This window comes from Crinia signifera, chromosome 4 (assembly GCF_055691185.1).
Source record: "Crinia signifera chromosome 4, ASM5569118v1, whole genome shotgun sequence".
NCBI classification, from domain to species: domain Eukaryota; kingdom Metazoa; phylum Chordata; class Amphibia; order Anura; family Myobatrachidae; genus Crinia; species Crinia signifera.
The window spans coordinates 95922687-95994775 of record NC_139220.1 but is presented as its reverse complement, the minus strand read 5'-3'; the positions used below and the strand labels follow the sequence as shown (position 1 = coordinate 95994775).

The window sequence follows — 72089 nt, the reverse complement described above, 5'->3', positions numbered from 1 at the left end:
CGCTATTCATGTTGTTTATATATATTACATTTTGGCAAAATTATGGAGCATGGCCTTACAAAAAGGTGGTGTGGCCTATGATTGCCCTACTTCCGTGAGGCCATGCCCCTATTTTCACAGTTGTGGAGGCATGGCCGGCGCTCCATGCCCTTGTCCCTCTCTTTGGTGAACAGAGCCTGTGGCAGGGAGAACTTCCGACTGCCTCCCCCCAATGCTGATCACAGGTGGTATGCGGGACAGTCACAAAAAATCGTGACTGTCCCGTGGTAACAGAACAGATTGTGTGCCGAGTGCACCTGCCACTGATGTGCGCAGCAGGTAACGGATTACAATAGTGCACAGGGGACTGATTCTGACCTGATCACTGGGATCAGGTAAACACTGTCCCGCTAGAGTTTCCCCCTGCCCCTGTGCATGACTGCGAATGCATACACAACTGTGCACACAGGAACAAATCCAATTGCAAATCACTCACCTGCGATGGCCGTGGGGAGATGGAGGCAGCTGCTGACATCAGTGACCCTCCCAACAGCTGGGCACCGCTTTCATGTTCCGGGGCACTCCCAGAAGACTGCCACCGGCTGTCAATCACCTTGTGAACAGCTATCACTGGCTTTGTTCCCCCACAAATGGCCACTGTGTACTGTGCGCATGCATGGTCACTCGACTTGGCAGCCCAGCGATCGGGTCTGAATCAGGTCCTAGTTGCCTACTCTACTACATCCTGCAGGAGACTCCCGAAAATAGTAGCAATCTCCCTGAGGAGTCTAGTAATCTCCCTGATTGCACCTTACCACTATTATGAAGCTGTTACATTTTTTAGGAAAAAAAGAAACCAGAGATATATACATTCAAATGGAATCATCAGAGCCATTTCCCTGCATTGGTGATAAAGCACAAGGAGGAAGAACTATTATAGCGGTTCTTATCGTGCCGCTATAACACTTCATTGCCTTGCCTCATTACCGAGGCGAAAGAGAAAGGGGCAACGACAAGATATATTAACATCATGTTCACCAAAGTGGGGGAGCGAAAACTCCCCCCTCCGCCAATGTCCCCTTGAGAAGATCAGTGGGCACTAACGCACTGTCTCTTCCTGCCCGGACAGCTCTTCTGAGCATGTTTGAGATCTTGCTACTCATGTGAGATCTCCTGTGCAGCCCAAAACCAGTAGCAGAGACAACGCTGTCCCTGCTGTGGGTACAGTTGCATGGCCACCCCGAAGCTGGCGAATTAGAAAGCTGCGGAAGGCGGAACAGTCACGGTTACTGACCATTCATACATTTGCCCTGCACATCGCCTGCTATCTTTTAGTAATGGCTAACCTTGACACTCCAGCTGTTGTTGAACTACACATCCCAGCATGCCCTGCTAGTTTTACTATTTGCCCTTGCTAAAACTGATGCAGGACTTGCTGGGATGTGTAGTTCAACAACAGCTGGAGTGTCAAGGTTAGCCATCACTGTTTTAGATAGAAGCACCGAACAGGGGTGCATAGCAATGTGTACCGGCTCCTTCATACATGGGGAGAAGTGGTATCAGCGCACATAACTTGCACGGATACCACTCCTCCCCCATATGGACACTTCATACATCTGCCCCAAGGATCCCTATGGCTACATGCATTTTTAAATAAGGTTTATCATGGCCACTTATATGGAACCATTTGTAAAACATAATACATGAACAAGCCATGACATGTATCAATATATTTCTTTATCAAGCACAGTAGATATTACTAACAGCCTTGTGGCTCATCTACAGTTGAATGTAAGTCATTTTATGACACACCTTTCAGATATACGGTAGCAGCCCAAGTCCACGCTTATAGGTGTCACCTTTACACAGAGGATTTTCCACAAGGCAATCTAGGCATTTTTGTAGGGCCTAGCAAGTCCCAAGGGGCCCCATAAAGATATCCTGGTGACCAAAACATTCCCAGATAAGCATTGCATAACTACTGTATGGTGTTATGACATCACTCGGTCCTGCCTTCACCCACAAAGTCCCTTTAAAGTTCTTTGATATGATAGAATAAGTGGTTTTATACACTGTATGTGGGCAGTCAGTTTACTTTAAATGTGATACAGGTATTAAGCCTACTTTTAAAAGACCTACAGTAGAGCCTGATTCAGATTTGTACACAATGATGGCATTTAAGCAAATAAGAATTTATTAAGAGACTGTAAACGCACTATCCGCACTAAACCAAATATGGTTTGAGGTAACATGTTTAAAAAAAGGGGCAGACTAGATGGGCCAAGTGGTTCTTTTCTGCCATCTAATTCTATGTTTCTATCCTCTATTGCACTATCCTCTATCAATGCCACCTGCAATCAGTAGCAAAAATATAGTGCTATAAATTGTTTCAGGGAGGAGGGCCCAAAACTGGTCTCTTGCCTAATGCCCCACGAGGTCTAAATCTGGCCCTGCCTTCACAATCTCCAACATCCTTTTTCAAAAGAAGGCAAGTATGCAGCAGAGCACAGGTTCTCAAACTCGGTCTTCAGGAACCCACACAGTTCATGTTTTCCAGGCAGATTTTTAAAATGTGACAGTTGATGCTACACAGTGCATCTGGCGGGTGACCTGGAAAACGTGACCTGCGTGGGGTTCTGAGGACCGAGTTTGAAAACCACTGCAGTAGAGGACCTGGCAACAGACATGGGTAAAGCACTCTCAATGGTATGGTGATACCTCCTCTGAGATATGAATTTTTTAGATGAATTCATGACCCCAGAGGTGTATCACCCATGTAGCTTTGGACAGCAGGGTGATGGCAGTTCTCTTATACAGCCACACACAGGGCCATGCCTAAGTGTGAACAGTACAATCTTAGCAGCAGGGTGAGTTACATAATTATAATAGACTTATTAATTCTCAACAAAAGACTCAACCAAGCTTTTAATATGGTGTATGGACATAGCTGGTCCTGCACTTGCAAACATAGGGCCTACTTGAGACCCGTGTGCAATGTCCTAAAATTGCAGATCGTCCCGTGATCACATTTTAAGTTCACACCAGGGTGACAATAACGATAGGCTGCGCAGGCATGGAACTGCCAGTCATGTACCTGTGGAGTGAAGCACTCACACTTTAGTGATGTTCCCAAATATTTTGTGGGCACAACACTGAGCAGAACCTGGCGTGTGGGATGTATTCAGCACGTGTATTCATGTGTTTAATTAGGCACCCTTTGCTCATGAGGCTTCATAATGTTCTCTTGAAGTGTGAAGGCCTCGTCTGCAACAAACGTTGCAGATTTTCTCCCGAGATGGCAAATGCAGGGTCTTGGTGGTGGGCCGGTCATAGAAAATGGTATTTTTAAACGAGCCACCATCAGAAGCATGGCCATTCTTGCCCACATCTACAAAGATAAGCTCGTAGATAGCATTCACCACTGCCATTAGAATGATGCTGAAGTACACTGTTGTTATAGTAGTAAGATCCGCTGTTGGCAGGTGAGGTAATGCAAATATGCTTCCCATCTATGGCTCCTCCACAGTTAGGAAACTGCCAACGCCTTCAAACTCCTCACTAATGGTTATCAATTCCTTCATACTTGTAGGGAACTGTAAGGAAAAAAATTTATTCATTCACATGTACATTCCATCCACCCCCAGAAACTCCATCAACACAAATTTAACCAGCTGCTCCTTCCAAAAAACAAGAAAAAACACAGAAGACCAATTACTGATCAAAGCCACCAGACAAATTTGCTCGGTTTGCCTCATATGTCATATGACAATCAAATTATGCATTTCAAAAGAATATCATAGAGCACAAAACATTCTTCTGACCACGGAGACAAGCCTTACACTCTTGACCAACTTGTCCTGCCCAGGCTACCCTCCCCACTCCGCCACTTACTGTACCTACCATTTCTCCCAGATATCCCCCCCAGACATTATACCATCCTGAAATGGTCCACTACCCATCCCACTTATACCAGCCTGCTCAATCACTCATCTCCTCATACCATCCTCAGGGCCGGTGTAAGGCTTCTCAGCACCCTAGGCAAAACTTTAACCTACTGTGCCCCTCCTTTCCCCTTCGGCCACCAATACCCACTTTGCAACCTCTTAAGGCATTCTTGCCTAACATTCCGGAATAACAGGGAGGCTCCGAAAGATCAGGTGGTCCTCCCAACCCTCCGGGAAGGTGAGCAAGTCCCCCGTTTTCCCTGGAGGCCTTCCTTTGCCACCCACAAGAGAGTACAAGGAGGAGGGGGCAGCAAAGTAGGGAAATATGCCTCAAGGGACGGACCCCCCGCTATGGCGGACGCTATTTTAAGGGGTTTATAGGCTGAATTCCTGAAAAGGAGTTGAAGCCTATTACAGGAGTCCAGCGCAGCTGGACACTTCCAAGTGGTCCCACAAGGAGGGGAAACACTGGAGGTGAGGAGAAACACTGGTGGGAGCGGCTGAAGGGGAAAAGGCGCCAATAGGCTTCCTTCCCCGCTGAAGCAGAGACTTGGTCTCTTCCTGCGCTCTGTTCTGGCGCCCTTTATCTCCATACTGCAGAGCTAAAGGAGAATTCATTGCAGTTCAGAGTGGAAGTTTCTCCTGGGCAGAGCTTTCCCTGGTGATCGCTGAGGATCCATTGCAGCAGCGCAGACAGGTAAGTACACTGCTACATTATTCTGTTGCCTGACATTGTGCACTGTGTGTAGTTAAGACAGACAGGTGTAGTGCTGCTGCTTTTGGGGAGAGAGCGCCTGCCATGGTAATTAACTGCAGGTTTTGCGGAGTAAAATTAACCATTGAACAGATGGATCAGGGGGGTTTGTGCCCCTCATGTGAGTCTGTGCCCCTCAAGCCCAGAGGTCTGAGCAGTCTGAACCTGCGTGGGCAGCCGCTTTGGGGAGGTCTATGAATGCTTTGGTAGAAGCTTTACATAGGCAGAGAGATGACCTTGTGAAATCTCCTGGCCCCTTTTCCCCCTCTCAACTGTCTGTGGGCTCTATTACCCCATCTCAGGGGGACCCAGCTTTACTGCAGTTTATGAGGGACACTGTGCAGAGTGTCAATAAAATTAATGCATTTATGGAACAACTTGCCAAAACCCCTGAGGTTACTTCGCCCAGACACCCTTTATCTACACCTCCCCTATTGAATTTAGATTCTGATGAGGAGGGTGTGTGCAGAGGAGGTCTTTTGGGACCAGATGGAGGAAGTTGAATCTTCTGTCCCTGGTATTGAGGATTTGATCCTGGCAGTCAAGCAGACTTTAAATCTTGCAGAGGAGGATAAAGTGCCTGCTCATTGTGTATTCAAGAAGATACGCAGGGATTCTGTGACTTTTCCCTCAGATGAGGGCATGATAGGTTTACTGGAAGCATGGCAAACTCTGGATAAGAGGCTGCTCATGCCTAAAAGATTTGCTAACATGTACCCAATGCCAGAGGAGCATGTAAAATTATGGGAAAAGACCCCTTTAGTGGTCATGGGGGTGCTGCATTTAAAGACCCAGTAGACAAGAAAATTGAGGGATGCAGTGTTTGAAGGGGTAGGGTTTACCCTACGCCCTATTATTGCCTCGGCATGGGTATCCAAGGCTATGATTAAATGGTCTAAAGCCTTACCTAATCAGCTCCAGCCTGATTCTGAGGCTTTTGCATTGGCTGAAAAGCTTAGGTGTGCTGCAGAATAGGTGTGTGAGGCTGGTGAGAAAGCCGCCAAGATGGCATCAAAAGTGTCGGCCACATCAGTGACAGCGAGAAGAGCTCTCTGGCTTAAAGCTTGGGAAACTGACAGCAAATCCAAGAAGTCTCTTGAGGCTTTTTAGGGAGAACTTCTTTTTGGGGCTGAGCTTGAGTCCATTATAAAGCAAGCCACAGGGGGAAAGAGCACTTTCCTTCCCATTATGTCCAAACATTCAGTGTCCAAGTTTGGGGCTTTTAAGTTGTCCTTTCATTCCTCTTTTCGAGGGGGGCGTCTAACAGAGGGCAGGCAGGAAGAAGAAAGTTTCGAGCCAGTAAGGGGAGAGCAACCAGATCCCATTTCACGGCCTTTGCTAAGTAATACCCGTCCAAAAGCGAGGATAAAGCAGCCCATACACGGTCCGTTTGGGACTTAAATAGTACACATCGGATCGCATCCCTAGTGCATGCAGTGTGCATGCACTGCGATCAGATCCGATGTGTACCTAGTACAAAAAGTATGTGCAGCACATACTTTTTGTACCGTACTATGTGATGCGCGAGAGCGCGCATCGCATAGTACAGAATGGAGCCATACACAACGGACCGTGTATGGGCTCATTAAGTCCTAGGCATGATGGGGAGGAGACTCCACGTTCTGGGTTCAGAGTGGGGAGTCGCCTCCTTCAGTTTCAGGACAGGTGGAACATCTGCACCATGGACCCTTGGGTTCTTTCCATCATTTCTCCTGGGTTACAGAATAAATCTCAAGGGGCCTCCCCCAAAGAGATTTCTTCCAACACCTCTACCACGGGAAGCTCACCTGCGGACAGATCTCTTGGGGGAGGCAATGTCTCTTCTAGAGAAGGGAGTGGTGGTCCCAGTACCTTAGGAAGAAAGAAAGGATTTTATTCCATTCTTTTCATGGTCCCAAAACCAGACTGGTCTTTCAGACCCATTCTAAATTTGAAGTCTTTAAACCTGCACCTGTGGGTGGACCATTTTCGCATGGAATCTCTTCGATCAGTGCTGTTAAGCATAGAATCAGGAGAATTTCTAGCATCAGTGGACATCCAGGATGCTTATCTTCATGTGCCCATCTGCAAGGAACATCAGTCTTTACTGCATTTCACGATAGGAGAGACTCATTTACAGTTCCAGGCTCCTCCTTTTGGCCTGGTCACAGCGCCGTGAGTCTTCACAAAAGTGATGGCTGTCATGGCAGAGGCTCTCAGGCTAAAAGGGATAGTAATTATCCCATATTTGGATGACCTCCTGTTCAAGGTGGAGTCGGCGGAGAAGTTGCAGGAACATCTGGCCATTGCGACACAGTTTTTCCAAGACCATGGGTGGTTGTTAAAGTCTCATTTGACATCCACAGAGAGACTTCAGTTTCTGCGGGTGATTTTGGACACACACCTACATCTTGTGTTTCTTCCGGAGTCCAAAGCAGTGGACATTTGCCAATTAGTCCTGTTGATCCTTCAGTCTCCAAATCCATCAGTTTGGCAGGGAGTGAAGCTGCTAGGCAAGATGGTGGCAACCTTCGAGACACTGCAGTTTGCAAGGTTTCACTCAAGAACATTTCAGTGGAACATTCTGTCATGTTGGTCAAGCAATTCAAAGACCATGAAACAGGAACGGCTGTTTTATTTATATATAAATGTACAGATTGCTTCTGCAGCCGGTGCGATTCACATGCTCTGGTGCGGTGTGCACGGGGCCGCACAATGCATCGGGCCTGCTATAATTCACCTGTACTTTGCACTCTTATCCTGTGACTGATCGCTGCAATCACAGAAAAAAAGATCAAATTGCCTTGTACAGTGTACTGGTGGAAAGTTTAGCTGACAGCAAATATTTAACCACCCATGTGGAAAATGCCTGAAGTGTTGATATGGCTGAGAGGGCACACTGCCTGTATTCATTATGCACATACAAGTTCCCCAGTTTTCATAAGGCATAAATATACTATGACCCGCAGAGGTTGATTTAATACTCCTCAGTGTGACTACAACTATAACTCACATTCATCCTCACTTACTATTAGGCTTATTCAGATGCTGTTGGAATTGCTATATCTGCTGCTTCCTTGGAAGAAGCAGTGACATCGCTGTATGGTTATGCAGAAAGAGGCATCTATTACAAGCAGACACCTCAGAATTTCCATTCTGTACTCCTCTCTCCTCTCCTTCTCTGGAACTGATAAATTGTGTGTTTTGCGTGCTAAATGGGTGGTTGACATGGGACCCATTGAGGATGAAGACTGGATACATATGGTGGGTTCCCCTGGAGGTGCCACCGTGTATGCAAGATTCCAACAAATCCAACTGTATATCCTCCATCGGGTTTACTGGACCCTGGGCAGACTAATGCGGATTGGTGGTGCTGTGTCGGATGCTTGTCCTAAGTGCCTGGAGTCAGGGGCTGGTTTCTGGCATTTGCTGTGGCAATGCCCACAAGTGTTTTCCTTTTGGGAAAAGATCCTAGCTAGTATCAGAGACACGGGTATACGGGTACTTTTTTGTACCCCTCATATCTGTATTTTTGGTTTGGATTTGGAGGAGCTTCTCCCTACCCATCAGAGGATATACGTTAATAATCTTCTTACTCTAGCCCGTGTTTGTATCACCAGAACCTGGTTGAGCCAGACCCTCCGTCCCCTACCATGTAGGTTACACTTGTTAATGTTACTTTGTCCCATGAACAATTTATGTACCGGTACTCTAAACATGGTTGTGAAAGCAAGTATAGTAAAGTTTGGGGCCTATGACAGGCATCTACGCTATATATCCAAGATTATTGTTCTTAATTTATCTTCGTTGTGTGGATGTCCTGTGTGTGCGACCCATCGCCCACGTCCAGTCCCTACCACTAAAGTCTTTAACGGTATACGTTTCCTGATGGCTGTCATGTTGTATACATGTGTTATGCATACAGTGTTGTTTGAATAATGCACCACTTCTTATTTTTTTTTTTTAAATGCTTTTTATTAAATTTTTCAAAAGAAATATACAATCACACAAAGAAAGACATAACTGTGTACAATATTTGTCAGCCATAGTGTACAGTTTTACAGTTGTGGAAGGAGCAACATAGTCATCATGCTTATAGTCATTTTGAGAAAGATGTCTAAACAGTGTACATTTAAAGTAAAATATTTAAAGAAGCATTTTGGTCATGTCAATAATAAAACTGCTAAGATAGTGTGTATCCTATCGCTTATCTATTATAACATTAACAATGCTAAGACTGCGAAAGCATTATTCGACATTAATAATATAGATATCAAGGTCAAAGCAGATTTATATGTCCTGTAAATAACTGATTTAAGTGTTTATAACTTAGTATGCTACTCCATTAAACAAAGAATACTAGTGCTGACATATATATTATAGGTCAACAAAATATGAACCCGACAATAACAATGACAAAGACGCACTGGGTAACAAGGGATAGAAAGAAAAGGGGGTAGGGGGGGGGGGATGACCGAGGTTTATATTGTTTTTATTACTTCAACTGATTGTATCAGTGTCCATAGGCATCTATCACATTTAAGACAGTTTTAAACCAGAAAGAAAAGGGAAGGGAAGTTAGAGGTTAATGAGCTATACTGTATTATCTTTCAGTTAGGCGACACTACTTAGGGTATATATTCATTAGATGGTACTGCTATGTCTTTAAAGTGTTGTTTAGTGTCTTCATCTAATGTATCAATAAATAACTGCCATTTAGCATAAAACGATCTAATACCATTTCGGGGATCTAGCCTAGCATATTTCCACTCATAATATACCATTCGTAGCAATTTTTGTTTCAAACCCAGTAACTGTGGAGCTGACTTCTTTGTCCAATGCAAAAGTATACATTTTCTTGCCACGGTAAGTATAGTTATGAGGAGCGGAATAGAACTTTTTTTGACTTTATCCATAGGCCAGGAATTAAAATTTAAACCCATAAGTGCCGCCGGATCATGTACAAACGTAGTTTTAAACATTGTCGAAATATACTGCAACACCTTACACCAAAACCTTTTAAGCTTGTAGCAATCCCACATAGAATGAGCATAGTCCCCCTTGGCAACTCCACATTTCACAGTGTCCTTGTTCTTCCGGAACCATATACTTTCTCCGATGTGAGGTGATATAGGCTCTGTGAACAGTTCTAAAATATACTTCCTGATAGTACATTGAAGTTAGAGATTTTTTAGTTATAGTACATAACTGCGTAATGTCATCTAAATTTTTTAATGAAGGAATATCATCTTTCCATTTATGAAACAACATCTCCCATTGAGGGTTTTTCGAGTAGTTGTGTGTAATCAAAAGTCTATATAAATATTTTAATTTATATGAATGTGAAATCAAGTAAATTAGCAGAGAGTCTATCATGTTAATTTGTGAAAGAATTGGAGTTATCCTAGGTAAGGGGCCTAGCATCCCATGGTTTTGCACAAAATGACGAACTTGAAAATACATAAATATGTTATTATTGGGGATTGCATAGTTTTCCATCAATGTTTGAAAAGAAGTGACACCTCCACCCGGATCAAAGACTTTGTATGACATGTCTAAACCCTTTCGCCTCCAGATATCAAACCACGGGTTGTCGATGGATGGTTTAAAGGACGGATTTCCCCACAAAGGAATGAAATAAGATCTTTTTACATCTCTATGTAACTTTTTATTAGTACTAAACCAGACTGCAAAAGTGTCTTTAAATATGATATGATTTTTTATTTTTGAGGGGATTTCAGTTTTATCAATCTGCACCAAAGCTGTTGGAGCGTATGGAGCACAAATTGCTTCCTCTAAATTTTTGTCAGTATAAATTGATTTATTCAATAACCAGTCACTGATGTACCTGAATAAAATTGCAGCCATATATGCCTGAATATCTGGGAATCCTAACCCTCCTTCATCTTTTGAAGATTTTAATTTCAGTTTGGCTATTCTGGGTCGTTTTTTGCGCCACAGAAATTTTGAAAATATGGCTTCGACTTTTAAAACATCAGAGTTTTTCAAGGCTATTGGTAGCATTTGCATATGATAGAGAAGTTTCGGAAATACTATTGACTGTATCACAGCCATTCGTCCCATCATTGAGAGCGGCATTTCCGCCCATGAATCTAATTTAATAGAAATGTCCGAAATTACTTGTGAATAATTTAAATCATACAATTTACCCAGGTCTGCCGTTATTTTTATGCCCAAATATTTGAAATGTGTTGTCGTAACAGCGAATGGAACATTTAAAGCTTGTAAGGCAATAGGATCGAAATTACCTAATGGTAGTAACTGAGATTTAGATAGATTTATCTTATATCCCGACTCTCTCCCAAACGAGTTAACCAGCCGTAGAATAGCCGGAATAGTATTTTTAGGATCTGAAATAAATATTAACGTGTCATCCGCGAAGAGCGCTATTTTTAGATGTTCTCCACCTATCCTTATACCCTTTATCTCTGATGAGGCTCTGATCGCTGCAATGCACCACTTCTTATTGATTGTTATGTTTTTCTTTATCTTTATGTATTCTCAAAATTAAATAAAATTTACAGGATTAAAAAAAAAACTTAAATTATCTGTATCAGTGTATATACTTAGCACTGTACAATTTTTGTACTGGAATTACAGTTATCGACCATCCTAATTGACTGTGTATTTAATGAATCCTTGTACATTCCTTAGATTGATAGCAGTGCAGGTTGTGCTTGTTATCCTTTTTGGTGTATACACTCAGGGTCCGATTCAGACCTGATCACAGGGCTGTGAATTTACACAGCGAATGATTATACATACACCGTGCATGCGTACGGTTCACAGTACGCATGCGTGAGGCAGTCCTGCAATTAACTTGTTCAACTACTGTAGTCCTGTTCGATGACCGTTCGCAAGGTTATTGACAAGTGGGTGTATGGGGTGGAAACCAACCATTTTTGAGAGTGCTAAGAAAAATGCAGGGCCTGCCTAAAAAAATGCAGACATACCAAGCCAGGGGAGGGTTTGTGATGTCAGCTTCAGCCAGGATGTGCCTATTTTTCATTGCAGCGCTAAGCAAGTCTCAGGCTACATGACGCCTGCGATGACTTGTGCCCTAAGTAAAAATCATTCGATGGTGAGCCTGTTACGAAGGATTTTGGTCATATTTGAATGGGTGCGAATTGATGTGCACCCATACATACACATCCATTTGAACAGCAAGCACAATTTACAAGGTGGGATTTCACTGGAGTAGGGCAGCGGCTTAACTTATCGATGGCTGCTGCGAATTCGATGCCATGTGATCAGGTCTGAATACAGTATACAGTGGGCCTGATTCACAGTTAGCCTTGTTGTTGCAGGTGCAATAATATGCCATTTTACTTTTGCTATATTTCTCTAGTGGAAACTTTTGTGGTAGGGGTACTGTTAGAAAGAATCACATTGTGATTCAAGAACATTTGTAAATCACTTTTCCAGTAAAACCTAGTTTAGGATAGGTTATTAAAACAGTTCAGAAAAGCAATGTAAAAAATAACACAGGTCTTCAACTACTCTTAATCTTTATAACTTTCCAGAGTTTCCAATTCGGGATTAGATTGCTCATGCACATGTCTAATGCTGGACAGCATGACTTGGACAGAGGTTACCCTGCGCAGCCCACGAGCCGCACCGTCTACCCATGTAAGTAAATGTGCGGGTGGCGGGGTGAGGCCAATCCCCGGATTGAGCATTTTCCAATCCTGAATCCCTAATACAAAGCACACACAACATCTCCCAGAGGAAGGACTCAAGATGGGCAAAAATGCACTGGAGCTTACATAAAAGATCAAAAACCCGCATCACACACTGGACCCACCCAGTAATGTAATTAAAACCACCCAGGACATTAAACAAAGAAAGCAGGGTCACCTGACCAAGAAGAACTAAGAAGCACACGCAGCAGCAGAACCCAAGGTATGAACAGAGGACAGAATGCTGGTAAGTAAAGCAAGGTCTGTTGGTGGGAGAGGTGCGCAGCGGTCCAGCTGGGGCTGCGCACATCAAACACTAAGACCACAAGCAGCACCTGTGGTGCAGCAGCAGCAGCAGCAGCAGAACACAAGCATCACACCCGGGGAGAGCAGTGGCTGCTAGGTCCGGACTGACACAGCTTCACATTACCTTCCCTTCCCCCGCAGTCCTACCCGGGCAGCTAGGATACAACATTCCAGGTCAAATCTGATTGACCAATTAACAACTAGATGCAATCAACAAATGATTATTATCTGGATACAACTGATGGGATGCCGCGATCTGTACCAGAAATCAACACCAGTCATTTACTACTTTGATGGACACATAAACTTTCAAAATGTTATACTTTTTCAAAGAGTAATGGTGTGTACAAACGGTGAGATTCCCTCGCTATTCGACTGCTATACAATTTTTGCTAACTCTGTACTTTTTACATACAATTCATACTATCTACATTCGATTTGCACTAGTCATTGCTGCACTGTCTATCTAGGTTTCGATTTGTGCGGTCACGGGAGCGCGCATCGGGATTGCAAGGTAAAAAACCTGTGCGATCTGCATGTGATTTTGATTATATAGTCAAAATCTCATGCTGGATTGTACCATGTGTACACAGCATACAACTGGCCATACATCTATAGATTTATTGTCAGATCTGGCTGGAACAAAAAGCTGGTAATGGATGAGAGCAAATGACAGTTGACCATTTGCATTGAAATGCTGGAAAACTGACAAAAAACTGTCATTCAGATACTACTAGGCTTTTGTTCCAACCAGCTAGATCTGACAATCAATCTGTAGATGTATGGTCAGCTTTGGATAGCTTCTTGTTATCAATACTAACGAGCCACTACAGGTACCTGCATGTTTGAACATTAGCCTTTTTCACAAATCCTCAACTCAAGTTTTATAATTGAGCTCTAATTTTGTCTCAATACTGTTTGTGTGTACTTTTTTGTAGATACAGACCATTTGTTAAACAAGTAAAGGTACTTGTGTATTATCAGGGCGCCCACGATTTACATCGTAGGGCATTGTACAATTAAATATCGGGCGTATCGCATCCTGATGGTTGATTAATATGTTAAATGCACCCCCATTGTTAACACCACCCCACTATCAACACCAACCCAAAGTGTGGCGAGCGGCTCCGGTACGCGTCCTCTGACCTTTTCATACCCCCACTATCCACATCGGCGTGGAGTTGATTTTACATAGTGTGGCGAGCGCAGCGAGCCCCGCGAGGGGACGCGGATTACTTCACATGTATTCCGCAGGGCTCGCTGCGCTTACCATGCTTCGAGCTTGGCACACTATCCAAAATCAACTCCACTCCGACGTGGATAGTGGGGGTATGAAAAGGTCCGAGGATGCGTACCGCTGCGCTCGCCACGCTTCGGGTTGGTGTTGATAGTGGGGTGGCGTTAACAATGGGGGGGCATTTAACATAGGAATCAGCCATCAGGGTGCCTGTACAATGTAAAATTGGCTATGATCGCGTCCCATCGCATGCCATTATAATGACATGCAATGCAACGCAATATAAAAATTGTACAGTCGGCCCTGAAAACCCTCAAATCGGGTCCCATAATTAGTGGTATGCAATGGGCGCCCTGATAATACACAAGTACCCAAGTAAATATTCTTTCAACCAGCAATCAATCTCTTGTGCTAAACATTTATCATCCCCTACTAATCACAACAATCAGGACATTTCACATATGGGCAACATTCACAGAATGTAACAATACACGGTTTCATTCTGAAAGTTATAGAAACAAGTAAGAGATTGTATTTAAATTGTATTTATTTTGTACTAACAATACACTGCTTGATTACTATCACTCCGCAACACTACATCACAATTCTATTTAACTAATCGGAGAAAAGCCACAAGAAACATAAGAAGACACTTGGTGCGCATGTAATCACCAAATTTCCTCTAATAAAAAGTAAGGAGATCCTGGCATTGGATGCCACATCATTCACTCAGGCATTATAGTAGCGCAGAGCTCTCCTGGCTACAGAAGTCTTGTAGGTAGACACTTAGGGGTTATTTTGGTTGACATGTAAAGCTGCAAAATTCCCATGCAACGCCTGCATGAACATCCACCCTCACATATCCTTGCACGCATGTGAATGGATGGGTTTGTAGAAGGGACAAGTAGCTCCCGATACGCGTTGCAGGAGGCTGGAGTGTTTTTTATGGGAAGAAGGAATCCAGAGCTGGAGATTTGGGAAGCACCTGAGACCCAGGTTTATCCGGAGAACCAGGGGCCCTCCAAGGATTAAAAGAGCTTTCCTACAGGCTTTCAAAATCACCATGATCTGGTAAACCCCCACCCATAATATTAAGGAGACCCTACAAATCGGTCCAAATTGTATTATTGTGTGTAAAAAATATTTTATTGTGTTTTGAGTGTTTTTTGTATTAATAAGTTGTTATCCCTGGCAATATTACACTATTTGTTTCTCCATCTTCCCTATCTCCCCATCTCTTATACTATTATTATATATTACCTTGCTGAGAGGTGAAGCTATATATAATAAGGGAAGTAACATTCATTTATTTTTCACCCACGAATTGTTCACCTTTATAAAACGGTCACCTACTCACTGGGAAGGTGTCAGCGCACAAAGTCACTTACCATTTCTACAAACCGATTATGTCCAGTTACTAGGGAAGTAACTATAAGCGACTAGTGCTGCAGACACTCTGGGGGGTTTTCAGGTTGATTCGCAAGGCTGCGAATTCGCAGCCTTGCGAGTCCACCAAACCCCGTCCGGCGAACGCACGCCCCCCCCCGCCCCAGCAAAGTGCGGCTTCGTCCGCACAGCAGCGAATGGATGTTTTGCATAAACATCCATTCGCTTTGCTGGGGTGTCCGCCCACATCATTCGATGGTCGGTGACCATCGAATGATGTTTAGCGTGCACGCTTATATAAGTGACTTTTGAGTTACTTAGTTTAGCGTGCACGCTGGCGTGATATGGGCGGGTAGCTGACATCCGGTGATGTCAGCTACCCGGCCCACACACCCGCGTCACTGCCTCATTACCATGAGAACGCCCAGCGTTCTCATGGAAACGCCCATGGAACGCTGGGCGTTCCCATATGGTAATGGGGCAGCCCGGCGCTCCCCGCCCATCCCCGACTCGCTGCCATGGGTGCGTGCACCCGGCGTCCCGAAAGGTCGCCGTGGGTGCACGCACCATGCGCCTGCACATGCGCAGAAACACGCCTGCGCACAACATCGGTACTGCGTGCGAATGCACGCAGTACCGATGAAATCTGAATAAGGCCCTCAGATTCAGCGCCACATAGTATAGACTCAAAAAACCACAGTATACTAAAGCATGTGAATGGATGTTTAGTATGGCTGGAGCAAGTGCTCAGGAACCTGGATCAGAGTTGGTGATCTATAATTTATATCATACCAGAGCACTTACTGCCACCTCAATGTGGGCCAAACTTTGCATTCTCTGTAAAGCACATTAGGGAACCTTCTATTATTGTGGGGTCAAATAATTGTATTGTGGGCTATAGAAGTAGTTTTTTTTTTTTCCAATACCAAACATTGCTGTGAGTTGTGTATAATTTAAATTACCTACAATCAATGAGGATCAAATTCACTCTAGGCCCCTCCTATAGCACACACGTTACAAAAAGGACAAGATTAAAATGTTTTATGTTTCTTTAAATCACCAATAGCAGTGAAAACTGAAACCCTCGATTTAATCCAAAATTATACTGGTAGGTTAATAGGCTCCCAACAAAATTAACCCTGGAATGAATGTGTGGATGTGTTTAGGAATGTAGATTGTAAGCTCCACTGGGGCAGGGACTGATCGATGTGAATCTTCAAGTTCAAATATGTTCTTGTTCTGTAAAGCAAGGTGGAATATGCGTGAGCTATATAAATAACTGCTAATTAATAAATACATTTAAGTAGGATCCACCACTGGTGTCCAGGGTAGAGATGGGTCGTTCGTGAACGAACCGGTTCTTTTGAACGGTTCCTTTCAAAGAACGAGGGATCCGCCGGTCCCAAAATGGTGATCCGGATCAGTTTCGTTTTACATTACATACAATACGATGCATTGCTTGAGCTCAGCACTGCCACCTTTGGCAGCTGAGATATTTTCTTCTAATTGGAGACTGAGTGAATAGAAAAACAAGCCTGCTTGTGCTGTTGCTGCTGCTGCAGCTGTATCATGTGCAGATCTAGATTCTTTTTGAAGCCCTGAAGGAGGTCAACAGCAGACTCAGCAGCGGCATTGCAAGATTGCTTCACCATCTTCTACTAGTACAGTATCATAGAAAGTTGAGTAGAAGTATGAACACACATTCTCACAGACACACAGACTTTAGTTAGGCAGTGCACATTTTACTAGATCTGAGTTTGCTGGGCTGTGTAGTACTTTTAACTTTAATTTGGAGGGGAGGGGGCCTTCTTTTAACTTTCATTTGGAGGGGGGGGGCTTGGCAATGAGCAAATTTAGTCCCCCTTGGCAATGAACAAATTTAATCCCCCTTGGCAACGAGCAAAATTAATACCCCTTTTACACCGCCGCAAAACCCCGGGTCTTCAGCGGGTCAGACTCCGGTCAGCGGCAGTGTACATGGGACACGCCGTGTCCCTTTACACGGGACTTCTACCCTTGTCCTGGGAACTGGATTGTTCGTCAGACAAGCGTTGGTTAGACAGTCACTAGGTCGACATGCAGAAAGGTCGACATGGAACAAGGTCGACGTGGTTTTAGGTCGACATGGACGTTAGGGTGACATGAGGAAGGTCGAAAGGTCATAAGGTCGACATGGGGTTTTCGCTGTTTTTTGACCCGAATGTCAACACAGTTGGAAGTGAAATCGGACCCTCGCATCGCTCGCAATGCTTCGGGCACAGTGGCTCACTTCGCTTGCCACACTATTATAATCTCACTCCATGCCCTAGTGGATGGTAGGGCATGAAATACTGCCTGTCGGCACATGTCGGCTCAAAAAACAGTGAAAATCCCCATGTCGACCTTATGACCTGTCGACCTTCCTCATGTTGACCTATAACCATGTAGACCTTGTGCCATGTCGACGTAAAACCACGTCGACCTGTAACCACGCTGACTTTTTCAACACACCCTGTATGTTACCTTGTCATTTGTTTTTTATAAATAAACGTACTACTACTACTAACCACGTCGACCTTGTTCCATGTCGACCTAAAACCACGTCGACCTAAAACCATGTCGACCTTTCAGCATGTCGACCTAGTGTTGTTGACCTAATGTCGACCTAGTTCAGTCGACCAAACAACTGTTTCCCCAGGTCCTGACTTGGGTAGAACATGACTATGACCTGGGTAGAGGGCAGTCGGTGTAAATGGGTACACTGGGTCATCCGACCCGGCTCCCATTTACATCAATGGGGGACCGCAGCATCCGCAGGTTGGACAGGGGGGCACAGACAGCCTGCGCTGCTGTCTGCTATATTCAGCAGACAGCAGCGGAGGAGGTGAATGGATGCCGGTGTGAGGCATCCATTCACCTCCAGGTCTATGGCTGGAGGGGTGCACGGGGGCTGGGGGCAGCCCAGCAGCTTACCTTGGTGCTGGGCTGTCCCCAGCACGGCGATCAGTGGTCCCGGCGGGGATCACCGCGGGCCTGGCGCTTGGAGATGATGTCATTACATTTCTCTAAAATGTGCAATGTACAGAACGCATCCGCATCCCTTCTCCTTCTGACACCCTCCGTGTACTCCCTGGCTAGCAACTGTACATGTACCAGAGACATGGTATCTTCTACTCTAGTAAGCCAGTATCCCCTAAATGTATCATCGGGGAACCGCTGCAGGAATCTCCGATCCCTGCTGCGATCCCCCTTTCAGCGCCGCCGGCCGCATCCCCATAGGTTTCTATGGGGGATGCGAAGCTGCCCGATGTACCAACATCGGGCAGTCCGGCTTCGCACCCCTGGGCTACCGCCATTCTGAGATGGCGATAGCCCATTGTAGTCTATGCCTACACATCGCACTGCCCGGCTCGGATGAGAGGGCCTATTGGGGAGATATTCAAGGGGAGGGGCTACAGGCTAATTGTAGTAGTAGTACAGAGACCGGTAGCCCCACAGGAAGGGACCCTGAGATATAAAAGGGGGCAAACCCAACGTATTCAATATTCAATTATCTACCGTGTTTACCACGCAGGGCTATTCAATTATTAGTCAATTTCCCCTGTGTGTAAAACCATAGATTCTGCGGGCTAATACTGTGGAGAACAATCTATGTTAAGTGCACCACCTAGGTCAGGGTTAGAGAACCTTTGGCCCCAGCTGTTGTTGGACTACACATCCCAGCATTCCCTGCAACAGTTTTATCATGGCCAAATAGCAAATTGTAGCAGGGCATGCTGGGATGTGTAGTCCAACAACAGCTGGAGGGCCAAAGGTTCCCCATCTCTGACCTACGACTTTGCTCTGTTTCTGGACTTCCCTCTTAACGAATGATTGCTATTACCTGTTCTAAACAGGTAAATGGGTAAGAAAGGTGTTTCCACACAGGTAATAACAATCAAACATTAAGAGGGAAGTCCAGAAACAGAGCATTGTGTCCCTCCTGGAAAGGGTCATGTTGGGAGGTATGGTACACTAACTCAAACCATAAATAACTGTCTTTTTTACACAAAGTGAGCCGCAGAGCCGCCCAAAGGATCTAGATCTTTTCACTGACCGACCCAGGTCGACCCGGGTCCGCTCAGAGACCCGTTTTGCCCATCTCTAGTCCAGGGTGCATTGCTGGCAGTGAATGCAGAATATTATGCTACAAGTGTTACAACCTATAGAATTTATTATGTAGAAGCAGAAACATGCAAGTCCTTGTCTTGCTTAATGTAATTATAAAGAGTGCAATCGTTCTGCCATATTAGCTGTATGTAGGAGACGCTGTGGCAGGATGCACGATGCTACTGGGGGGGGGGGGCAGAATCATCACGCCTGACACTATGGCCATTGTTATCTGCATGACCAACTCTGGGTAACCAGAACGGGAGTAACACGGGAGGCCAGTGCGGGCTGAGCCTGTGGCCAGGGCTGTGGAGGGGAGTATCTGACACGGATCCTAACGTCACCACTCGAGAAGCGCCGTCGCCATTTCCACCCTAGCCCACCGCGGCACGTTTGGCGGGAGTGGCTGCAGCAGGGCGCCATTTTGTCTGTAGTCACCGCCGCCATGACGTCTCGCCAATTTCAGGTTGACAAATAATAAGTCATGGCGGCTATAGGGCGTATGGGGACTGCGCCAGGAAACACGGAACTCCCTATCCTCCGGGTTCGGGTTATGAGAGTGATGCAACGCCCTTACTCCTTCAGCCCGAACACCCGCTTGCGCCATCGTGTCGCAGCTTTATTCCATTCCAGCAGCGTTCCCTGTACATGACGACGCGAGCGAGATACTCAGCGCCCAATACAAACATGGCCGATAGCTAGCTGGGCGTGTGCGTGACGTCACAGCTAGAGGTGACGGAGGGGGCGGACCTAGAAGCCGTCGGCGGGTGAGGACGCGGCTTGGCGGCAACGTCATCGCCCTCCCCTTGGCTGTTCTCTGTACCCAGGGTGCACTGCGACGCGGAGGAGGGCATTTTGTGGTGAGGGAGAGAAAGCGGGGGGGAGCAGGAAGAAGAGAACACAAGATGGCGGCCTAAGGAAGGAGCGGAGGGCTGCGGCAGAGACACAGGGAGGGAAGAGCACACAGCACCCGGCGCTGAAGGGACCGGGAGGCTCGGCAGGGCCGCACTTAGCTAGGGCGGAGGGTCAGCGAGGTTGAGGGGAACGGCTGCGAGGCTTCCCGGTCATCTCATCCCGAACAAAGAGTCCGGAGACCGAGCCCCCGGGTACCCTGGAATATCCCTGCCCTCGCCCCGGGGCTCCGCTCGCTTCCTATACGGCCTGCTCTTAGCTACCCGGGGTCGCCCGTGACCTCCTCCCGTGGATCATGGCGAGCAGCAGCGGCTCCAAGGCCGAGTTTATAGTCGGCGGGAAGTACAAGCTCGTACGGAAAATCGGCTCCGGCTCCTTCGGGGACATCTACCTGGCGATCAACATCACCAATGGCGAGGTAACGACTAACGAGGAGCCCGAACAGTATCGCCCCCTGTCGGCCGCACGCTGCCCTGTGCGCTGCGGTGTGTGTGTGCCCCGCCGCTGGGTGTGCGGGCACCGCCTGTCCCGGGCTATACGCTGGCGGCTGCCCTGTCTTACTCACTGCCACAAATCCTATGTTATGACCTGATTTAGGCCCATTGTAACCCGCATGTAGCCTTCGCTCCCCTATAGGGAGGTGTTGCTGTGCGCTGTTACCTGGCCGGGGTGTGGGGGGGGGGGCTCATGCTGTACACGTATGTTACTGATATTGCCACCATGGGGACGTGCCAGCTGCAGCCCCTGCGTCACCTTGTAAACTATTCTCTCTTTATGAAGCCCCTTTAGGCTGAGGCTACTGTTCTATGTACGCCAGAGGCTTATCTCCTGTCTCCTTATGTATGATATTTTATGTCTGGTGACTCTATGCAACTACACTTGTGCATGATGGCTTCCAGTGCTCTGTCCTATGGTGGGGCTGCCAGCAGAAGTGGAAGAAGAACCTGTTATGGACGGATTGTTTTGAGAGTTTAAATTGCCTGTAATGCTGTTCAAGCTTTACAGCAGCACTGAGTTGTTGTCATTGGTGGTCACTACATTAGCTGTGAGGTTCCATGGGTAGCCTCTGTTGGCACAAACACCAGTAACAATACTCTTAGCTCACACCTATGTGAGTCAGACAACATGACTGAAGTCTGATATTAAACACCCCCAAATCTCAATTTATTTTAAGGTTGTATCTGCAAATTTTGTTTTTCTTTTGAGATTTACTTTTTATTTGGGTCACTGTGAAACTTGTTTTATAATGGTATGATGATGGGAGCTCATTTTCCTGGTAGATTACTCATATGTTCTCTTTATAGCATTGTACAAACAGCCATAATCCAGGGTTGTGATGCATACATTTGTGAACAATGGTTTCTCAGAAACACTTCACATTCACCCTACATCTCTTGTATGTTTACCCCATGACTAATGCTGGCCACACATCAGACCAACTTTCCTTCAACCATCTAACTAGTTGGATGGAATACAAATTTGGTACTGGATAGGAGCAAATGTAATTAAGTAATTTGTTTCCCAAATCGGAATATGGACAGCAACTGTCACTCGGACAATATACTATAGTTGCACCTATTTGATTTAAACAATTTCACTGAATGTTTTTGTCCATTCACCTGAGTTTGTAAGCAAATTGCTTATTGGCATTTGCCCCCACACAGTACCAGATTTTCAGTCCAACTAAACTAGTTGGAGGAAAGATGGTCTGTGTAGCCAGCATAACTTTCTGGCTTACCTATACAATCCAAACATATCCATCAGGTGACTAAGTGGGCCCTAGTTTGTGTGTCATAGAATTTGAGGGTCTACTTAAGCTTCGAAGAGTGCCAGCCAATTGGCTCCAACCTGCCATGTTTCAGGCACTGTTAGAAAAATGACATTGAGTAGTTGGTACTTTATCTCTCTCCACTGCTTATGAAATACTCACCTTGACTATAAGCTCCTGGGGTAGTGACTGTGGTCCACTGGCAATGTAAGTTTGTAAAGCTCCATGTAATATGGTTTGTACTGTATAAATAATACTTAGATCATTACTATATGACAAATACAAGTAGAAACCACATGTGGCTTTCAACGTGAAAAAACTTTCGTTTGAGGTTTATACTCCATGTCTCCAATAGACCAGACTAATCAGGAAGTATCAACATTACCTAACCGGTTCCTAATCTAGACCAATGTTTTCTCTGTATGGCTAATAACTATTAAGTTTATTTCATTCATGGCCTTGCAGTTTTCATTCTCCATGATAACTTCATTTTAATTCAACTAGCTTAGCCACGGATGTCAAAATACAGGCTTCTTTATTTTCTATTGAAATTATGTAAACCTGTTCAGGCTTGAATCCCATTGGTTCCAGTATCTCATACCAAATTGCCAATAACTGTGGGTTGCTGCATAACATTCTTTTAGAATGTAAGCTCTCACGGGCAGGGCCCTCTCTCCTCTTGTGCCTTTCTTAGAATATATAAACCTCTGCCACTCTGATGATTGCTTCAGTGTCCTGTCCCATGATGCAACTATCCATTTTTACCATGTACTTGTCCTAAACTGTCTTGTACTGTAATTTGATATGTGTTTTTGCTCCTAATTATGCTTTGTAAAGCGCTGCGGAATCTGTGTGCGCTATATAAGAAACTGTAAATAAATAACATTCTGTTGTTGTGGTCTCAGTATACTTGTTGTTATGACAAGTCAATGCTTTTGGATATGTGGAATATTTTCCAATGGCTCCCTTCACTCGATCACGCAAAACGTAATAAAGTTGCAGTCATTTTTCAAACGCAGCCTGTTAGACTGGGACCACCCATAGCTGCCAAGAGGGACTCGGGCGGAAGAAGCCTTTACAAAGTCTCCTCTGCTGCCACCCACACATACAGTGGTCCTGAAGCCCAGCATGCTGCGCTATGACAGGAAGTTTTCATGACCACATTTTGAGAAGTACGCATACAGTAGAATGTATGTGTTCACAGTGCGGCCATGCGCTGAACAAGTCCCGCTTGGCTTTGTGTGCACCCAGCCTAACATGGTAGTTTTATTTATCTTTTATATTCCTTTTAAAGCTTAGTACATCTTGCCCCTTTATGTGTTCTCACCAATGTCTAACACAGCGCTATTGGAAAATAGTCCTTAATTTTAACCTACTGCTACTAGCCACAGCACTGAAGAGTCTCCATTTTGGGACCTGTATCCAAAGTTTTCAGATAATCGTATTTGATTCCCTAGTGGGAATCCAACTGTTTAGTTGGTGCCCAAACGTTATGTGGACAAGTGCCACTTGTGCATGCATATTAGTCCTGGGGTTAGGTGTGCAAAGGGTCTAAAATACTTTTTTGAGCTAGACCTCCTACATAGCCCACATTTCCTCTCCATACCTCAGGAGGCTGTGAGCTGGACTGTCCACCCATGGCATTTATTTTGCTTTAGTTAAGGCCTGGCCAACCTTTAGCTCTTGTGAAATAAGTCCTGGCTTGCCCTTTCACAATTTTTGCCATTTAGGAAACACTAAAACTGTGGACAGTCGTGAAGGGATGTGTGCTTTCACAACAGCTGTAGAGCAACAGGTTGGCCAGGTCTGCTGTAACTCCTCCTGTATCCTTTGTTCAGACTGAAGACATCTAAGTATGAATTTCATGACCAGATTGGGCCTTGTTGCGGTGCCAATGATTGCGTTTCAACTGCACTGCAGTAACAACTCCTCCCAATTGCTCATTTTGGGATTGAGCCCCATAAATATGATGTAACAATTTGCTGGCTTAGGTATACATTGATTGCAAAGCATTGTCTGTTCTCTTCATAATACTGAGTTATTGTGAAACATCTGAGTTTGAGTGCTCTAGGCAGCATCCTTAGCATTTCTCCATAAAATAGAATTGGGAAAATAAAGTTCTAGTTCCTCCTACATTTTTATTTTAAACTTGTATTCTATGCAACAGTCATTAGTCATTAGTATAGGTAAAGTCAAATGCAGGTTGAGCGACCTCCTTTTCACAGGCAAACGCAGGATTTTGGGGGGGGGGGGGGGGGGGGGGGTTTGATTTTTTTTTAAACCAATTGTCACCAGCCCAAGAATGATGCTGATCTAGCATGTAACAGCTATTGTATGCGCCAAACAAAATTGTAGTTTACAGTACTTCAGACATATGCAGTCTAATGATCATGGTGAACCACTTAGCATATTCTCTTAATTGTGTGATTGAGCCCCTATATCCAGACACCTACATGGCAGACTTGTGTACAGCTTCTTTCTGCCCATTATACTACATGCAATGGTCACTGGCCATGCTATGAGGAAGAGGGGTTTCCATGCAACCATGTTTGCCAATACTCTGATGTCCTTAATAAATTAGTAGCCCATAGGTGGATAATTGTTTTCTCCTAAGTTCAGAACGAAGTTATACTGTATGTCCACTTACATTTTTATTCATCTTGCAGGAGGTTGCAGTAAAGCTGGAGTCACAGAAAGCCCGTCATCCCCAGTTGTTGTATGAGAGCAAACTTTATAAGATTTTGCAAGGCGGAGTTGGTATCCCACACATCCGGTAAGCATGTTTACCTTTTATGCCTGATAATTAGACTTCTGTACTTTAGAGAGCCTAACTGTGTTTGAGGAGAATTCAGTTATTTTTACCGAACCTGTTAGCAATGGGTGTCTGACAGCTGTTCATTTGAAGAGGCACATGCCACAAATACTTCTACTTTTCAGTTATATGGGGGGGAATTCAATTGTTTGCACCATCTGACACTAGATGGAGTTCAACAGAGCAATTCCTCACAGCTCTCAATAATAGGAAGATAAATGTGCAAAACATCGTTCTTGACACCAAATGGCAATTTCCATGTTGCACCCAGCACTTTAGTCAGTTTTAGCTATTTCACTCGGTTAAACTTGTTTGTCGGGGTGTGTTCAGTGCAACAACAAAAAAAACCCCCCCGAATTGCGCCTTCTGATCTCCTGTCACTTTAGCCAAAGATTTGGCATGCAAAAACAGTTGCATCGCCCCTACCCCTACTATATCTCGGAATGTAATACCAGGTGAGAAATAGGCACATGCCACTGTTAGTGGTTTACATACTAGATGGCAGAAGCTACTCGATGGCAAAAGACATTCAAATCTATGGCCACTAGTGCCTGCTTGGCGTAGCAAATAGCACCTGCAACTGATAGTGCATCAGCTAATGCTTTTCAGTGAGCTGCAGGTGTCTGAGTCGTGTGGTGGGTGCACACGATTTCACCATGTGTGTTGCATGTATGACTATATATGTAGATGTGGCAAGTGCTTCTCTTTAACAGAGCCCCCTCAGTTGTTTGGGTAGGACTGATATCTCCTCACGGCTTACTGAGGTGGTGGTCAGATATCTGCAAAAAAGTCAGCTGCTTGGGTGCACTAACCAGGACTTTGCATGGGTTTGTTCATTTTACTCATTGATTATGCTGGTTGTTTATTCTGGTTGTACACACATTGACATTCAGATGGTCTGTTGAGTAACTAAAAGTTCTACAAATTCGTAATGCATGTATGGTCAACCGTACTCTTGGGCACAAAGATTTCAGCCCAAATATAAATGTAGTACTATTCAGTTTACTGTTGCTCTTGGAAGCAGTTTCAGGTCCTCTTTGCTAACTCAATTAATGGGCTGGCGATTGCTTAAATTCAGTATTTGTGTAACATAGGGCTTTGTTTTATCTCATTCATATACTGTAAGTAATGTTCTATGCAGTGGCTTGCTACATGTACAATTGATGTTGAGCTGGTAATTTTTCTGGAATAGATGTTTGTTAATCCCTTTCATGCCAACATCAGCAGGCCACACCGCTATAAAGATTGATTCTGCTTGCAGCCTACTGGACTAAAATTGTGTTACTTGATATGCCAATGGCAACTTGCATCTTATGTTATCTTTTTCATGTGCTTTTAGCTGTAGTCTGCAAAATGTTAGCACTGTTGGAACCACACCACTGGGATTTCTATACAATTTACAACATTTTGCGGTGGGTTCATATGGGGTGGGCTGAGCAAAAAGTCATCCAGTTTAGCGATGAAACGAGTCGCGTTTTAGCCACTTATCGACAAACTCAACTAAAATTAGCAGGATTAAAGGGAACAATTTTTTATATTGCCCAGCAATTTTCCTGTACCTTTGTAAGGTCATGTTAAAGAAGCTTTCACAAATACAATTTATTTACAGAGTTATTATAATCTAAGTGTTTCACAAACCTTTAGGGATGTATTCAATGTCAAGGGCACGGCAGTCGAGCAAGCTCGGCAGCCGTGCCCCTGTCCCGTTCTCGCACTTGCTCGACTTGAGCTTGGCGGTCGGGATTCAATGTCCCGAGCGGAGAGAAAGGGGTGTGGCCACTAGTTGAGGGCGGAAATAGACGAGTTCCGGCCGGGAGCTCACCTTTTTCCGGCTATTCTCGGCAGAATGAGCCCGACAGCTTGTGATGTCGGGCTCGTTCTGCCGAGAACCCCTGTTCAATGCTGTATACAGCATTGAATAGTGCCCCGCAGCCATCTCCCCCGTCGGGAGATGGCTGTGGGAGCACGCCAAACATTGAATACCCCCCTAAATTTTACAAGATAAACAATAGGTAGTAACCCAGAGCAAAATGTTTGAGGTAGATAATTCAATCTCGTATGTGGCCAACATCCATGGAGTGTTTTCAGGCTCCAGATGTTAAGTATATGGAACCAAACCGACCTTGGTGTTGGTGCCTATGTGCTTGGGAAGGTTTTTTTTACGGCACATCCATAGTCTTCAACCCCAAACAATAAGGAAGGAGGAGGAAAGATGCCACATACGTTGTATACTGACCTGGGAACTGGTCCCTATATGCACATCAAGGTAGCTTTACTCCAACCTCATAAATCACGTCACGCTTATTAGAACAGTACTGGCCTAGGATATAATCCCTATTTTCACATCAAGGTTTCTTTTGCATCCAAAAAGAACACCAAATCTAGATACTGACTCAATAATTCTCCAATGATGGTTTATTGAAAAAGCAATAAAAGGAAGATAAAATGGGAATAGGTACAGGGGGCCCATAAGCACACAAATGGATCTTTGGCACATGGACTGAGTAGGAGAACAATGCTGCCAAACGATGGATAGGGTAAATATGGGTTCTGCCTGCAGTCTCCTTCCCTTCATCAGTTAGCAGCGTTGTTCTCCTACTCAGTCCAGGTAAGAAGGGTGGGGAATACAGGTATGTCTGTCACTTCTGCACTAATGTAAAGTTGTACTTTGTGCTATGCGTTCTCTGGACAGACAAATCTTTTTTTACTATCTAGTGTCACAACAGTTTTGTGGATGCCTAGTGCAGTGCATACAGCCATCTGTACATTTTGGAAAAAATGGTCTGTGGGTTCCCCCCCCCCTTTCTTTTCTGACTTATCCTACATTTTAATGATCTAGTAGTCACTCTGGTTGATTCTAGTCGGCATACCGGCTTTTTCCTACATAACAGCACATTGAAATTGAAATTTGAATAGAAATGACCCCATTTGGTGTTCTCAACTTTACATTCACGGTTTTGGAAAGGGCACTTGTCTATTGAGGGCAGCTATTCCCAACCTGGCCATGACCAAACCAAATTGTTTATGGTCAGAAAGACCAGAAAAATATTCTAGTGCACGGATTAAAATTTGGGAGCAACTGGACTGGGGATCATTGTTCAGGAGAGAGGAGCTGTTAAAACTACCCTTTTGTGTTTTTAAAAGCTATTTAAAACAATGAAGGCCCTGATTGTATTGGATTTTTTTTATATTCTTGCTTTCATTTCCTCTCCATGGCATTGCATAATCCTATGCAGCTTCATCCTTACTAATACATTACACAAATGGTAGCTCAATGCTTTCCACAAGATCAGTGCCTTGCCGTTTATTGATCTGATCACTTACTGGGAATTTCCTGGTTTAGCTGAAGTTTGCATGCGTTAAGATTCTAGCATGGGGAATCCATTTATGGAGCAATTCAGTGGTTGTGGTGTGCTGAGTTGGTCCATGGTGCGATTTGTGATGAAAAATTTCCCTCCCCTCCATAAAAAAACTGGCTAGTATAGAATATACATGGTTGTTGGTGACCATAAGCAAAGGAATGTAGGGTTTTGGGAGTAGTTTAATTCTTATGTGGGTACTTGGCTCCCTGGTTAAGTGCACAGGAGCAATGCTATTCACTCAGCAAGCCCTGAGATTGCAACTTTCTCATTTCTGCTCACACAAAGTATGGTCTCATTGCAGGCCACAGGTGCTGGTAGCGATGCTCCGGGCATTTGATTCAGGAGAAGCTGCTTAAAGCTGGCCATACATCAGAATGATTCAGGCCTGAGTAACGCATAGTTTCAACAGGTCGTGCAATGCATTGGGATTTTTTGGAGGGGGGGTGGGCGGCGGCGGGTTTATGTACCTCTTGAGGTGTTGATTTACAATGCGTGGTCCCACGGGCCTTGATGTCTATCTTCAGATAAAGTGTGCTGCATGTAAGATGTGAAGATGCTGCTAACTGCCAGTATGCTGGGAGTTGCAGATCTTACAATAGATCTTATGTCAAATAACACACACAAGATCTATCATGGAAATTGTGAGCGAACTCTAAAGTGATGCTTGTTGTCCTGATGTATGGCCAGCTAAAACTGCAAATGTCTTTCTCACCTGGACTAGTCGCCGTAGCAGGGATAAATTAAATTGTTCCGAGGCGCTCAATGTAATTTGCACTTTGGAATTGAATTGTCCACTAAAAGTTGTGAAATGAGTAACACTTGAGGCAGGATTCAAATGACTAATTGTGCCCGATCTCCCATCTAAAGCAACAGGAGATCATGGGGCGATATTCAAATTGCCAATTTGATCATGCCCATTAAGGTCTGGTTTAGCTATGTGCCTAAACCCAACCGAACTATGAGTGCGACGCATGCCCAAACGGGTGACTGTTCGAGCATTTCAGCTCACCATCCCATAGGTCAGGGCTGGCCAAACCGGTCCTCGAGATCTACCAACGGTCCACGTTTTCCAGGTTACTTAGCTGGTGCACAGCTGCAGTCATTGCTAACTATCACATTTAAAACATGCTGCATTCCTTCCTACTATAGATCCACATGTTGCCTGGAAAACATGCACCGTTGGTAGATCTTGAGGACAGGTTTGGCCACCCCTGCCATAGGTGGTGCGAGCTGAATTTAGTGTGCTGGGAACAATAAGTGCAAAAGCCGAGCTACATTTGAATAGCTGCATTGGGAGCCCTGAATCATCTGAAGCCAGCCCTTGTAGTTTTATTGGAACAGTGGAAAATTAGGCATATGCAATTGGAATAACCTATAAGTGTTCTGCAGCCACAATTTATTTTTATTTTTTTACACTCTAAACACCCCCAAATGTGTGTTCCACAAACTAACCCATTTGTAAGCTTTTTCGAGAAAATGACCTGAGCAATAGCATGTCTTTGGCTAGACTTTATTTAAATGTCTCCCAAGGGCAGGTTCAACATTTTTACCTTTTTTATTTTTATTTTTTATTTTTTAAATTTCTTTCTTTTTTTCTCACAACTTTTTCAATCTGAAAACTAAAAGCCACCGTAACTCATTGACTGCTGCATTAAATTATCACTAGAAATATTGTCGTTTTTACACCTGAAAGCTCTGCATTTTGTCTCATACAGTGGCTAAACTCATATGAAGTTCTGGTTAGGCCACCAAACCATAAGCTTTTGCACAATTCTACAAAAATGTGTGCATAGCATTCATGTCTGAACGGGAGCACCAATTGTAATATATACTCTGGTATATACTACACAGCCGTGCTGAATACAATTGAATTCCCCACCCCCTTAGATGTGAGTGGTTAGAACAATCAAATTAGAATTGTGAAGATCGCCGATTCTGATCCACTTTAGCTCTTTATTTAATCCATATTACTTCCTTCTGTTGACTGAGTTTGCAATTACATTTTTTTTTCTTTTATGCTAAAAATTTCTGTTTCTTTTTAGGTGGTATGGACAAGAAAAGGATTACAATGTTCTAGTCATGGATCTTTTGGGACCAAGTCTTGAGGATTTGTTCAATTTTTGTTCACGCAGGTTCACAATGAAAACTGTACTCATGTTAGCAGACCAGGTAATGTGCAAAATCATTCAATTGGGCTATTTGAGCAGATTTCTGCATGAAGATTTTAGTGCCATAGTTAAAGGTTTTCAATTGACTAGTTTATTTTTGATGGCTGCTGAATCATTGGTCTTGGTGCTTGGACCCATGTGGTCATTTAATTGAGATGCAGCACCGTAATTTAATAAAATATTACTCCCACAAAATTTTTTTTTTTTTTTTTTAAATACTTTTTCACCTTGTTATAATACTGTATATCCAAAAATATTAATGCTTTCTTGGCTGGTTTTCTGAATATGTATGGGCTTTTGTGTCCTTAGATGATCAGTAGAATTGAATATGTCCACACAAAGAATTTTATACACAGAGACATTAAGCCAGACAACTTCCTAATGGGCATCGGACGTCACTGTAATAAGGTTGGTATAATTTACTTGTGCCTCTAACTGTATGTTTGCTGTTTTTTTTTTTTTTTTTTTTTTTCATGTTGTGCTAAACTAATTTTGCTAATTGTGACTAATTTTTCACATAAGAAATTGTGCTAAATATATCAGTTCTGTTATAAGGGCCCCATACATCAGCAATTAATTGGGACAATTTTCAGATATGGAGATGATTGCCACAATTAATTTTAGATGTGTGGGCTCCCCCTTTTGGCAATCCCAATCAAAATCGCCAATCGATTGCTTAATCAGGTTTTTAAACATGTTTAATAATCTGGTATTATCTGCAGATCTTTATGTGTGGGCGTTCCCAATTCGTCATCTTCATCTATTTACATTATGAACAGCAATTTATTGGGCAATTTCCAGATATGAAGATGCAATCTTTAGATGGAAAAATCTGCCGATCACTGAAATAAATCTGTAATGTGTGTCAAAGTCAGATAGATTGTAAAATTCATTTATCTGGCCCAAAAATCCCAATATCTGGAAATCCATAAATTGTGATTGCTGATGTATGGGGCTCATTACACAAATGTGAAATGTCCAATATGAAGCTTTTCCTTGATTCTTAATTTGTTAGGTTTATAATACATACTAAGTGGATCAATGGAGTTGTGATTAAAATGGGCTATGCATAAACTACTGTCCTCTTGAAAGCAAGTCTACATTGTATCCTGATTTGGCAAAGGCTTCTCCTGGATCTTGTGCTCTCATTATGGATGTGTGCAAGAGATTTCATTTACCATTAAGGAGTTTGTTTCTGCGCATTTACAGCCACTAAAAAACGTCCTAATGGTTGTGTTGGTGAGAACAATGCTGGATATTTAGGTTTGTGAGCTGCACTTATTGTACTTTTTTTATATATATATTTTTTTTTTTATAATTTTCTCAACATCCGGAATGTCATTTGTGTGTTTTTGTTTCTGGCACACAAGAACACAAAACCGTAACGGTTTAGCTTCCACAACAACAAAACACAGTTAATAGAACTTTATTTTGTCCAAATTTAAAAATGTGACATTTAGTTGTGCAAAACCTTTTTCTGTGATACCTTGCATACCTCATTTTAATTGCAGCTCTCCCATTGATAAACTGCTGCAAATCATATATATAATTTTTTTTTTTTTTGCATGCTTTATCTTTTTTTCCTTTAGCATTAAATTTACTGACTTAACATAACGTGCTTCCTTGACAGTGCCAATATGTATAAAGCGGGCAGACAGGCAGCAATTGGCAAACAAATAAGCATGCTGTGCATTTTTTTTTTCAGACTTTAACTGGGGACAACGTCTCTGAATAAACAGATGTCTTAGCAAGATTGCCAATTGTGTTTTTTGTTTTTAAATTTATCTGGTTATGGCTAATGTTTACCTTTGTTTGCCTGTATGAATGCCAACTTGAGGCCAGAACATTCTAGTTAAACTAGGCTCCTGTTGAGGTGTTTCAGCCTCCTTGAATGTGTAACCATTATTATTTTACTACTGGGTCTGTTCTTGTCTCTTGTATGTGGGTTTTTTTCCTTTAGATTTATGGTTAAAGGGCACCTATCTTGGGGAAAATTAGCTTTTGTTACCTAGATAATGTTTTGTGTAAATCTTGCAAATGATTGTATGTACTCACTTGATACTTACAACACTCCCTGTTAAGTCGTGAGTACCGGTATTCTCCTACATAGCAGCACGCAGAATTGAATAGCTCCCGGAGCTCCTTCCTCGTGATATTCACTTTGCCCTGAATTGAATCAACCCCAGTTTTAAATGTCTCAGCGATGAGTGTCAAAACAAGTAGCCAAACAATCAATTGCAATTTTTAAACAAACCCCCCCCCCCCCTCTCTATCTAATGGTTCTATAATTTTACCATGATGGTTGCCCTTTAATTTTGAATTTGGGTATAGCTTTTCTTCCTTCTCCTTTTTGGGTAAAGAACTTGCATCTGCTAGTGTCCCCTCTTTCCCAAATGTATCTTAACTTCCCTTATTTTCTAATGCAATGAACTGGGACATTTGACAAGCACAGACCTTTTCATGGCTAGTACTGAATTTCCCCCCACACTACTCTATTGCACCAAGCTCACACAGCTTGAAGGTTCAATTCATCCAGACATGGGGGAAAAAAGCACTTTTTAAGGTGACTTAGCCACTCCTTAGCATTACTCCTTAAATTGGCTACAGTTTTTCACCTAAAGTATAAACCTGGGGCCTTTGAAGCTTTGTGGGAAATATATTGGGATGATTGCTTTATTGGGAAAGACAAATTGGCTACATCTTGTACCCAATTGCAAGCGCTCACTGGTTGCATGCAACATAGTTTGGTCAGCCGTGCTGCATGGTCTGTCAGATACCGTCCATTACATTGTATATTCTGTACGGCCAATCTAAGAATTCAACCACACTATCTGGGTGGGGGGAGGGGGCTGTCGTTTTGGTGTGTACCCAAACTTAAGCCAATTACACTGTACCGATATCATTAAAAACAAATGCAGCAAACTTGTAGTAAGCACTTGCAATGGGCACTCCTAAACAGAGTTTTAATTTGATAGGTTCCCAGAAATAATTGTTTCTACCCAGCACCCATTCCACCCAATCCTTTCCTGTACAATCTAAATTCCTAAACTCACCTTGTGTGCAATTCTACCACCCAGACCTGTTTCTCTGTATGATAAGTAATATACACAGTATATTTCAGCTGACTTGGCTGTTTATTTAACCTGAGTAGACCCCAAATCCAAGCTTCGGGCTTTTACTATTGAAGGGTTTTGTTTGGATTTCGTTTTGTTTGAGGGGTGGGTTACTTTTTGTAAAGGAATAACCTTTCTATTAAATCTCATGCTAGTAATGAGCAGCCCTTCCTAGAGATACTTTTGGGAAGAAAGAAACTGGTAATCTTGTTCCAGCATCGTTTAGCCTACAGGGGTGGGGTTTTTAATGTATAATTTATTTATTTTTAATTTTTTTTAAATGCCGGATTTCTACTATAGTAACAAGCCCTGCATGCTTATATTGCTATAATCTGTCAGGTGACAAAATGCCGTGCACCTCTTCCTTACTGAAGATTTTTTATTTTTAAATTATCTGGGTGGGTGAGGAAGGGCATTTTGGGAATGAAAAAGCTGCTTCCTAATTTCCTTCCATTGCAGATGAGCGATTAGCTTTTTTTGCCATTGAAGTGATGTATTTCCATTCCTAATCTAAAACATACTGGGGTTTGCCATTTGGCAATGAGTGGACAGTGTCATGACCTTAAATGGCCTTTTTGTAAATGTAAAAAAATTCAATTGGAAGATCAATTTGGGTGGGGTATACTCAAATTATTAGCTGCTTGGTGGAAGGAGGATGGCATTTGACTCCCCTGTTTACCGCCTCGGTGTTGCCTGTCTGCGCCGGCAATTGTTGCAATGTAAGCAATACTGTTTGATGCACTGCCACCCTCTATTGTCTGTTCAGTGTTTCGAATCTCCAGTGGGGAAGAGGAAAAGAAGCATGACTGTTAGTACTTCTCAGGACCCATCTTTCTCAGGATTAAACCAGGTCTGAAAACTGTCTCCTATTCCACCTTCCACCCTAGATTCATGTGCTTTTTATTTTTATCCTTGGTTTTTCCCTTCTACATATTTTAACTAAACAATCAAGGCCTTGACCAAGCACCTCTTATGTTGGCATTATTCAGACATACTTGGCAAACATGTAACATTACTAAGAAATTTTCTTCCTGGCCTTTTCCTTATTAATTGCTGAATGTTTGTATTTATTTTAAATAACTTTTTTTGGTGCAACATGGATAAGAGCATGCTACATAGTGGAGAAAACAAAGCCATGTTACAACCTTGTTGGGAAAAGACACCCTGCACTTCTGAGAGCAGGGTGCTCCGGCCCATCGGTGCAGTTGCATATAGTGTAATAAGCATATTCTATCAATTTAACGGCAAATGGATATACTGCAACTAGGGGTTGTAACAACATTTTCATTTGCTGTTGTATGCTGGTCATATGTAACTGTTGAGCATCATGTGTTATGGTTTTTGTACTGACCAATGTTTAGCGGTCAGATCCTATCTGCAATCTCTAGGACGCTGTCCATCTGTCCTGTCGGCTTTTGTATGTTCCTTTTTAAAATCTAAGCAGTTTGTGCATGCATTGTTCATATTACTGGTCTGATTTCTGTTTTGGAATGCAGGTTCACGGGTGTATTGAGACACTGTATGAATTCTCTTTCCGACCAATGCTTGTTAAATTTAAATAGCACCTGTCTTGCTGACAGGACATGTAAATTACAATTGAGTTACAGGGCTTGGTTGTGGATTCTAGAGTTTCTTTTAAGACAACTATACAGACAAATTCATTATGCAGTGTACTCCTCCACCCCCGCACACCCTGCAATTACTGTCTGCTCAAAATCATATCTAACTGCTCAGAAGGGATTGTCCATCCCTGCCTAATATATTGTATTAAATACCTTACAGCCCTGTCTTGTGTCCATATGAATGACTAGTTGTACAAGATCACTGGCCAGTATTGGTAGGATATTCCGTTTGGGTCACACTAATGTTATTGTGACTTTAATCCCCTCAAAAAAATTTGTTTTGTAGTCCTCAGTTTTTATCAAAATTATGCCCCATAAAAATTTATTAGAAAAAAATACATTCAGAAATAACCTGCAAATATGATTTTGACCAATTAAGCCCATTACCTGTTTAAATTAGCTTTTTAGTGGGGAGCTCAAAGTACCTCTCTAGAGAGCTTGCTCCATTCTGGAATAAATTAGCTTTCTATTTTAGTTATTACAGAATGCTGAGGGACTAGTGAAGTACTGTTTTGAAAGAGCTGTGCTCTATATGCATTTGGTTTAATTTTAATAAGGGCATGTTCACACCCGCAGTGGGTCAATGAGCAGAAATGCCTGAATGATTAGTTTCCATTGTAATGTACGGCAGTGTTTGTTAATACTGAATATAGGACATGCTGTTTAATACTAAATATTCTGTACTGACATTGTAGAAAGCAACAATGCTGTTCATGAATTTATTAATGTGTGCAAAGTGTAATGAAGTGAAATAAGGTGTCGGTGAGCCAAGAGATTGTTCAGAAGCAACCTGTTCATGCAGGGGGGTAGAGCAGCATGACATTTGTAGTCTTGTCATTTCGTCATGTGTGTTAGGAAAATGTCTCTGGTCTGGTCAGTTGCTGTTATGTTTGGTTTTCACTGGAAAGTAGTCTGGATTCTTTGTATTTCCGCAGTGAGGCTGCAGTTATTACTTGAGCAGTGTGGCTTTGTTAATGAAGAATTTCTAAAAGTTGGCTTGTCCTGTTACATTGTGTATGGAGTAAACTACCTGAAATCCATTTGACATCTTAAATGTACAGATGTTTAATATATTCCATAGCAAATATTGTACGGCTTGCTGTGTAACTTCGATAATCAGCAGTTCAGTAATACAAAAACCCTACCTTGTTTTGCGTACTGTAATGCTTGCACCTTTTTTAAATTTATCATTGGAGATTCTGGTTCTCTTTCATATTGCAAGAAGCTCCAAAGCTTTTATTGCTGGTTTAAGGTCTTCCTGCTATTTTCTGGGACCTTCCACAAGTCTTCCTTTACCACTTCATCATGTGAGCAGTAAAACTGCTTGGTCATTGTTGCTTTTTAGTGGGTTTCTTGGAAAGTTGTTTTGGGGTGTCTCCATAGGTTTAACATCCTTCCCAGTACTGCTAAAAATTTGCCTTAAGCAGTGCTTCTGCTATGGTGTCAGGTGGAAGACTGTTTTGGAACGTTGCTGTTTTTGTCAGTTAAGTGGGGAAGATTTCCTTTTAAAACCCTCACCCCTTTTATTCATGTAGTTATAATACACACTTTAAGCTAATTGTTCCTGTTTGCCACAGGTTTTGTGGACTACTGTATTTTGGTCAAGTATTGTGGTTTTTTTTTCAATGTGTTCTTGGACTGGAAATTGGTCGAACAAGTTACTTTGCGTATTTGCAGTAAGCTGTGGGGGTGTACTAACAGTGTATGTGCAGGCTGTAAATTCTTGATGACCATCTTACAACTGACTTCAGAGAATTCTTCTTTGATTTTTCTGTCATCTTGATAATGGTCAAAGCATGTGTGTTAACCACATTGTAACCTCCCTGTTTCCATCATCCACTTTCTAACACTTGATTATTTTCCTCACAAGTTATTCCTTATAGACTTTGGTTTGGCCAAAAAGTACAGAGACAACAGAACAAGGCAGCACATACCTTACAGAGAAGACAAAAACCTGACTGGCACAGCACGATACGCTAGTATCAATGCCCACTTAGGAATTGAGCAGAGGTAATGAGCTTCTGGGAATGAAGTAACACAAATATATTATGCATTATTTATTGTGGTTTTTAGTATATTTATGGATGAAAACTCCTGAATTGCTTAAATAAAGTGTAATTGCTTTTAATTTGTTATAGTAAAGGCCCCCATATGCTAAGTGACTTGGGCCCGATTACCCCCAGTGCCGAGAAATCTGATTAAATCGGCCCAAAATATTGCATCAGAGCCAAAGATCATACATGCTGCACGTAAGATCTATGGGTCGCAATCCCTCCCAGCGGTAGGTAACATTACATGCAGAAGTACTGGAGGGTCCTGGGCACATTAAAGGAATTGGATGGAACTTCTTCCATAGAAGCAGTCCAGAGTGTATGGGGGCTTTTAAGCTGGTTTACAGTATAGCAATCACAACCTGTTATATGACATCATTTTGTTCCTCTGAATTGACGACAAAATACTGTTTTCTTGCAATAAATGATTAAATATTTAGCTTTTAAAACAATTTATATGCATTATAGCCTACTTAAAGTTAAGTTTGATCCTACTCTAAGCAGCTTCACAAGTCTCTTCTGCTGCTACTTCTTATACCTAGGTTAAATTCTATTTGAATATCAGATTGAGGGGGGGTGGGTGGACAGTGTAAAATATGTATGCGCGTGCGCTATATGCGGTCTCAGCTAATGACTTGAGCCAGTTACCAACATCTGGTATATCTGTATGGAAAAAGCTTATCTGTCGGTTTTCAATATAATGTACTTGTGATACATTACCCATATGCTTTGTATTTTTTTTTTCCAGTCGCCGTGATGATATGGAGTCTCTAGGATATGTGCTAATGTATTTCAACAGGACCAGCCTTCCTTGGCAGGGACTAAAGGTAGGCCATGGACTGTGATATTGGCTTTATTGCGTTATTCATTTAATGCAATGTTTCCTGTATTCTCTAGAATTCATTCTGAGTTCTGGCTTATCTTTATTGCGTATATAAATGCTTGTGACTCTTAAGTCTGGCATCTTGCTGCAGTTATTCCACTTTATACCCTGCGCTATTGCTGCCTATGGCAAACTTGTAGATCAGTGGTATTCATCATGCACCCCTCCAGCTGCACATCACACCATGCCCGGCCATAGTTCTAGTATGACCTAATAACAAAACTGTGCTATGCTGGGCTTTGTAGTTCAAAAGGAGCTGGAGGGCTACTTCCCCCTTTTATAAACTTATTATACCAGAAACCTGACGTGGTCCTGTTAAAGAGGAGACATTGCTTAATGCTGCAGCATATCATTGCTACAGTTTTCAGTAGGGTCATACCCCTTCACTGGTTTCAAACTTATGGCATCTTTCATCCATTGTAAAGTGCAGGTGATTACTGTTGAGCTTTTTTTTTTCTTTTTTCTTTAATATTCTTTATTTGGTTTTGTTTATAAAAAAAAAAAGACATATACAAAAAACATACAACATCCATTACATACATTTACATGACTTACTAACATACAAATAGTACATAATTACAGGTCTTCTGGTAACTACAGAACATACTGTTGAGCTTCTTCTATCTATATTCACCTTGAGTTTTTTTTATTATTATTATTATTATTATTATTATTATTATTATTATTCCCTAAAACAGAAGCATTGGAAATGTGCTTGACATTTTTATGTAGTTTATTTTTTATTTCACTAAGCTTCTATGAAAACTTGTTTCTTTTATGGTATTGATAACCCTAGCAGGCAGCTCATCAGCTGTTAAACAACTGTATTACTATACAAGTTGATACATTTACTCCCTCTGTTTAGCTTCTGCTTCACAAAATTATTTGGTAGGACTCTTTCTGCATGCTATTGTCTGAGCCACTGCAGCGTCTTAAATCCAATACACACTAGAGGATGTAGTAAATGATATCGCTTAGATCTGACTATCTTCTAGTGTGTACAGGCAATATCATTAATTATGCACACTTCCTCATATCATTAATAACACACACACACACACACACACACCTACCTACCTCTCAGCTGTACATGCAGGTCATTTTGTCTATATAACCAATGTTCAGTTTACCACGATCGTTCAGTGTGTACACACAATGCTGGCCATAGCCAATATTTTCAGCTATATCGGCTGCAGCCCTCATCGTATAGTGTGTAAGGGGCTTTAGATGTGGCTACTAGCTGATTATTGTATTATTTAAGACCCAGAGCTTGTGGGCAGGCTAAAGGCTGTATTTGTGTCTATATAATTTAAAGTAGGCCAAGAATTAGCTGCGATCTTCCATGCTAATTAGCACTCCTATTTTATCTGTGTAGATTACATTGACATAAGCTAATGTCCTATCCCCTGCTCAGTTTAGCTTCTGAATTAAAAAAATTAGAATAATAAGCAGTAAATCAGTTGCGATAGTATCAGAGCCGCAAGAAATACGGAGGTGTTTATTACTACTTAAACACTATATCCTATGAAAGGACTTTCTATGGAAGTGTACAAATTACATTAGTTGTGTTAAATTGTGTACTTTCCCATTTTTGGAAGTGCAGTAGATCTATTCAGTTTAGAAGCTTGTTGATTGCTTTTGATCTTGTCCTCCCAATTTAGTCTGGTATTGCACAACATTTTTATATTGTGAACCACATGTTCCGCAGGCTGCAACCAAGAAACAAAAGTACGAAAAGATCAGTGAAAAGAAGATGTCCACTCCTGTTGAGGTTTTGTGTAAGGTAAGTCTACGGCTACATAAGGACCCAGTTATCGAACGATGCACAGAAAGTATACTTGGGACAATTCATTTGTTTATACGCGCCATAGTTCCCATCGAAAGTGATGGAAGGTATGGGGTTGATATTCGATTTTTGATTTGTCTTGTTGGGGGGTTTTGTCACTACAAAGCACCCTCAGCTGTTTGCACCCAAATGGAGCAACAATTGAATTGTTCCATCGGGCACCTGGCACTGACAGCTGCTAGGACAGACGATCACAACTGCTTTTAGGGGTATTTAAAATGGGTTTCTAAAAATCAACATGTAGCAGTTGAGCTCATTGACAAGACCTTGGGAATACATTTTGAACCTGCTTAAAAAGAAAGAAAACTGGCTGTGCCCTTTAATCAACCTTTCCCAGTGATTCTAAAAAAAACACTAACTTTGCAGTTTACCATCTCTGCCTGCTGAGCTGGTTTTTAACATGGTTTTATGTTGGTTGGAAACATTAAACTTTGCTCTAGGAATCTTACTTCACTGATTTATGTTGTGTTACTTTAAAGTCTAAGTTCTCGTTATATGCTCTACATTACAGGGATTTCCAGCAGAATTCGCTATGTATCTTAATTATTGTCGGGGATTGCGATTTGAGGAGGCACCAGACTACATGTATCTGAGGCAGCTTTTCAGAATTCTGTTCAGGTTTGTAGTTCTAAAAATTGTATTTTGTCAGCGAAATATAAAAAAAATCGGCCCACATTTTCCAGCTTAATTCACACATTTTGCCATAAAACATTCAACTAATGGGAATAAAAAAGTTCTGAAAATGTAAGGAAATAAAAAGTTTTTAAAAGTAGTCGGCCCTTTAAATGTAATCCTTTTTTTTTTTTTTTGCCTAATTTTGCTGCTAATAGCCATCAGTAAGTTTGGATAGAATTGTACCTACATTGGGAAATATTCGCCCATTCTTCCATCCATAATTTGTAGTGAGCAGTGATAGAATGCTTTCCAAGGTAATCCACAGATCTTCTATAGGCTTAAGGGATACTTGTGTAGTTTCACGGCGGCCGATATCGATGCGATATATTGCCAAATATCGCATCTAATATATCGGTGGAACTTAGCAGCTTAAAAGCTAATTAAGAGAGATCACTGAATGTTTACTGATGTGGCTCATACTTCAGTGTAATGTAGGACATTGCTATATGTATCTGTATAAATCTTTTATGTAGAGCCAAATCTTTAACTGGCTAACTTTGTTCTTTTCCAGAACCTTAAACCACCAATATGACTACACGTTTGACTGGACGATGCTGAAGCAGAAGGCAGCTCAGCAAGCGGCCTCCTCCAGTGGGCAGGGCCAGCAAGCCCAAACCCCCACAGGCAAGCAAACTGACAAATCCAAGAGTAACATGAAAGGTTAGTAGCCAAGAACCAAGAGACGTTTCAGGGAAAAGAAGAAAAAAAAATTTAGGGAAAAAACAAAACCTCAATTTGGAGATTAAACAATTAAGAGTGTTAGATCGAGGAGGTGTTTTTTATATCAATTTGGCTTATAAAAGGAAAGTGGAAAAAAAAAAAGACGTCCTTGGAAAATTTGACTACTAACTTTAAATTTAAATTTCCTTATTTGTGTATCAATATCTAGTAATCTCTCATCTTCTGGGATGTCGGGTCATCTTAACTGCATCTCTCTCATGCATTAACTCCCTTTTCCAATTGTTGGTACCAGTATCTGGTGGTGTGATTGTGGAGGCCTTTTTAGTTCACATTCCTGGACCTAACACTTCAAGGATTTTTGGGAGCTCAGCCTTCCCTCTTATTTCCATATATTTAAATGTGTTTCTGCCCTTGATGCTAAAGGGATTTGTAACCAGCTTCAGGTCCCTTTGGCATCATGCTAGTAAGGATGTGGTGGTGGACTCTTTTCTGTGAAACTCTGTGGAAAATTGTGATTTGCCTATAAACTCTTAGAGGCTTACAATATTATGTATCCCATTTCAGCCCTTAAAACCTCTAAGAGTTCAGGTGCACTCCTGTTTGCTTTAATATAGTGACCATATTAATAGGTCCTCTATCTCTGTAGCGATGACCTTTATTTGTGTTATTGTTGCTGTGATTGCAATTAAAAAACGCTACTTCGGTTAGCATTTAAATTAGAAAATCTGAAGAACCAGCAAAATACAAGTTGCCTTATTTTTACACAATGCTCTACTTTTTATTTTATTTTTTAAAGAACCTTTGGATGTGTTATGGTGCCCATACCAATGCAGTGTGCAGTACTGCGGACATCCCATCGCACAGTTCAAAAAATATATGCTGCACATACTTTTTGAACTAGCTTCGGATCGTATCGCACGCAAATTGCATGCGATGTAGTACAAACCGCATCCAATTAACACAGCTTGTATGGGCACTTTAAGGGTTTCTATGGTGGGAGATGTTTTCATTGTCTAGGGACACTAAATTTCCCAATAAACCTCTTGAGATCAGTTGGACTGATGCAAGTGGTTGTTTTAGAGCCAACCACATTGAGCCTTGTGTGATCCATTCACTCTGCCCATGATTTATCCATAGCCAGCACAATCTCTTCATGCATCCTTGTCACATTGCATTACAACAAAGACCTTTTTGGCATATAAGATGCCTGATTATTATTTTTTGCAGCGCTGCATGGAGCCTGACTGCTCACTCATTTGCGCTGCATGGCCTATTGAGGCTGGATATGAGAACACATTGGCAAGTCAGTGGACTAGTGCAGGTCCATTGACTTGATATTTGATTCCAGCGTGGAATTCAATTGTTTTGGAGTGCTTGTAGCTTATATCTAAATTGACTAGTACTCGGTTGGGCGACTAGAATATTCTTGTGGCCAGTTTGCAGGGTATTGGCCACATAAAGCACTTTGTAAGGAAGGCAAAAGCATCTGCTTGCACCTCATGATGGTGTGAGAAGAAAAATGTATAGCTTAAAGGCCCCCATACACGTTGCGATGAAAAGCTGCAATGCGATGGGGAGCATGTTCCTGTGGTCATCCCATCACACAGTAGATGTAGTAGCACACACATACTTTTTGTACTGCCTGCGAATTGCATAACACTCAAATCGCATGCGATCTGCCCGATAATGCGTCGCATTGCACGCAGTTTATCGTAATGTGTATGGGCACCTTAAGTGATGGTTTTCCAAAAGGGATAGCCCCTGGTCACTCAAAGCTGTTAAAGAACACCCCAACGACTGCTTTGGTCTAGTGAATTACACTTCTATAGATTGTTCTCTGCTGCATGGCAATGTCAAAGGATTATATAGGGTCACTTGTATTTTAGGTTTACAGGACACAGATCTAGAAGCCATCAGAATCTTCAGAAAAGCTAGGAAAGGTCCAAAATGCTACCACCAAAAAGTAGTAACCACCAAACTATAGATGTCATGAGTGACTAGTTTGTGACTCTTGGCATCTGTGTAGCCGGGTCAAGATCGTCAAATCTGTTAACACCATATGGTAGATAAGTGGTCAACGCAATTTTGTTTCTTGAGTACTTTTGTATGTTTTAATTATATGTAAGTGAAGTTTTAAAAAAATCCACTTTGCTCGCTATACTTTGGATAGGTTACTATTCTCAGTATACAGTAGAGTGTTTTTCACATGGATGGTAAATGAAGCATTGGGGAAATAAAAGCTTGTGTTGACCATATGTCCGCCTACTTACTGTCTATATATAATCCCAAACTCTGTATATCCATGAGATGCATTAATACAGTGTAATGCTGCACACTAAAGGACTATCACAATTTTCCACTTGGCATTCATCTTTTGTCTGTGACCATTAATCGGTCTTGGGGCTTTTACTTTTAAAAGGGGGGAATGTGTTCAAATGTTGCATATGTGTATTTTCTGAGCAAGACCAAGTTTTTCATTACATGTTCTATGTGTCCTTTTGTTTACCACCAGACCAGTGATCACTGAGCCTGGAGCTCCATATTAAACCTGTTGCTGTCCACAGGTCTCTCACCCTGCCAGTGAGCTTGTGACGCTATCTGCACAAAGGGAGGATGTGGAAATCTGACCAGGGCTGGGAATAATGCAAATAAAGTGGTCACCTGGAGATGGGGGAAAAACCATTCACTAAGGATTCAGAACAGGAACATTTTTAGTGGCCTGGAATCACTTTACATACCAGACCCTGTAAAGAGGCAGTAAGCCTGTTCATGTAGGAAATTGCTTGTAGATTTCCAAAGTCTATATGCTACAAGGCCGTGTCTTCAGCTTGTCTATACTGTTATCAGCACTTTGAATTCAGGTGTTTTGTTTTTTTCCCCAAACCCGATTTACAAATATACCACATTGCAGGTGTTACGCTGTGATTAACAAAGTAATGGCATTTTGACAGTATCATGTGTAGTGTGTGATTAAACTTCATATAAGATAGTGATGATTGCATTCACCTTTACCCCAAGTACAGATAATGTTCAGGAAACTTAGAGAATGTCATGATCATACTAGATCTTCAGGTGTTGCAAACAAGTATATTGGACTATAGTTCTTTCTTTTGTGTCAAACTTTGTGACTTGAGCTAACGTTGTAACTTCTGTTGATTTTCTAATGGAGTCCGGATTAATACTGATAGGGAGAAAGTAATGTCAACAGCTTTCCTGATGGATATGTCAAATCGTTTTGTAAAGGTGTTCTATAGTTGTGCTTTGTCATTTCCGAAGTTGTCCTGATTTTTTTTTAGTTAATCTCTTTTTTTAAATGGTTCTCCTGCCTGTTCCTGAAAGCTTGCACAAATCTGAAGGTGTTTAAAATCTAGCTGAAACTTTTGGGCTTATTAATGCGTTTTGTGTAGGCTGCTATACAGAGCACTATTGATGGAGCAGATCTGTGTTAAACAAGGACACGTTACAAACTAGTGGTTTGTAGTCTGCCTAATATAACACTGATACAACCTGAATTTCTTGAGTAACTGGAAGACTGACATTTTGGATTCTTTACCTATAGAGCGTTTAGCATATATCATTAAGCATAGGCAAGTATTTAGACTGAACACTGTAGGTACAGAAAATACATAAACCTAACACTGGTGCCTTACAAGAGGCTTTTACTCTTGCACCACCATGTGATGGCTGGCAGCTTCTGCTGGTCAGGGTATCTTGGCAACTGTGTTATGTTGGCGCTTGTGTCCATGGGTGCAGACAAAGCTTTCCCTGTATCATTGATGCAACAGTAAGGAATCTTCCAGCTCTGTGGGTCAGTTACCTGCAGCTATACCTTTTTAGTTTCCTAGGAGCCCATTTGTGTTGCATAGAAAAAGCTTTCTGGACAATGCTTCACTATAAAAAGAATAAAGATTGAGAATGCAATGCTTAATTGGGGGTCATCTATTTTATAGTATTTAGTAATGGTAGTGTTTTTTTATTTTATTCTCCAGAAAGGGCCTAACAAGTATGGAGTTTTGGTTAGCAATAGAATTTTATACTGCATCCTAGTCCTCGGTTATTGCCAAGTTGATTGACGTATTATCTCCGGTCTGGGTGTGGTGTGAAAGCACAATTGAAAATTTCCCAGGTCCAGCAACCCGGTGTCCTGACCCATGTTAAAAGGATTAATACTGGGTTGATGTGTAGTGTGAACTGGTACTCCGGGTTCAGTGACCCAGTTCCTGTTCACATTAGAGAGAGGCAGCGCTTGGAGACGGCATAGACTTCAATCACTGCCCACCAATGGCGCGCCTCCGCTCGGCTTCACCCGACGTCTGTGACCCAGCTTATTGCCAATACCAGGTCGCTCCCAGGATGGACTAGTGTCCAAATCCCAGGTGTGACCTGACATTTGCTATGAAAGGGGGTATTCCTTTACCTGTAGTAAAATGAGCTGGGACTGGAGGCCTTTATTGGTAGTCTCGGGAATTATTTCTAGTAGTCTACAGGCTTATTAGTTTCCGCACACACTAGTCCCACGCATGCTCCAAACAGATAAGCTCTGGTCTTGCTTGTAATACATACTTTCTGTAACACTTCATTTTGTCAAATAGAGTTTAGTAAAAAAAAACTTTTGCCTCTTTGTTGCTCTTTTCAACAGGGTTTTGATTACTCATGGAGAAGACCTCGCAGACCTGGCACGAGCTGGACCCGTCACTTCCTTAAAGCCTAGAGATTTTTAGTTCATATGTACACTCGCCAGTTGTTGTGGGAGACCATTTACTTGGTGTAAAAGGAACTTAATTTCAGTCTAAACTGGCTACCTGCGGCGTCCGACGTGCTGACTTGTAGCTGCTGTTAATAATTGTGAATATCACTAAGATTAGTGAAACATGGTGTCCAGTTTTTTTATTGCAATTCCTTTCCCTCCCGCCTACCCCTCTGAAAGCATGGGAAGGGTGGTTCAGTTACCCGACTTTTGACAGTGGTGGAAGAAATTGTGCATATGCCAATTTTTTTTTTTCCCCTTTTCCTCTCTCCCCTTATGGTTAACATGTTGAACCTTTATACTGCTCGTGACCACCTTCAGAAGATCGACATGAAATGGTTTCATAGAGACAGTTGTGACAACATTGGTCTAAGAGAAAGAGCTCTCCATTGTTACTGTTTACTTCACTTATCACTTCTATGTTTTTTAAGTTGTACACTTAAAACATTCTTAGCTGTTGCATAGTATGGGCCACCTGCTGTGCATGGGTAACTATATTTACTTTACTTTCAATCTTGTCACCTTGTTAGGGTTATAATGGTGACTGCATTGGTCCAGGTTATTAGGACCCACTGGCGTAGCAGCTTCTCTTTGTAGAGAAAACGTTCTGGATATTGTTAATACAATAGTCTGCCAATTCTAGAGAATTTGAAACCAGTAAATGTCCCCAATTTAACCAAAGATTACAATTTTAAGCAGATCATAAGACTAAGCTTTTGTGGTTTTTAAAAAAAAACGGACAAGTTCTACAGTGCCGATCTAAATATAAAGGCAACATAGCAATTCTAGTCTTTAGCAAATGGAAAATAACTTGTACAAAGAGAAGCATTTTTTTGTCACAATTTAGTTAACATCTCTAAAAGCTTGTTTAAGTGGCTTAGGAAATGTAATCACTGTAAACCTGATCTGGGATATGTTTTTATTTTGAAAATTTTTTGTTTGTTTAAAAGTTCATTAAAAATGAGAAAAATCTATCCTGTTTCTGTAACTAGATTAGAATTTTTTTCCATAGCTGCATATTCTGATTTATCTTAAATCTGTTAATACTTCGTTCTTGAAGGTTTTTTTTTTTTTGGTTGGGTTCACTTTTTTTGTATGTTCAGGTAAATGCCTTTTTCACTGAAGATTTAGTAGGGTCGAAATACAGTACCCCCTGCGGTCAAAGTATAGTAAGAATGGTATTTGGTTTATTAAATAGGGGTTTGTAGCTGTTGAGGAGGGTTAATCACAGAAGAGCTGCAGCAGATGGGTGTAGCATGCATTCTTGCTTTCTGTCTATGGGGAAAGTTGCCAAAATCGAAGTATGCATCAGCTTCAGTGTTTGGTTGTAATACACCATAAATGCATAGTGCATCCCCAAACTGCGACATTTGGTGATAAGAATTCACTAGGCTTCATTTTACTTATATATTTTTTCACTACACTTCCTATCACATCAGCTGCCCAAGGATATCGCAAGCTTTAACATGGATGCATATTATGTCAGGTTAAAGAAGTTATGTTATTTGGGTCCCTATCAAGCTGTGCAGTGTAAGGATATATGAGCTTACACTTTGTCCTGGGTGCAGAAGGGCCCAATACTATGAAATGTAGGTGGTCTGTACTGTTCAGGCTTTAAGTTTAACTTGGATGGATTACTATAGCGATTGTCCTGATATTTGCCATAACATGGCTCACACAACACTGGAGTGTTTGACTTGGGAACCGCACCTTATGCATGCATGCAGCTACTTCTCAAACCTGATTTGCAATAATTGCCTAACACGTATACTGTTTTGACAGTGACCCGGTTACACAAAATATACACGGAAAGCAGTCCTCTGGTACTGCCCTTCTCTTGTTCCTGTGCCCAACTCAAAATAATAAAGCTAAAAATGCTGGTAATTATTTAACAGTGTAGTTCATTTATTTTTATCCGTCGGTAATCCCTGCAGGAACGAGGTTCTGTCCTAGTTTATGTGGTTCCTGTTATTTTGGAGTTCAAGAAAAAAATTGAACAGGTCATAATCTATTTCTAGATTTGTTTCTCTGGCCATAATAAATCTAATACTTTCATAGACTTAAAACTTGATGCTCTTAAGCTACTGAGGTAAGTTACCCATAACAGATTTTTTTGTATACACATTTTAGGTGAAAATTTTAATTTTACTTAGCTGCTACTAAATGACCCCTGCATTATCTAATTATCTGGAAATATTCAGATGCCAATATGAAAGCAGAAATTGGGGAAGTTTGATATAGAGCTTTCACATCTGCCCACTTCAAGACAAATAAAAATGGAAAAGCTTGTTGGGAGTTATGGCAAACTATTTGTAGGATGCTGTTTACAGTAAGATTATGTAAGGTCATTGAAGATCATCCTAGATTATTGACCCAAATGTCTTCCATGAGCTGGTACTAAACCATGAGCTGTGTACTAAACACACTATACCAGCGGTTCTCAAACTGTGGGTCCTGACCTTCTCAGCATGGGGTCGCAACTCCATGTTGCTGACTATCAGTCAGTGATTCAATGAGTTATTTTTAGATAATTTTGTGCGATCACAATGTTGCCATCTGCAGTAACTTGTTGGAGTCCTGTACTTCTTTTTATTGTCTGATGGGGTTCCAGAGCAAAATAGTTTGAGGACACCTGCACTATACAACCTGACCAGATCTTGTGATGCACAATGGATTGCAATTGACCCGCCTACAGTGTGTACACCTAATTAATTGTTAGTGGTCACCGCTTCCTATGTTCTACCGTTATTGGTTTATAACAATGGATCAGATGGTACAGCATTGTGAAATGTCAATACTACACATTGCATCTGTGGGCTTGATTCACTTGTTTACACAAACTACAGAGCGTAAAATGGAGTAATTAAATTGCTCCATTTAGACACCTGTTTGCAGCGGGGGTGGCCTTTCTCGCAGCCTACTGAGATACAAGATGAAATGTGTGCAAAGTCCATGGTTAAGGTACCATATTTGCTGTTAAACCCAATATATGGTAGAGTTCATTCTAGCACCTGCCAACTTTGAAAACGCATGCAATTCCTCTTCCCTGTCTGGGGTGTTGCTGTCTGCTGTGGTGTTTCTAGCACAGGTCTGGTTTGCATATCAGTGCTGATATACAGACCGCACTGCAGCAGACAGCAACACCCCAGGCAGGGAAGAGGAACTGCATGGGCTTTCAAAGATGGAGAGTGCTAGAATGAACACTATATGGTTTAGGATTTAGCAGCACATATATTTAATTTTTCAGTAGATTTGGATTCATAAGTCGAGCTTAGTGAAGTAGTTATTTGGGTTTGTCACAGGTATTGAAAGTTATTTAGTCCACAATTACATTTTTATACCAGAGTATTGTAACTTTTGTGTCCAATAACTGAATAACCCAAGCACAGGAAATTTAGCACAATGGCCCAAATATTCGTCTGAAAGCCAAAAACTCTGACCCACACATGGTTGTGCATAAATTAATGTACTAAATCAATGACCAGATAAGACCTGCATCTAAATTCCCCAAATGTGTATTTCAGGCATGCAAAAATAATCTTAAGCTGGCCATACATCAGAAAGATCGATCTTAAGATCGATTGCACTCATGATTGTGTACAATTTCCCTTGAAATCCCCAGCAGTCCTTGGTGGTTTTTGGACACACAATCCATCATACAATCAGTCATACAATCCATCTGCTGCATGATTTTGTACACAAGATGTGCATACAATCAGTCATACAATCCATCTTATGATTGATTGTGTGCACACAATCTGCATACAATCCATCTTAAGGTGGCCATACATCAGAAAGATATTGTACCCAATCATACAATCTCAATTGATTGTAAGATGGATTGTATGCAGATTGTGCGCACATCTTGTGTACACAAATCATACAATCAATCATCAGATGGATTGTATGATGGATTGTATGCAGATTGTGTGCACATCTTGTATACACAATCATACAGCAGATGGATTGTATGACTGATTGTAAGATGGATTGTGTGTCCAAAAACCACCAAGGACTGCCGGGGATTTCAAGGGAAATTGCACACAATCATGAGCGCAATCGATCTTAAGATCGATCTTTCTGATGTATGGCCAGCTTAACAATCAATTGAGATTGTATGATTGGGTACAATATCTTTCTGATGTACGGCCAGCTTTAGTTATGGACACTGAAGGAGGTTCAATTTACTGGTTCAAGTTTGTAACTCACACATGCATTCCTTAAGATGGATAAACAAGCAAAACTTATGTAATATGTTTGTTAGAGCTTGGTGAGTACTAGTTTGCCCTGGGGGGACTATTCATGAATCAGTGAAGAGTGGAGTTGTTGCTTATGGCAACCATAGTTCTCTGTGTATTTTAGAATGCATTTCACATTCTTGCTGATCAGTTGCCACGGGTACTGTATAGCTGTGTGCACACTGGAGTAACACGAAAGGAGGGCACGATCAGGTTCATTCACACACTGCAGGATATTTGCAATATTGTCTTGTGTATAGTGCAGCACATCAAACCTGGTGTTGCTAGTTACTGTGTGAATTTGCATATCTTGCATGTGTAGTGCCAAATGCTTCATCTGATGTCTGTTAGTTACTGATTTGCGTATTTCCAAACTTATGGACTTTGCTTAAGAATTACTTTGTTCGACCTTTGGGTGATATGGTGCTTTTTGTTTCAATCAATTTCAGTGTATTCATTCTTGGTCTTTACAGGTTCCATTTGAGAGGTTTGTGTTGTATTTTTAGCTTTTGTTGGTGGAAGATCGCATATAGCCTGTAGTATCAGTGATGCATTATAGGATTATCAGGGTTGGCTGGTTTAAACCAAATGATGTGGGTTTTTTATTATTATTATTATTATTAAATATGCTGTTACTACAGGCACCATGACCAAAGCCTATTATAAGGGAATCCCTGGTAGTGTTTATCTAGGTAAGCTGAACCAATGCAGTATGTCACATGCAACACCTATAGGGAGGTGATTCGGATGAGAGGAGTGAAGTCTGCCTAGCATCAAGCTTCTCCCCAACACTCTTTAATCCTAATGTATTTCTAATTATTTAACCACTTCTGACTGCTACATCTAGTGTAGAAATATTCTTTTGGTTTAATTCATTTAAAGCTGTGAAACAGGGAAAACGGCATCTAAAGTAGTGTTTTTATTCAAGCACATATCCTGTGCTAGTGCTTAACTCGCATGTGTGTGTTTTTACTATGAAAATTACCTTTGCATGTTGGCTTTATTGACAGATTTCAAAATAAATCCTATCAAAGCCTAATTTTAGATTGTTATGGGTAAATTTACTAAGGTGGGAGTTCTATTGCAGATGGGAAGTAGCTCATAGCAACCAATCAGTTTCTACTTGTTTAGCACCTTCTAGATGATAAAATAATTGGAATCTGGTTGTTATGGGCATCCCATCTTCAATAGAACTTCTATCTTAGTAAATTTCCCCTTAATGTTAGAAAGTATTAAAACACAATTAATCAAGGTTTATAATCCATAACAATGTTTCACATTGAAACAAACAGGATTACATTTTTTTTTAAATTTCATTAATACATTCATGAGAAAGCCAAGCAAGGAGGAGGCAGCGCCAGCCTGTAGTCCCTCCCCCTGGCTTTAGGTGTAGGTTCATGTCTGAATGCTGCATCCCATGAGTCTTCATTCCACGCTCAAGCCCTGGCGGCCATCTTCCATGCTGGGCAAGTCTCACCTGTAACCCTCAAGACAGAACTACCTGACTAGGTGGCTGAGGAATGCAAATAGTCTCTCACATATGACACAGGCTGTGGACTACATAAGCGAGGCCGTAATGGATGCGGGGATATGGTCAGTGAAAGCGTCAGCAGCCTGCATGCTGAGTAGGAGGGTACTCGCTGCGTTCAAGAAAAGTGAATGCTGAATCCAAGCAAGCCCTGGAAGTGCTTCGATTTTTAAGGAAGTGCTATTACATTTTAAATAAAATTGTAACCGCTCTGGCAACAGCTAAAATGGCTTGCTTGCAGTCTGCTACTTTGACCAAAGGCTAGTGCCTTTTCGTGCCTCTGGCAAGGACAAATCTTTGGCAGACAAGCGGGTTCTGCAAAACCCACCAAATACAAGCTTAGACAGCCTCCTGACCAGCCCTCAGACTGACAGTGGGCCCCAGAGTGGAGTGGGAGGCAGACTTCTCCATTTCATGTGGAAATGGATCAAAACTACCTCCAGTGTGTGAAGTGGTCACCCATGGGAATGTTGTGTCCTTCAAGACGCCCCCTCCCACTACCATTCTTTCCTACAAGCCTCTCAAAAGATCCACACAAGACAGCTAGTCTTAAACTGGTTGTGGAATCTCTCCTCCAAGCAAGGGTTATCAGTTTCTCAACATGAGTGAGGCCAAGGTACTAATCCACTGTTTGTGGTACCCAAACCAAACTGGTCCTGCAGACCCATCTTAAAATCTCTAAACAAGTTTGAAAGTATCCAAGTTCTGCATGGACACCTTGCAGTTGATCGTGTTATAAATGAAACCAGGGGACTGCATGGTATCCCTCAATATTCAGGATGCATACCTAAGGCCGGTTTCACACACTCCGGCTCCTGCCGGACGGTGAAATTCCGCACGGCCAGGGAGCCGTGCCGCACACATTAGTTGTGAATGGACACTATTGTGTCCATTCACACGGGACGGCCACGGCCCGGCCGCACGGTTGCAGCCGGATCCCGCCACTGGAACGGACGGCTGCCAGGCTGTGGCCATCCCCTCCATGATAGACTACTGTGTGCGGCACGGCTCCCTGGCCGTGCGGGATTTCACCTTCCGGCAGGAGCCGGAGTGTGTGAAACCAGCCTCAGTGTTCCTATTGCTTCATCACAGTAGTGTTTTTTTCCATTTTGCTATACTGGGAAAACACGATCGGTTCCAGGCCCTTCCCTTTGGGTTGGCCAAGGCTCCCCAGATGTTTACAAAAATAATGGCAGTCATGACTGCTTCCTTACAACCCTAGGGCATACGAGTGATTTCACACACACACACTAACACCTGGAGGATGTCCTGTTACTGGCCAGTGCTCAGGAAGTACTTCTCAACCACCTTTAAACCACTGACCACTTTCTACAAAGACACAAGTGGTTGATAAATTGGAAGAAGTCTACTCTGGTCCCCTCCAGAAGTATGTTACATTTTTAGGAGCTCTGTTGTACTCCGAGGCTCAGCATCTCCTTATGCCACTAGACAAGTGTTGTCTGTTTCTTGAACTGCACAAGGTCACTGTTCACCATGCAATGCAGATTCTTGGCCTTATGGTATCGACATGGTGGAGTGGGCACAATTTCACTCGCCCCCTGCAGAAGCTGATCCTAAATTGATGGGATAGTCGACCTCCGGTCTCACACTGGCATGGTGGCTCAACAAAGCTCACAGTGGGTCCTCCTCACTACATATGCCAGTCTGAGGGGGTGGGGGTGGCGTATCATCCCAATCCTTGCAAGGATGGTGGACACCTGCAGAAGCCTATCTGTCCATAAACATTTTGGAGCTGAGAGCGGTCTTCAGTCTTAGAGTCTGTTGTCCAATTGGACAACACAACCAGTGGCGTACATAACTCGCAAGGGCGGTACTAGAATGGAAGGGGGTAACAGATCCTTCAGTAGGCCGAGTGTCATGTACCAGTCATCTCAGCTGTGTTCCTTCCAGGGGTATTGACAGACTTTCTAATTTGTCAAGACTTACACCCAGGGGTGTGTCTTAATCCCGAATGGTTTTGATTGATAGTCGAGAGATGGGGAGAGCCAAACGTGGATCTCATCTCCTCACAACCACAAGGTACTCCAGGTCCAGGGATCCTCGAGTGATGTTCAGACTGTCATTCCGTGGAAATTTCATCTTCCATATGTTTTTCTTCCAGTGTCACTACTTCCACGAGTAATTGGGAAACAAACTATACAGGGAAGGCTATTTCTGGTGGCACAGAAGGCACTGGTTTGCAGATTTTGTGTCTGTCCATGGCTCCCCTGTTTTGCTGCTTCTACGACAGGATCATCTGTGTACATGTGGGTCTGGATTCAGGCTCTAAAGCTGGCCTCGGCATGGATCTATTATAGGTTATGGAATACTTGCTTCTCGAGATGTAGCTCTAAGGGATACAATACCAAAATGTTAAAACTCACAAGAGTTCTGTCCTTTCTGCAACGTGGTTTGGATCTAGGCTTGCACCTAGCATCACTGAGCATGCAGGTGTCTGCTTTTATATGTGTGGTTTCAGAGGCAAATTGCATCCAACGTGCGTACCTTTTTTTTCTGGGAGTACTTCGGGTTCACTCCTCAGATTGCTCAGTGGGATCTTATTAGTGCTGGCATAGGTTTTTGAACCTTTAATATCCTATGGAGTTGAAATGGATGACTGCTATAATATCCTATGGAGTTAAAATGTATGACTGCTAAGGTGGTTTTCCTCCTCACAATTGCATCTACCTCTGATTTAGAGGCGTTATCCTGCTGATCCCTGTTCTTAGTTTCACTAGGACATGGCTGTCCTGCATACAAAGCTTTCACACTTGCCCAAGGTTGTATCCAAATTCATCATAAATCAGGAAATTTTAGTTCCGGCCTTTAACTCTTCAAACCTGACTACCAGTCTCTGGATGTGGTGTGGGCTCTTCAGATTTATGTTACTTGCACTGCAGCTATTGAACTTTCTGATTCTTTGTCCTCTGGGCTTCAGAAATGTGGGTGGCCAACTCACAGGCAGACCATAGCTTGCTGGATTCGGTCATTGCTCCCACTTATGAGAAGGCTGCTCTTTTATACCTTTTTGCCTTTGATTTTGGCACATTCCACCAGGTCTGTTGGTCCCTCGTGGGCTGTGCATCGTGGTGTTTCTGCTGAACAGTTGTGCAAGGCAGTAAAGTGGTCCTCAGTCCATACGTTTCTGAGGTTCTATGCCTTTGACACATTTACTTCTCAAGATGCTTCATTTGGTTGTCATGTTCTTCTGGACCCCCTGGCTTCATCCCTCCATTATTTATACAGCTTTTGGACAGAAGTCATCCCTGTTGGACCAGGAACCCTGAAGAAGAAAAGAGGAGTTTAAACTACATTCAGTTAACTCCCTTTCTTCAAGGTTCCTGAGACAAAGACACCCACCCTGAATCACCTGTTGTAAATTAGGGCATATGCGACCTTGGTCACTGGTCCCTTTCCTCATTATAGGAGTGAATGTACTCTGCGGGTCCTGTGCTAAGAGGCGGTTTTAGAGGAAAGAGGATCTAGGCATGCTGGGAAGCTCAAAAGCTTTGTAGATTGGTGCCTGGTCCTCTGGATCCGCCTACAAGCCTGATTGCATGCTTGTCCCAGAAACCTTGGAAACCCAAGGTAGGTTTACAATAACTCCTCTTTTGTGTATGTATATATAAATCATACATTGCCTACAGTAAGTTATCTGTATATTGCAAAAAATAATCCATACTGATTGGATTAAAAAAAACTTTTTTTGTTTTTTTTTAATCCAATGTTGTTCAACTACTCTTTAGCTTATAATTCAACATCATTGGTTTTAAGAGTTATTCCATTACAAAATTATATTGCTATACTAAATAAATGATTTTTTAAGTGCAAGTAGTTGGCATGAGCATAATTACTAATATATTATATATCTATATATAGTCCAGAAATCCACACACAAGGTGTAGAATGGGGAGCACTCTCCAATCACAAATATAATTTTGTGAAAATCCAAATGAGTTAAATAATGAAATAAAGAGACATCACAATCCTTGGAGGTAAAGGTGATATATTAGTATGACAGCCCCGACGTTTCGGTCCAAATCAAGGACCATTATCAAGGAGCATTGTCATCAAAGTATACAGGTAGTCAGCGATGAGGTGATCTCTGCCATGTAGGACAGGACAAAATCAGCTACCTGTCCTACATGGCAGAGATCACCTCATCGCTGACTACCTGTATACTTTGATGACAATGCTCCTTGATAATGGTCCTTGATTTGGACCGAAACGTCGGGGCTGTCATACTAATATATCACCTTTACCTCCAAGGATTGTGATGTCTCTTTATTTCATTATTTAACTCATTTGGATTTTCACAAAATTATATTTGTGATTGGAGAGTGCTCCCCATTCTACACCTTGTGTGTGGATTTCTGGACTATTTTTGAGTACCTGCCCTTTGGCCGGTGCTTTTGGTTGGGCACCCCACTGTTGCTTTCTTGGGTGAGAGTGCGGTCATCTGTATTTGTATATCTATATATATCTCACACACACTCTCTCAATGGAAACCTTGGTTTCTAAAATGTAAGTTTGCATATGACCTCTATAAAAGACATAAGGGAGAGAGATAGATTATATATATATATATATATATATATATATATATATATATATATATATATATATTCATATTCTTGCGTAATTGTTTTCCAACGTCTGCCTCCTTATGTTCCCCTCCCTTTCCTGAAACCTTTTCCACATTCCTGACACAAATTATCAGTCAGAACAAGACCAAACTGGTTTGTGAAACAGGCTTTGTCTGCATTGTACACCAAGTTCTCTACAACAAGACGCTTAACCATATACACAGAATGCTTGCAAATGTGTTTTAATGTTTTGAAGTTTCAGACATCAAGGCTATAAAATGGTAGTAATTTAGTCTGGGTGTTAATCTATGTGTAACTATTGAAATGGACAGTTCTTTGTGGTAGTGTGTGTGTTAGCAAAGGGTGAACTGACCATGACTTTACTTTAAACAGGTTGGTTGCAGTTTATTAAGTTTCTTATATAGCGCATACATATTCCGCAGCGCTTTACAGAGAATATTTCAACATTCACATCAGTCCCTGCACCAGTGGAGCTTACACTCTATAAGCTCCACTATAAAAAAAAAAAGTGCTCTTTCTTCTACCACATACTCTATATTCCCTACCACATACTCTATATTCCCTACCACATGTGCACACACAGACATTCTAGGGTTAATTTTGTTAGGAGCCAAATAACCTACCAGTATATTTTTGAATGTGGGAGGAAAACGGAGTACCCGGAGGAAGTAAACCCACGCAAGTATGGCGAGAATATAGAAACTGCACAGTTAGAGCCATGGTGGAAATCTAAACCATGATCTCAGTGCTGTGAGGCAGTAATGCTAACCATTACACCATCCGTACTGCAGTTCTTCTTACTATTCACGTTACTGATTATTCCCAGGCAAGATCAATTTTGACACCTGATATTGTATTTCCACACAGCAGTATTAATCCCAAATTTACTGCATTCATACCACCCATGCGGTGGTATAATACATTTATTTATGTTGAGGGTTATTTAGTGGCCAACCTTCAGTAGATTATACAAGGTGTGGCTGTTAAATAGAGCTGGAGGGGGGTTTGACAGCCATGCTGTAGCATGGTTGTCGTTAATAAAGACCTGAACATTCAAAAATCCTTATTGATTTTGAGTGTACACACTAAATGATATTGTGAACTAAAGTGCTCAGTGAGTGATGGTTAACCTTAAGGTGCCCATACACGTAGCAATTACCCGGTACTTTTTGTGCTAAAATAATATCGTTGTGCATGCGATGCTATTTTAGCACAAAAAGTACCGGGTAATTGGTACATGTATGGGCACCTTTATCGCCTGGTGCGTGTATGAGGCTTGAGTAACTTCCCCTTTATAAACTCCCCTTCTGCCTCCACACACCGCTGAATTCCTATTTCCATTGGTCAAAAGTCATTTGATCATTGTCTCAACAGCGCCATTTACTTTTTACCTCAGCGACTGATACAAAAGTGCTTTCCTTGTGTAAAAGATTTGACTTTAGGGAAAAGAAGTCATGTGCTAGGTCTGGAGAGTGTGGAGGGTTTTCTAGCACTAAAATATTTCTTGGCCAACAATAGTTTCAGAGAGCTGTGTGGACTGGTGCATTGTCCTGATTTAGGGCGGCCAATTGTGGGATCCCAGGATTTGGCCCTAAACATTCCAGGTTTAGACCATTAGCATGCGCAAATATTATGCACCCTCTCAGACGCTGCTCCTGGCCTTGCGCAACCTGCCTGCCATCACACCGCCTCCTGCCCAGCTCCTCTGCACTGACAACTGTACCGTCCGGCTTAGATATAAAATCCTCTGCAGTCAGGAGATTTATTTGATTTTTAAGTTCTGTTCCCTGTACCCTAAGGGTCTTAATGATTTCAATAGAGCTAATTATGGTCTTATAGATCACCATATTCACAGAATATCAAATTGGTTGTAATTTGGTATCAGATATATTAAGATCATTTCTGCTATCATCTAGCTTTGAACATATAGGATGCTTTCCCCCGCCCTCTTTTTCCTGCCCTTTTTTCTGTGTTGAGAACCCTCCTTTGGGGGGTAATCTGAAACCTAATTTATGATGGAATTGCTCTAGTTAATTATATGAATATCCCCTTTTTTTTTTTTTTGTTTACCTCTATATTTTTGAATCTGCTAGAACACCACCTAGTGGTAATAAGATATAGACAGAATAGAGTAAAGAAAAGGATAGTAATGTATAAAAGAGAGATAAAGTATTTTTCCGAACTCACACTCACTATCTAATCTTATTGTATCCCAGGTATCTAATTGTGCAGTAAAAAGAATCTAATGATTAATTGAAGCCACTTTTATGAATATCAATATATTCCCGCTACTCCCCGCATTTCATTAGGCGGATGCATTGCGTGTCAAATACCGGATATACTGAGCTTAAGATGACTGCCGATGTCAGCAGCTGGCACTCCGCGTTTCAAGGACTGGAAGTTCCATATTCCAATACCGGATGTAGACACTCTGAGTGATACAATGCTTTACTAAATAGATCGGCCTCGATTGTCTCAGTTGCGTCATGTCATTTCCGGTGACAATGGGATACTAAGCCGATCAAAGGCGATCGATAAGCAGCTTTAATGTAATTATTTCTTTGTGCTCTGACCTCTTAAAAGCTATATCAACATATCTATTAGATTTGAGAAACAAGCTGCACATTTAATATATAAAGACCCCCATACACTATGCGATTTTGGGACGATTTCATCCGATTTCGGCACTTTGTGCCGATAATCGGGTGAAATCGGCCCAAAATCGTAGGTGTGATATCTGATCCTATCCGATGCGCGGTCCCGTGCGCATCGGACCGGTTCAGGGAGGTCGGACGGTCTGTACATACGATCACGTCCGACCTCCCTGTATGCATATGCCTGCCACCTGACAGGCATATGCATGCAGACGCCGGGGGAGCAGTGGGGCGGGCAGCGGGTCCCTGAGCGCCGGCGAGTGCTGCTGACTGACCTGGCCGGGCAGTGTACTTACACATAGCAGCAGCGGGGACAGGCAGCGCAGTGGTGGCTATTATATTTTTAAAATACTTGTCAAATGACCGGCCGCTCTCTGATTGGCTGAGAGCTCTCCGGCCAATCAGAGCGGCCGGTCATTTGACAAATATTTTAAAAATCTAATAGCCGCCACTACGCGTCCCGTCCCCGCTGCTGCTATGTGTAAGTACACTGCCCGGCCAGGTCAGCAGCGCTCGCCGCCGCTGCCCGCCCCCACTACTCCTCACCGCCCAGCAGCTCCCCGGGTTTTTTTTTTACATGGGATAAATCGCATGCGATTTATCCCATGTAAAAAATGGCACATCAAGTGCCAAATTGTATGTGAGCCTCCCGGGGAGCTGCCGGGCGGCTCGCAGGTAAATTGGGTCCGACTTGTCCCTAGGACAAGTCTGCCTAATGTATGGGGGCCTTTACACACGCACACAACATGTGGTCCGGCACAGGATAACAAACATTTGTTTGTTATCCTGAAGAAAAGACCTATGTCTTGAAACATCGATATGACTAAAACATCACCATCTGTTTCACTACAAGCTCAGAGTGCTGCCTGCAGTCCTTCCCAGTGAAGCACCCCTTGTATGTATATAATTTTTTTTTTTTTTTATTATTATTTTTTTATAGACTATTTTTGTGTGATCCGAAACAAATAGGTCACATAGATTTATATATGAAATTTTCTATTTTTTATGTAAAGTATAATTGGGTACTATTTCATGGCGCCACCCGATATCGCATGCAATTTAGTGCCTGTTCATAACCCCACTATCCACTACGGCATGGAGTTGATTTTATATAGTGTGGCGAGCAGACACAAATTATTTGACATTGATTCCCTGAGCCCGACGCGTGGCGAGCGGCCGTGGAATACATGTCAAGTAATCCATGTCCCCTAGTGGGGCTCGCCACACTATATAGAATCAACTCCATGCCATAGTGGGGTTGTGAACAGGTACTAAATCGAATGCGATTTAGTGGTGCCGGGAAACTACACAAGTACCTATAATTGAAGTGTATATCTATAGTATTTATTTATTCATTACATACTACATTGTCTCTGAGTAAGTCGATGGTGATTAGTAAAATAAAACAAATGCATCAATGAATTTATGCAAATGACCCACAAAGGAAGTTGGGTATAAAAATGATCACCACAAGTGAGACACCTTGATAAAGCGGTCAGTCAGTACAACGAAACGCATTGGTGTAACTTAGACCCTTGCTTGGATTCACCATTCACCTTACTAGAAGATTATACTTCACCTACTTATTCATGTGGTCTCAGTCCTCATTCTTGGAAGTCCTATGCCCATTCTATCCTGGACAATTGACTGTACACATCAGTGAGGCTCCCTGGATTCTGCTAATTCCATCCATTGCCATCGGAACAAGACCTTAAGTGGCAGCCAGGCGATCACAAGTGGCCAAATGGACTCCACTATTGGACTAACGCCTGGATCAGTGCAGGTAAATTAACTTCTTAAGGGTGATGTGTTGATGTAATTGGATATATATATTTTTTTTCCCATCGCTGCTTTTTCTTCCTTTTTACACCGTCCGGCTTCTGCCTGCCTGTAAGTGACACTGTGGGGTAACTGGTTTGGGGTGAAAGGGAAGATTAAAGTTCATCATTAAGCTGTGTACAAATGCTTCAATTTTATTTTATTTTTTCGATTAGATTTTGCTTAAAGATTTGAAAGGTCCCGTTTTCGCAAAATCGAAAAGAAAAATAGATGTGCAGCCAAGGAAATATCGAATTCTATATCGAAATCGATATCTAATGCCAAATTGAATGGGAAGTTCTAATGCCAGATCTAATAGAAAATCGAATCTCAAGGTGCGGATACACATACCGATTTTTCTGTGATGTATCTGGTGGGAACAAAAACCTAGAAATGTATGGGAGAAAATGACAATCAAAAAAATTGTTCCCAAACGCTTGAAAACAGACAGTGATCAGTCAGACAAATTGTTTAAATCATTCTGATATAGCAAAGCATATATTTTTTTGTTATATATATTATATTTCCTGCATTTGGGTGGAAATTTTTGATTGTCATATGCTCCCATACATTTCCAGGTTTTTGCTCCCACCAGAAAATTCAGAAAGAAAAATCTGTACGTGTGTCCGCAACTTGACAACGAATCTAAATCAAAACGAAGTGTGTGTACATAGCTTAACAGTGATTAACTCAATCCTGGGATTGAGCATTTTCAATCCCGAATTCCGGGTTTTACCAAAAAAACAAAACAAAACACGTGATAGGCATCCCTAGTTCTGATGGAGAATGACTTTCTTTTTCACAACTCTGTCCTCTTGTGATAATTCCTTCTTTCCTTTTTGTCTTCAGGATCATACGTGGAGATATGTTTGATCACCGGTAACACATTTATCTAAATAATGCAATTCTGAATATATTCCAAAATGTCTGTACAAATTAGTTTTTCAGTTTTCTTTGCTCTGTATTGGGAAGCCTTGGAATCATCTTAGCACACACTTGTCATATTGATATTTTGATGCAAAGCTTAATCCATTTTCTCAGTTCTTTTAACATTTTTGCTTGGTGTTAGGCATTCCTATGGAAAGCAAAGCCCAAATTGAGAGGGGATGAATTTTGGGAAATTGAAAGTAAATTGATGCGGGTGTACACACCTTTAGTTGCATTTATGAATGGCCCTATCACTGCTGGTCAGAATTGGGTTAAATTTTTTTTTTTTTTAGACTGACAAGATTTATGCTATGTAAAAACAACTGCTATGATATTTTGTTCTACCACGCATCAGAATTTTTTGGTGTTAAATGGGTCTGAGCTGCTATTGGGTGGCATGCACTTTAAAAAAAAAAAAAAGTTTGCTTAGTCACAGCCAGAATGCTATTGGGAAGCTCATACATAATGGTGCTCACAGATAATTGAGCCACATGCCATTGCTACTTTTTCCATTCACGTTATTGTAAGCAGGACACTGCATACAGCATTCCCAGTGAGTTACAGATTTATGCAGGCTGCTAGATGAATGTAGGTAGCTTGGTGGCGGTGCTCACAGATAATTGAGCCACATGCCATTGCTACTTTTTCCATTCACGTTATTGTAAGCAGGACACTGCATACAGCATTCCCAGTGAGTTACAGATTTATGCAGGCTGCTAGATGAATGTAGGTAGCTTGGTGGCATAATATAATTACTATGTGCTGGCTCTGCTCTGTGTTGCATGTTAGTAAAAAGATTAATGCTGCTCAGCTCTTGTATGTAACTTGCCCCCTAAATCTTTGACAAAATGCAATACATCTAAAAAAATATATATTATTTGAATACATTATAAAGGGTGTGGTTGGTTTGTTTCTGCTGCTGCTTGGGTAATAGACCTGGTAATGAAGGCAATTTTGCTTTCCTCTAGGAAAAAAAGCTGTGCTGGTATTTTCTTGGCTTGGGAATCTCTTTTTTTTTTTTTTTAAGGCAGACATCTGTGTGAAGCAGACAGGTGTTGTCTTTTCATTAGATGGTTTGTATTGCCTGACTCCTTTATATTATTGAGGATTGTTTTTTGAGGAGTATTGTTGAAGGTTGCGAGACTTGCATCAGCACTAGCTAATACACTAGCTGAGGTACCCTGCATTTTTTCCCCCTTAAAACCCCTTCCGCTACCCAATTTTGTCATAACAGACTGACAAATGACAAATATGTAAGACTTTATTAAACAGAACAATTTAACATTGTTCTTTCTCTCTCGTTGTTTTTTTTTCCCTTTTATCTGTTCTGTTTATCCACATTTCAATTGTACGACCAACTGTCGACCTACAGTGTATAGTATCAGATGGTTATCACTTCGGCGTTGTGCCGACAGCATCTGTCAGTCTGTCCCATTTCCAATCTCTCCTTGGTATAACAAGTCATTGCTCAAGATGTATGGAAAAGGCTACTCAATGAAATAAAGTCCATGTTTTATTAGTGAGCTGCATCGTTGTACCACAGAAATGTTTGATCTTCACAATTATTTGTTGTGTTGTATACAGTAATGGTCATCAGCATCCTCTCTCTGTGATTACCAAACTTTTTAAAAATCCTGACACCCTAGGGCAGGTGTGGGTAATAACCGGCCCTCTAGCTGTTGATGAACTACACATCCCAGCATGCCTTGCATCCGTTTCAGCATTGCCAAATAGCAAATCTAAGGAAAGGCATGCTGGGATGTGTAGTACATCAACAGCTGGAGGGCCACTTATTGCCCTACCCTAGGGCATCAACATTTTTTAATAGTGTAAATTGTAATTCTTGGGTTCAATTACGTGGTGAGGGACAGGGTTTGCTTCGGTTTATCCACATTTTATTACTGAAAGCCACAAGCATTGGAATTAATTACATTGACAATAAATAATTTTAAAGTTGATCCTGGACCCCCAATCCAGGGTACTCCTTAAGTGGCATAGTGCCCAGATTGGGATCCACTGGTATAGGACAAAAAGCTGGGTACATACTAGAATATATATCTGCAAATAGGTTGATTTGCAAATATCTCTGGACAGATCAGTCAGTGTGGTAATTCATACACACATGAACTGTTGTGGCTGACTTCAAAATTGGGCAGGCACATTTGACATGTGCCTGACCTGTTGTGCCTTCACTGCCTTCACTGACTATCAGCTCCTAGTGCAGTTGTACAAGCAGCTTGCCCATACACATGCGTCAATCCTTGAAAACGCAGTTTCCAGAAATATCGCTGGTCTGAAACTAAGTGGTATTAGCCTGCCAATTTATTGGTTTAATATATTTACCAGTGTGTATCCCTTATAAGTTATGGGCCGTAAATCTGCATTCAATGCTAATTTTATTTTGCTCTGGATGTGTATTCATACATCAAATATTATCTTGTAAAGCTGAGTAATAAGTGATTTTTTTTTTTTTTTTTCGCGACCGCCTCGCTGTACATGCACTCAAATCCTGAATATCTCATTAAAAACGGCATGCTCCTGGGCATGACTTCTGAACAATGTTGTTTAGTGTGTACTCACTGTACAGTTTTCCAGGCAGTTTAAAGGAAAATAGTTTAACTATCGTTTATGGATGATATCATCTGTGTACATATCTTAAGTTTTAATAGTGCATGGTAGCAAACCTCAAGAACGATAATTCCAGGAAATGAGTCTCGTGACAATGTTGACATGAGTATAGGGTAGCTTTGCTATTAGGTGGTATTGTCCAATCAGATTCAAGCTATCATTTCTCTTACGTATTTCCACATTTATTTAGGTACACCTCGATAGACTAATCCTGTGACTTTAGGTTTTGAATACATATATTCTTTCTGACTATATGCCATCTGTTAAACACTACAGCGAAGATCAAGGAAACTATGTATCCCTATCTTGTATTTCTAGATAATGGCCAGAGTTGACTAACATGCAGCCTTGAGTGTTTTTGGTGTAGGCGAATGACGACCATGAAACCGAGTGATAAATCCAATGTTATGACCGTTAAACTGAGACTTTAAGAACATTCTGAAACGCCATGTTTCTAACTGCAGATTCACATCTCGTAAATAGTATTACAGATATAGTTAAGCAATGGGTAAATCCTTTACAGAATTGGACGTTGCTGGACCATACTAATTGGGATTTGGGCAGAGCATTCGTTTTGGGGGGCACAGTTGTGGCCACCATAGAATATGCACTAAGAACATCAGGCGGGCAAATGTTCTAGTGTTTTATACGTTATTAGGAATTCGGGGCCAGATTCAGCGATGGATGGAAATGCAATGCTGTGCACAAGGGGCCTGATTGTGGTTGCCCTGGTAAGCTGCCTGTGCGTTTAAATTACTGGCAAGATGCTTTTCTGTCTGTTCTTAGGAGATAATATTGTTATCAGCACCAGCCTGCGGTGGATAAGACAGTTGACAGTCGAACTGTATTAGACACTAAAGGACCCTGGTAAACTGAAACCTGCCGAATGCATCTGCGGTAGTGAAAGCTAGGGCCAGTGAACAGTCTAAGGGCAGTATTCCGTCTGTGCCGAGATATCGTCACTCGCCTATTTAATGACCTTATCGACCGCATTGAATGCTGTCAGATCTGACTTTCATTTTTTAACCCCTTCCTGACAGAGCTAGTTTTTGCGTTCCTGACAGAGCCATTTTTTTCAAATCTGACATGTCTCACTTAAGTGGGGATAACTTTTTTTTGCTTTTACTTATCCCAGTGATTTTGAGATTGTTTTTTCGTGACACATTGTACTTCAAATTAGTGGTAAATTTGGGTCGATACAGTCTGTTTTTTTGTGAAAAATACCAAAATGTCGTGAAAAAATGGAAAATTTAGCGATTTTCAAAATGTTAAATTTTCTGCTTGTGAGACAAATAATCATACCACTCAAAATAGTTAATAACTAACATAGACCATATGTCTACTTTATGTTTCCATCATTATTTCAACTTCCTTTTAATTTTTTTGGACACTAGGAGGCTTACAATATGAATAGCAAATTCTCAAATTTTCAAGAAAATTTCAAACACTGATTTTTTTAGGGACCAGTTCAGTTCTGATGTGACTTTGAGGGACTTGTATGTGAGACACCCCCATAAATGATGCCATTTCAAAAACTGCACCCCTCACAGTATTCAAAACAGCATTTTGGAAGTTTGTTAACCCTTTAGGTGTTTCACAGGAATTAAAACAAAGTGTAGGTGAAATTTCAAAATTTCATTTTTTTTGCAGAGTTTCAATTTTAATACATTTTTCTAACGAATACAGTAGATTTTACTAGAGAAATGTGACTAAAAATTGATTCCCCCAATTCTTTGGTTTTCATAAATATCCTATATGTGGCCCTAGTGTGCACGGTGACCAAACCACAGGCTTCATAATAGAAGGAGCACCTACTTGATTTTGGAGCCTCCTTTTTATGAGATTATTTTTTAGGCACCATGTAGGTTTCTAGGCACCATAAGATGCTAAAAGTTAGGAACCCCCCCACAAGTGACCCCATTTTGCAAACTACACCCTTCAGGGAATTCATCTAGGGGTATAGTGTACATTTCAAACCCCCAGGGGTTTCACCAATTGTGGTACAACTGGGCATTGAAAATAAAAAAAAATAATTTTTCATTTTCACAGCTCAGTTGTATCAAAATTGGTGAAACCCCTGGGGGTTTGAAATGTACACTATACCCCTTGATGAATTCCCTGAAGGGTGTAGTTTGCAAAATGGGGTGACTTGTGGGGGGGTTCCACTGTATTGGTGCAACATAGCACCCACCATTCATTCCACCAAAATCTGTGCTGCAAAATCCAAAAATCACTCCTTCCCTTCTGAGTCCTGCCATGCACCCAACTGGTATTTTTTGGTCACATGTGAGGCATTGCCGTACTCGGGAGAAATTGGGGCACAGATTTTGGGGTGTTTTGTATCCTTCATTCCTTGTGAAAATGAAAAATTTTGAGCCAGATCTGCATTTTTGTGTAAAAAAATGTAATTTTTCATTTTCACTGCCCACTTGTATCAAAATTGGTGAAACCCCTGGGGGTTTGAAATGTACACTATACCCCTAGATGAATTCCCTGAGGGGTGTACTTTGCAAAATGGGGTGACTTGTGGGGGGGTTCCACTGTATTGGTGCAACATAGCACCCACCATTCATTCCACCAAAATCTGTGCTGCAAAATCCAAAAATCACTCCTTCCCTTCTGAGTCCTGCCATGCACCCAACTGGTATTTTTTGGTCACATGTGAGGCATTGCCGTACTCGGGAGAAATTGGGGCACAGATTTTGGGGTGCTTTGTATCCTTCATTCCTTGTGAAAATGAAAAATTTTGAGCCAGATCTGCATTTTTGTGTAAAAAAATGTAATTTTTCATTTTCACTGCCCACTTGTATCAAAATTGGTGAAACCCCTGGGGGTTTGAAATGTACACTATACCCCTAGATGAATTCCCTGAGGGGTGTACTTTGCAAAATGGGGTGACTTGTGGGGGGGTTCCACTGTATTGGTGCAACATAGCACCCACCATTCATTCCACCAAAATCTGTGCTGCAAAATCCAAAAATCACTCCTTCCCTTCTGAGTCCTGCCATGCACCCAACTGGTATTTTTTGGTCACATGTGAGGCATTGCCGTACTCGGGAGAAATTGGGGCACAGATTTTGGGGTGCTTTGTATCCTTCATTCCTTGTGAAAATGAAAAATTTTGAGCCAGATCTGCATTTTTGTGTAAAAAAATGTAATTTTTTACAGAAAAATGCAGTTCTGGCTCAAAATTTTTCATTTTCACAAGGAATGAAGGATACAAAGCACCCCAAAATCTGTGCCCCAATTTCTCCCGAGTACGGCAATGCCTCACATGTGACCAAAAAATACCAGTTGGGTGCATGGCAGGACTCAGAAGGGAAGGAGTGATTTTTGGTGGTGGAATGAATGGTGGGTGCTATGTCGCATTAGCAAGACCCCCGAAGCACCAATACAGTGGAACCCCCCCACAAGTGACCCCATTTTGGTCACCAGCTTTGGGAGGGGGGCTGGCGCTGCAGCTGGCGGGGGGGTGGGAGGGGTGCTGGCGCTGCGGCAGCCGGGTGGGTGGGAGTGAGGGGGGCTGCCGGGTGGGAGGGGGGGGGGGCTGGCGATCGGTGGTGATCGGTGCTGTACTTAACAGCACCGATCACCACCGATCACTGTGTTACCGAGCGGCTTAGCCGCCGGTAACACAGAAAACGCTGCAATTGGCTGTTCACATTTGAACAGCCAATCGCAGCGATCGCCGCGAGGGGGGATGTCTGCTGTCAGGGACAGCAGACATATCCAAACTGTCACCGCGTCTATAGACGCGGTGACAGTTTAAAACCATGACGTATATATACGTCTTCGGTCGGGAAGTACCTCCCGACCATGACGTATATATACGTCATATGTCGGGAATATCTTTCTATATATATGTGTGTGTGTGTGTGTGTGTGTGTGTATATATATATATATATATATATATATATATATATATATATATATATATATATATATATATATATATATATATATATACACACATATATCTGTGTGTATATATATATATATACATATATACACATACATATATGTGTATATATATATATACACATACACACATATATATATATATATATATATATCTCAGTACCTTATTTTTATTTTTTTAACTCATTGCTGGGGTGGGAGGGGGGAAGCGCTGCGTGCGCTGAGGATCCGTGCTGCTGCTGCTGCCGGGGGACCTGGCGTGCTGCTGCTGCTGCCGGGGGACCTGTGGGAGCTGCCGGGTGAGTGCCGGGTGGGTGGGAGGGGGGTGCTGCTCATCGGTGGTGATCGGTGCTGCACCGATCACCACCGTTTTCTGTGTTACCGAGCGGCTTAGCCGCCGGTAACACAGGAAACGCTGTGAATGGCTGTTCAGATTTGAACAGCCAATCACAGCGATCGCCGACCGGGGGGGGCACCCCTGCCCCCCCCGGGCGGCGAGGGGGGATGTCTGCTGTCAGGGACAGCAGACATCTCCAAACTGTCACCGCGTCTATAGACGCGGTGACAGTTTTAACCCATGACGTACATTTATGCCATGTGTCGGGAAGTACTTCCCGACCATGACGTAAATGTACGTCAAATGTCGGGAAGGGGTTAAAGTGGCATCTGTCAAATTCACGGCCATTTTTCAACAATCCGAGGCAGTTTTCGACAATCCTTGGACTTTTAAGCACTTGACAGTTGGAATTCAATTTTACTGTTGGATCAGTCTAAAACTGCCAGGGATTCCGACTGTCGAGACGTTCCGACAGTGGGAATCCCAGATTGAATATATCCTTCAGCTGGGTACAAACTAAATAACTATTTTGCTGACTTAAACATCGTCCATTGTGTACGCACTTTGTTGCTGATGATGCATGCTCTAGCTAAATACTGTTTGCCCTACATGCAGCCCAATATGACAATGTTTCATGATTTCCATGCCATTTAAATTCCTGGTTCCCAAAATCTGACCTCAAACAGTACCCTGTTTTCCTCCCAAAATACACTGGTAGGGTTTGTTTTGTTTCCAACAAAAACAAACCCTAGAATGTCTCTGCGTGTACATTTGGTAGGAAATGTAGATGGTACGCTACATTGGGGTAGTGACTGATGCGAATACATCATAAACCTATGAAGGGCAGTATAATAGTGTAATATTGGTCAAACTTTATCCTAGGGATGCCGTGGGGGGGGGGGGGGGGGGGGAATGCAGATCAGAGTGCTGAAATTCAAGAAAGTTTGGGGAACATGGAGTTAAACTAAATTGTGGACAGCTGTACATGTTTACGGTTGAGCTGTGCGACCTTCCTGGCTTCTAAGACTGTTTGTGTGTTCTGCTGCAGTGACTTATGTGCTTGCATTTTCATTCAAATATATAAAAATAAAACTGCGCATCCAGGCTTCTGTTGGTTTTTTTTTTGTGTAGTTACCTTCCGACTTTATTTACCATTTTTTCTCTTTTCATTTAAGCTTCCCATAATCCTTTTCTGCTACAGTACATTGTCTTACCTTGTGACGTTGCTTTGTATGGAGGAACTGTTTGCTGGACAGAATGAAAGCAATGATAAAGGGTCTCTGCAGCTTCTGCTGGGAGCAGATACAGGTGCACCACAGCATTTGCATCAGGGAGATTAGACTCTATTGTGACTAATAAATGTGAAAGAAAGATGTCTTTGTTAGGACAGCAGAATGAGTGTTTTGTCACAAATTGCAGAGCGTGTGCCAACTCCTGTCTGCCAACTAATGGTAACTTGTCATTCTTATCCTTGGATGGCCTTCGCAGTGTATGAGTTCACCTCTGCCGCACAGGCGTGTATTTATTGATGAGCATATTGCGTTTTGTTCCCCCTTTTATTAAATTTCAATCTAGAAAAAAAATATACAAAGCAAATGTCACACAAACTTATTCAGTATAGTTAAACATTTTCCTGGCTGCTGACATTTTGTTGTTGGTGTGTGGATGGCGGATGCGGGACCATTTGTCTACAACAAGAAGATAGACAGCCATTAGTTCGACAACTCAATAGGTCGACATGCCATTAGGTCGACACTGCCATTAGGTCGACATGGGTTTTTCACTGTTTTTTTACCCAAATATCGACACAGTCGACATGGACACAGTTTGAAGTGAACCGCAGCCCCTCGCTTCGCTCAGCACACTATTATAATCTAACTCCACGCCCTAGTGGATGGTAGGGCATGAAATACCGCCTATCGGCACATGTCGGCTCAAAAAAATGACAAACACTGTCGACCTTTTGACTGTCGACCTAATGGCAGTGTCGACCTATTGAGTTGTCAAACTAATGGTGTTGACCTAATGGCTGTCTATCTTCTTGTTGTAGACAAATAGTCCGGATACCGTGGATGGCTTATATGTCAATGTGGAGTTGGCAAACTTATGTTCTATATTATAATCTACAGCCTGTTACCGTTCTGGTGTGCTCTGCAGGGTCCAGTGTGTGTGCAGACCTCAGTTTTCATATTGGTACAAGTTGCTCATGGCTATGGTACCTGGATGGCTGACAATGTCTAGGTTAACAGGCGGTTTTTCACAATTTTTTTGCAATGGTTTGCACTGAAGGTCGACATGGATGGAAGGTTGACAATGGCTAGGTCAATAGTCAAAATGTGTTGATGGGTTGTATTTTATTCCCTACCATCCAGGGGTGTAACTCTAATGCTGTATGCCCCATAGCAAACTCTTGAGAAGCCACACACACACACAATATCCCTTAAGCTGGGTACACACTGCGCGATTTATCGATAACGTTATCAATAGTTACCGATAGCGCATGAATATTGAGTTTGTACACTCAGTATTGTTAAAGATGCGTGGTGTGAACAATATCGGTAAGTATGTATGCGTTTTATCATTCTCCGAAGGCAATCACTTCAGTATTGAAGTGATTGCTACCCAGCATTAGGGTAGCAAGAGAGAGTATGGGGAGTTAATGACAAAGAGGATGTTGGGGGAGACAGGGAAAGAAAAGAGAGAGGAGGAGTAGAGTTAAAGATGGGGAGGAGACTGTCAGAGCGAGAGGGGGTGGTGGTGGCAACAGAAAGAGGGGAGGGAGACCGTCAGAGAGAGGGGGGGGGGGGAGACATCCTTAGACAGCTTTCAGGAAGAGTGGGGGTGAGCATACCGCATTACAGCAGTCTCAGTGGGAGCAAAGTCAGAAACCTCTTATGGGGGCGTGCCCTTCACTGTATTAGGCCACGCCCCCTAAATGACCACAAATTGCAGGACTGCTGGAAAGTGGCCAGGAGGCTTGAGGGAGTGCAGCTTCATCTTCCGTTGATGTGCTGCAGCTTGCTGGGGCTGGGCCAAGGTGAGGGGACTGTGGCAACGAGGAGCAGGGTGCGGTCAGTACTAAGTGCATGGGGAGCTGCGGGCCCTAGAAACTGCTCAGGCCCCATAGTAGCTGCACTCCCTGCACCCACGGTAGTTACACCACTGATACCATCCACTAAGGCTTTGAGGGAGAATAGAATAGTATGCCTGAACCATGGCGAGTGCAGCAGTACGCTTTGACGGTTTCTGTCGACATTCGGGAGAACATTTTATTTCTTCTACGATCCCCATGGCAGCCTTAACACTGGGATATTCCCCATCCCCCATAGATTCAGACAGGATATTTTTCTCTAGGACTGCCCACCTTGGGTATAATAGCCC

At 42.2% G+C, this 72089-nt stretch overlaps 1 protein-coding gene across 4 annotated transcripts; it reads left to right on the top strand.

Annotated features, from left to right (window-relative positions):
- Positions 1-20185: 20185 nt before the first annotated feature.
- CSNK1A1 (casein kinase 1 alpha 1) lies at positions 20186-47940 on the top strand. Of its 4 annotated transcripts, none has more exons than XM_083182010.1 (11): positions 20188-20743; positions 24760-24866; positions 30310-30436; positions 30745-30843; positions 34315-34398; positions 37041-37180; positions 37970-38048; positions 39813-39887; positions 40462-40568; positions 41137-41285; positions 45946-47940. In XM_083182010.1, the coding sequence occupies exons 1-11, from the start codon at positions 20621-20623 to the stop codon at positions 45951-45953; spliced, it is 1098 nt and encodes a 365-aa protein (XP_083038136.1). In that variant the 5' UTR covers positions 20188-20620; the 3' UTR covers positions 45954-47940. The 4 variants fall into 4 exon arrangements, with proteins under 4 accessions (XP_083038137.1, XP_083038136.1, XP_083038138.1 ...); XM_083182012.1 differs by having other exon boundaries at positions 20189-20743; positions 41137-41249; XM_083182011.1 differs by lacking the exon at positions 45946-47940 and having other exon boundaries at positions 20186-20743; positions 41137-41290.
- Positions 47941-72089: the final 24149 nt, after the last annotated feature.

Bases quoted from the DNA above. Each gene is read 5' to 3' on its own strand.
- CSNK1A1 (XM_083182010.1), top strand. From the start codon at position 20,621: ATGGCGAGCAGCAGCGGCTCCAAGGCCGAGTTTATAGTCGGCGGGAAG. The intron at 30,437-30,744 runs GTAATGTGCAAA...TTGTGTCCTTAG, and splicing joins TACTCATGTTAGCAGACCAG to ATGATCAGTAGAATTGAATA. The intron at 34,399-37,040 runs GTCTGAAAACTG...TTTCCTCACAAG, and splicing joins CTTTCTCAGGATTAAACCAG to TTATTCCTTATAGACTTTGG.